This window comes from Erpetoichthys calabaricus, chromosome 5, assembly GCF_900747795.2.
Source record: "Erpetoichthys calabaricus chromosome 5, fErpCal1.3, whole genome shotgun sequence".
NCBI lineage: Eukaryota > Metazoa > Chordata > Cladistia > Polypteriformes > Polypteridae > Erpetoichthys > Erpetoichthys calabaricus.
This window is the reverse complement of record NC_041398.2, coordinates 42,880,861-42,952,949: the sequence shown is the minus strand read 5'-3', so window position 1 is coordinate 42,952,949 and position 72,089 is coordinate 42,880,861. Positions and strand designations below refer to the sequence as shown.

At 38.7% G+C, this 72,089-nt stretch overlaps 1 protein-coding gene across 1 annotated transcript; it reads right to left on the bottom strand.

The window, feature by feature from the left end:
* Positions 1 to 29,536: 29,536 nt before the first annotated feature.
* Positions 29,537 to 64,116, bottom strand: emx1 (empty spiracles homeobox 1). Its single transcript, XM_028801473.2, has 3 exons — positions 62,929 to 64,116; positions 55,887 to 56,071; positions 29,537 to 30,365 (listed from the first exon to the last, which is right to left on the bottom strand). Exons 1-3 carry the CDS (start codon positions 63,272 to 63,274, stop codon positions 30,198 to 30,200), a joined length of 699 nt encoding a protein of 232 aa, XP_028657306.1. The 5' UTR covers positions 63,275 to 64,116; the 3' UTR covers positions 29,537 to 30,197.
* Positions 64,117 to 72,089: the final 7,973 nt, after the last annotated feature.

Sequence of the window (72,089 nt, the reverse complement as noted above, 5' to 3'; positions counted from 1 at the left end):
CACATCATGCGATTATAGAGTATGTTCAACAATTAGTTCTGTTTATATTACATTACTGTTCTAAAAATCAGTTTGCATGAAGTGTAAAAACCAAACAAAATGGAATTAGCAACATATCAAGCAACTATAATGTGTAATGTGAGCACAGTTGGAGTTGAAAGTACATAATTTGTGATCTAACACAATCCATTAATAGCTAAGTTGTAAGTTGCTATTTAAAGATAAATTAGTATCATTTAAATAGCTGTTAAGCTTGTCTCTTTATAAAATAAGGATTGACTGTATATTCCTGATGTTTCAATCCCTGGTACACTGTACACTTTTTCACATAAGAGACTGCTTTATTTGCATTTTTTTTTTAATTCTGGAAATGAAACCACACAGGTAATATAATACACGACAGAACTGTTCCTCATTCCCACTCTCCGTTTTAAAGACGTATCTGGATGGACATGTTCATGTAATTGTGTTCTGCTTAGTCATTAAGCAGAAAAAATGTTTTTCAGCAAGGACTAGGAGATAGTGAGACTGAAATTCAGAGAGGAGAAAGTGAGGTCAAAACCCTTCCTCAAAACAAAACCAAATTGAACTGAGCTTGCTGTGTAGTGACGGTTAGGGGGTGCCACCGAGCTCCAAACCCTGGAAACAACCAACGCAAATACAGACCCACGTTTAAAACAGATATTTTATTATAAAACTAGGGGGCTCCGCCCCCTGCTGGCTTCACTCGCCCAACCCCTGGGTTTGGTTAACCGGAAATATAATTTTAAGAGATTGTTATTTTCATGGGAATTGTTACATATGCATTATTTTCACTTTTACTTTAAAACTTTAGTAAAAACAATATTTGGAATTAGCCTTTCTTCAAGATCGCATTGACTTTTGATTCCGTGTTTGGACTTACATCGTGACAACATAACGTATAACTGACAGTGAGTGAATATCGTTTCTTTCTCTCTAATAAATAAAACATACTTTTTCGAATGTTTGTCCATGGTCTTTCTTCTTCGCTTAGTCATTGATGTGTCATCTAGAACGCATAAAGTTATTGTCCTGATAAAATTTATAAGAACTTAGAGCGCAGGACGTGTGTCTGCCAAAAGCATTCACACAACTGAGGTTAGATGACCGTGGTCTTGTTTGAAAATAATTGTAAGTAGGATGTGACTTGAAAAAATCTCATGTTAAAAGTCTCCATTTCACGGGACTTCATAACACAACAATGTTTTTGGAATCTTTTAATTCTCTCTGGCAACACAAATTAGACAATCTACAAGTCTCTGACTTAAAGTTTAAATCTGAACAATATATCTGATCTGTTTTCACTGTTCCGTTATTTCACTGAGTAATAATTTCCATTTGTTTACGCTAATGCGATCTTTCCTATCCTTTTTTTGAGACTTTCGAATTTTCGTACTTCCATTATCTCTGACCTGCTTTGCATGTGTACCGCGCCAACATTTTTTAATTCTTTACGACATTCTACTTTGTCATCTACTCTTTGTCCTTTATTTCCAGCTCCGGGCATGGACTCATCTTGCGGGACGTATAAGTGTCTCTCCGAGAAAATCACGTCTCATCTCCTTCCATGATTATTTTTTTATAATAGAGATACCTCACAAAAGTTTCTTGAAAGGACGTAGAAGCACAATTACAAACAAAATACTTTTTTTCTTTCTTTCCTTTCTTCATCCACCTCCCTCCAATGGGTATTGCCTTCCTTCCTCCCAACTCTGACTCAAATGGAGGAGGCTGGACTGCTTCCATCTATTTTTCTAAAGAGGTATGTATATACATTGTGGAATAACAATTTAGTACTTAATTATAGCGTTTTTCTGTAATAAACAGTAAGTACAAAGTAATAACACCCAGTGACTCTAATTATACAGGTAATTATATGGAAAGTACAGCGTAATTATGGACACCTCATCTAAAGTGATATTCATGGAGCTTGCCGTTTTGCAGACCTTGTGACTCTGGTTCAATAAACAACAAGTCACCACATATAGTTGTGACTAGTCTGCCTATATTGGAGAAAGGCAGATTTTTATGTGAAGAAACACCAAAAAATGAAACAAAATAAAGAAACAAGCCTGATTTGATTTAGAAACCAAAACTGCATCTTATCTTTTCTCAAACCAAAAATATCACTGACTATATAAATATTACAGTTTCTTTAACCAGAATTTCCTGTGAAGAGCAAAGCAAATTAAAATAGTTTTGTTTTTTAATTCGATCCCAATGATTTTGAAATCATCAGAACTTTCTTTTTACAATCACATAATTAACATCGCAGGTTGCACTTCCCAAGTGTTTATGCATGGTGATTGGCACAGAACACAGCACAGAAAAATTAAAAATATGTCAAAATGTCCTAAAAATATTTGAAATCCTAGCAGGAAAAAAAAGGAACATAAAACACTTGAAATAAGCACAGAAAAAATGTGTGATGAATTTGAAGTATGATAGTGACCTAGCTTAAAATGACATAACATTCTCACTGTTCTGCTAGTAAAACTATACAGAGCCATTTGAAGAGTAACCAGGAGAAAAGATATAGTTGAAAAACCGGGAATACAGTCTCAAAGTTACCAAAGCCGATTCACAAGTCAAAAATACTAGCAGAAAAATCTTTTAGAGATAATGGGATTTTTTGAACAATAGAATGACCGACAGAAGGCATTTTGGAATTCGACAACTCGGAAAAGAAAGTGAACCTTTCGAGTGACCTTTAAAGCCATTGACTCATTAGTCAAAGGTCATGATCTCTGAGGGCACACCCTGGAAACGTGGGATCTACCCTAACGACAGGTGAACAAAAAGGCAATGATCATAATAAAACAAAATGGTGGTGATAATGGTGCAAATAAAATACCAGAAATAAAAGTAAGCTTTCGAATGATCAGAACTATCAAAATAACAAAAAAAAAAGTGTAAAAAAATTAAATAAGTAGTCCAATCGTAACACTATTCATCCATCATACCACCTGTACTGCTTGTAAAGGGCAACGGCAGTTTTGAGGAGCATGGAAGCAGGAGAAGACACAGACAGATCAGAATTAAAACTGGGGTCTTAACCGGGAAGACAAATGTAAATGAAGAAAGAAGATGAGTAGACAAAGAATAGAGTTGTTTGTCATAAGCCAAAAAGGAACTTGTAACCAAAGCCAAAACAAAAATGTCAGACATAATCCATAGTCGGAAAGAAAACATTGTCATAGCCAATAACTCAGAAACCAACAACAAGAAAGACACAGAAGGTTATTGATTATAGTTTGGCCCTCTAGCTCTGTGAAGACAATTACTTATGTTTTGTGTGTGTATTTACCTTATTTTTTGACACCCATTGCACACAGACCTAATAGGAAGGGGGTCTCTCTTTGAATTGCCCTTTCCACTATTTCATCCATTTCTTTCCCTGCAAAGTTTTTTTGTGGGAGTTTTTTTTTGTCTTCTTAGAGAGTCAAGGCTGGGAGGCTGTCAAAAAACATGGCCCGGTAAAGACCATCAAGGCATTCCTTGTGTGATTTTTGGCCGTACAAGAAATACATTATTGTTGATTTATGAATCCAAATCTTGGATTCACATGAAATACTTACTTCTATACAGGCTTTGCGATACAGTGCATTCTGTGAACATTGGACAAAAAAATGTAACATACATTAAGATTAGATTTAGTACAATAAAACAGAAAATACGCATTAAACAAAACAAATGTAAATTATGAAACTGAATGCAAAACATAAGTTGACTGTGTCATTCTTGTTGCAAACTTCTCCAAAGACCTTGGCTGTCTTAGACTGTCCTGCAAGCTAAATGGCGAACGCCCTTTTAACAAAAAACTTGCAGTGTGAACATACGAGTTTTTCTACAGACATTGCAACACCAAAAAACGATTCTAGAATTAGCACATTTTACAAAAAGGCATAATCAGTATAATTGTCTTGCATCCATACTTCCATAAAAACTCTTAAAATCCCGCCCTCGGTAGTACAGCGCCATCAGTGACTAGATGATTATAATTTACACATTTGCTCTTGTTCCTGGCACACTAAAATGTTCTCCCTAACTGGTGAAACTAATGCTAAGCATTGATTGGATGATGATATTGGCTTATTTGCAAACACAAGCGCAGATACAGAAACAGGAATCATGGGAAAATGATTAGTGATAAACATTATACTTTGAATTCATTGAATTTAGTAATTATATTAGGCAATTCAATTTAGTTCAAGAGTCTAAATACAGTTTGTAATGTTAGAGTTTATTAGGCTGTATAATAAAATTATAATTGTATTAACACCATAACTGTAAGCTACCTGGCAGACTACAGATTCAATGAATAATTACCCAGAGTTATACAGTTTATATTGTTCAAAGAGTTTTCTTTTTCACTCGTGAAGTAGATTTTATGTTTTTGCAGAAATGAGAAATGCAAAAGAAAACAAACAAAAAAAAAGCCTGTCAATACAATCAATCGCCACATTTTTTCTGCAATGTCACTCTTTAAATGCCTATTTTTTCTGAGACAATCCTATAGACAGATTGAGCAGAGATAATACCATTAAAAGCATCTTTGGGCAATTCTCAAACATCCTGCACAGTAAAGCATTTTTAGTTATTTTTTCAAGTAGCTGATATTCATGTTTATTTATTAGATTGCATGTCTGATTTATTCATTTTTGTTAATTTTCCAGATTTAGGATAGATATTGGTAAAAGTCATATCGGATTTGAATCAGTTGCAACTGGAATTGAGACACTTTTAACTGTAGTAGGCAAAACAAGGCTGCTAGTATCCTCAACCACTACAGACTCATTGGGTGTCCAGGCAGGAGTTTCTTAACGTGTCATTGATCCATTAGTTAAAATGTGACAGAAATTGGCTCTTTGATGTGCCTGTAAACAGCATCTGAGTGTTGTCCATTAGAAAAGATCTGATATTGTCATCCTGCTCTAGTGAGCTTGTCATAGAATGCACAGCCACACAAAAGCTGCTCCTTTTTTGAGCAAACATTTTCTCTTGTAGTTATATAGCCATTTTTCCAGCTACTGCTACACCCATGAACTTGGAGCTTCTCATTCTTATCAGTATCTCTGGAAATCATCAGTATGACCATGTCATTCGAGTTCTTGATACTGTCAATGCCAGGGGTCGCTGTTGCCTCGTTAACCCCAACAGATAGACACTCTGGACACCGTGTAAAAGTCCCAAGATGTATTTTAATACTTTTTCTTCTTAGTGACAGTATCTTAAACACCACAGCCACAATATCACGGCAATAAGCACAAGTAAATCAACAGTAATCACAATTCTTTCTCCTCCACACCTCCCAGAAAGCGTTGTCCACCTCCTCCCAACTCTGGCTCACTTGCTGGGTCTTCAGCCATCCTTTAAATAGTGCCCGACCCGGGTCAGATGGAGAACTCAAGTTCTTTAGTCAGCCTGGAAGTACTTTGGGGCTCCCGTCCATGTGAGTCATTAGTATTTCCGGGCTATAGGGAAAGAATGACTCCCCAGGTCATTCGACAGCTCCCTCTGGTGGCACCCAACAGGGCTGAGAAACTGAACTCCAAGTCCCAGGATGCACTGTGGGAATCTGGGTCACCGCTATACTCCAGGGGAGCTGCCATCTAGTGTCTTGGGGGAGGCAGTGTCCAAAAGTGTCTGTTCCTTCCCTATCCTTTCAGTCTCGGGGCATCCCAGGCGGGTTGATCTGCCGGCCGTCCATCGCAATACGCATTCCAATCAGATATCCAGCTCTATTACTGTGATTCTTTAGGTTTCTCTCCTCTATCTTTTCATCTATTTGATTTCGTGAACCCATTTTCAGATATAGTCAGGGCTGCAGAGCCCATCCCAAATAGCAGAAATGAGCCCTGGATGGGATGGCACTCCATATTCACTATGAAAACAAACAAATGAAAAAAAAAGCTAATAAGCAGAAATAAATTCTCTATCGCCCACTGGCATCAGCTGTTCTGTACAGTACCACCAGCTGGCTACGTTTAATTTATAATTAACATGACAGGCCTCAATAATTTCAACGTCTCATACCCAAAGATTCTTTTTATTTTTATTTATATATTAGTATCATTTGAAATTATTTACATTTCATTATTATGTCAAGAAAAATTCATCAGCCATATATAATATTTGCTTTAAAAAATTAATTCACTCAGTTTTCTGAAATCACTTCTTCCAGTACACCGTGAAATCAGTCAGGGAGCGTCCCAAGACATGGTTCCATTCAACTGCAGATGCTCAGTGCTTTCAGAAAGTATTCAGACCCCTTAACTTTATATGGAGAAGGTTCATCAAGCACATCAACCCCACGCAGAAGTGGGAAAAGATGAAGATGAGGAAAGAAGAAGAAGAATGCCTTGAGGAGGCTGGGTGGTCTTCAGACCTGCAACCCCTTAAGATTTTGTCTTATCTCCAGCTTTACTGGAGTTTTCATTTTTTTTCTGTCCATCCTGGCCTAATTACTTTACCATCAGACTCACAATTAGACACTTAAAAATATAAATGTACAGTCAGGTCAATAAGTATTTGGACAGTGACACAATTTTCATCATTTTGGCTCTGTACGCCACCACAATGGATTTGAAATAAAGCAACCATTATGTAATTGAAGTGTAGACTTTCGTCTTTAATTTAAGAGGTTCACCAAAAATATCATATGAGCTATTTAGGAATGACAGTCATTTTTCTGCACAAGCCCCTAACCCCACGTTTCCAGGGACTCAAAAGTATTTGACAAGCTGTTCCATAGCCAGGTTGGAATAGTTCTATCAGTATTTCATTAAGTATTAAACAGGAAAAAGGTCTGGAATTAATTCCAAGTGTGGAATTCGCTTTTGGAACCTGTCACTGTGAACTTTCAATGTGAGGTCCAAAGAGCTGTCCATGTAAGTAAAAACAGGCCATCATTTAGCTGAGAAAACAAAACAAACCCTTTAGAGAGAGAGCAGAAACATGAGGAGTGGTCAGATCCACCATTTGGTACATTCTTAAAAAGAAGGAACACACTGGTGAACTCAGCAACACCAGAAGGACTGGAAAACCACAGAAGACAACTGTTCTGGATGAATGCAGAGTTCTGTCCTTGATGAAGAAGAACCCCTTCACAACATTTCGCCAAACCAAGATCACTCTCCAGAAGGTAAACCTGTCATTGCCAAACACTACAATCAAGAGAAGACTTCATGAAAGGAAAGACAAAGGTTTTACCACAAAGTGCAAACCACTGGTAAACCTCAAGGACAGATAAGACTTTACCAGAAAACATTTTTAAAAGCCTGTCCAGTTCTGGAAAAATTTTCTTTGGACAAGATCAATACAAACCAGAATGTTGGAAAAAGAAGAGCATGGAAAAAAGAAGAAATAGTTCAAAACCCGATGAATGCCACATCAACTGTGAAACATGGTGGAGGCAGTTTTTTGGCCTGATCATGCATGTTTACAAATGGAAGTCAGTCACTGGTGTTTATTGATGATAAGACTGCTGGCAGAAGTAGCAGGATGAATTCTGAAGTGTATAAGGCTATACTGTCTGCTTAGATTCAGCTGCTGCAAAAATGATAGGGCAACACTTCATAGTACAGATGGGTGATGAGCCAAAACATACTGCAAAAGCAAGCCAAATGCTTTTCTAAGCAAAGAAGTGGAATATTCTTCAATGGCCTAGTCAATCAACTGACCTCAACCCAAATGGACATGCCTTTCACTTGCTGAAGACAAAACTGATAGCAGAAAGTCCAATGAACATGCAGCAACCGAAGAGAGCCACAGTAAAGGCCTGGCAAAGCATGACTAGACTGGAAATCCAGCACTTGGAGATGGCCATGGATTCAGACTTCGGGCAGTCATTGACTGTAAAGGATTTTAAACCAAATATTGAACATGATCATTATATTTAGGAGTATGTTAATTTGTCCAAATACTTTTGAGACCTGAAAATTGGGGGACCATAAGCCACTGTAAAAAACCTCACACTGTTCTAGTGTGGTGCTGAGGTGTCACTCGCTGCACTCGGGTCCCAATCCAATTGGTTCGTTGTGTGGTGTGTGTGGCAACGCTCCACCTACACATGCTCATATGTATAAAAATGGCTGTCTTTTCTGAACAGCTCATACAGTATTTTTGTTAAACCCCTTGAATTAAAGCTGAAAGTCTATACTTCAATCACATAATGATTGTTCCATTTCAGATCCATATGACTTCATATTTATGGGCTGTTTTTCTTGTAATTATATATATTTGTGATTTTTCATTATCTATATCTTTTGTTTACTAATACACATTATTTTCTTATCTAATTTAATTAGTTTTTCTTTGCATGTAATTACTTCTTTGACATCTTGTAAAGCACTTTGAGCTACATCATTTGTATGAAAATAGGCTATAGAAATAAATGTTGTTGTTAAATGTCCTTGAGTTGCCCAGCCAGAGCCCAAACTTGAATCCAATCATGCATCTCTCCACAGACCTGAGAATAGCTGTCGACCGATGATCTCCATCCACCATGACAGAGTTTGAGAGGATATGCAGAGAAGAATGGCAGAAAACCCCCAAATCCAGGTGTGTGAAGCTTGTTGTGTCATACTGAGGAAGACTCCAGTCTGTAATTGCTGTCAAAGATACTTCAGTACAGAGTAAAGGCTTTGAATACACGTGTCAATGTGATATTTCAGTGTATTATTTTTTACAAATTTGTAAAAATAACTTTAAAATCTTTTTTTGCTCTGTTATTCTGAGGTATTCAGAGGTGCTTGATGAAGGAAAAAATAATGTAAATGATATTAGCACAAGACTGTAACATAACAATATGTGAAAATGTGAAGGGGTCTGAATAATTTGTAAGGGCTCTGTACATCTGCAGGAGAGGTTTGAAGATGACTCTTCATCAGACAAGAAATTGGTGTAGCTAAGGACCATTGGAGTGATTAGACTTGAGCCAAATCAGCGGCATTACCAGATTGATTGATTGATTAATTTAAACCTGTCCACTTAACTGCTCCAACTTCTTACTCACTGCTCAGTTCATTAGCCAACCAACTAAAATTCAGTATTTATCCTTGGCTAAAACAGAGCTAAACTCTTCTGCTTTGCCTCATGGATGTATGAAAGCAGTGTGAAAGAGCAGTTTTCATTTATGCATACTGATGATTTATCCTAAGTAACTCACTTAGCCTTCTGATTCTTCCCCAATTAAAAAATAAAGTTAAAAAACTTCTAAAAATGGATGTGTATGAGTGTCCAGATTCCCTTATGTTAAAGGAGGAAAAAAAGGCACTGAAGAAACTACAGGAGTGAAATTAAATGCTAGCTTGTGTTTGGTAGCCAGGGGACTCATGCATATCACCATGCGTAGAATTCACACTAAAACATGGCGTATGGACAAAAGTGGAAATGTGCGTATGCACAAAAATATCCAGATACATAAATCTGTGAGTACGCCAACTTCCACGTTCTTCCGCTATGTAAATCCCGGTCTGCGTGAAATGTAACGCTCGTGCACGCACCTGCCATCCCTCCTAGACTCCTCCCAGAATAACACCTCTTTGAATATGCAAATCAATATAAATAGTCCCTTATGTTTTGCGTTCTGTGAAAAGACAATGGCAAAAGCATGGGGGAAAAAGAGTAATTTCAGCATATACCAAATACAGGCAAGGAAAAACGTACTCTTTGTTGGTTTAAGCAGTGATATAAACAACAAAAGGAAGTTTATTGAGTAAGAGAGTGGCAGAGAAACTCGAAAGTTCAAGTTCAGAAAGTCACAAAGTGCCCGAAATAAATAAGAAGTTGTCAGATATCAAAGTAGCCATGAAAAGGCGAGTCGTAGCCCACCATCTGAGTGTCATATAGAAGTGTATTAGGGTACAGAGAAAAGATAAACAAAATAGGAACACAGTTGAAGAAAATGTCCAAATGTCAACTTTAATCTTGAAATTTCCACTTTAATCACGTAGTTTATTTTGTCATTAAAGTGGAACGTCATAAAATTCATCTTAAAATCGTTTAATTTACTAGTTTCTCAGATCCCATCATAACTAAAGTAGCACGTTAAATGCTTTGTATTCTTTGTGTTCTTTTATGTGCTCTATGTGTGTGAATCACTACGTACTTCTTAAACAGGCTTTCTCTTCTGCTGACAGGACACAGAATACATTACATTCATGATATTACAGCTCTCTGAATAATTTAAATACTAAGATGTATATTTGATATCATTTTCATAATGACAGGATTTAAAGCATGTATTAAACATGGGGACACGGTGGCGCAGTATTAGCGATGAGCTGGCGCCCCGTCCAGAGATTGTTCCTGCCTTTCCGCAAGATGCTTGCTGTGCCGTGCATGACCTTCGATAAAATTATTTATTGCAGCAGTACTGTCTCTCTGAAATGTACTAACCCCCAGTTCCTGTCCTTCCTTTTCTTTCTCCAAGTAACCAATCCCCATACAATCAGCTCTGTAATAGATGCCAAGCCATCTGTAAGCTTAAAACGCAGATTCTTCAAAATTTTATGGAAAATTGAAATATGTTCGTAGTACATGTTTAATTATTCCATCCATCTATCCATCCAGGGTTGCGCCAATCCCAGCAAGCATACAGTGTGAGACAGGAACAATCCCCAAGTTTGACGCCAGCTTGTCGCTCCCATTGTCCACCGTGTCCTCACATGTTTAATTATTACAATATAAATTATTTTAATGAAGTTTAAAACTTAGCTGTATAATGTAATAAACATGCTTTACTGCATTTCATCTTAAAAATGATATCAAGAGCTCCAAGAAGATAATGCTTAGAAATATAAATCCACTTAGAAGCCAGTCATCATCATATGTAAATACGCGCTTTATAAAGTGGCTCAGGTTGTGCAATACTATAACTATAGTACAAGGTTACAGTGAAGTGACTGTACTTATAAGTACAAACAGTTTTACCAGGAACACTTGATGGATCGATTGAGTGCGTTTAAAGCATTTGGGATGAAACTGTTTCTGAAGCACAAGGTCCCTACAGGAAAGACTCCGAAGCATTTGCTGTACTGTATGGCGGAAGTTCAAATAGACTGTGCATGGCTGAGACACCATGTGCTAGATGTTATATTCCGATAATCCGATCAGCTGCTCTACAGTTGGTTAAATACTCTTGAGTGGTGCACTGGCAGTGACAATGCTAAAGCAGCTATAGTATTTGGAATAGTTTGACCATTCTGTGCACCATTATATGGTTATGGGTTGATTAAAATCAGATGCCTTAAACTAATAAATGATACGCTGTTAATGTCAGTGTATTTGATAAAGCCACGTCAGGGATGTGAATCTAAAAAATAAAGGGAAACCACACAGGAATAGTAGCACTGCTTTGACACTGGATGCTGCCTGAGAACTTGCGTACCTGGCGTGAAAATGTGCATGGCTTTACCCCAAGTTTATTTTTTATACATCGCGATGTGAGCGCGGAAACGGGCATACGCAACATTTTTAGGCCCCGGGTTTGGTAGCAGTAGTCATCCAATTAGGACTTTGATGCCTGCGCTACAAGCAGATCTGTTCATGGTGCTGATAGTAGGGAGAAGGGTGAGCATGTTGACTGAGGACATTGATGTTATGTCTGCTGGCTTTTCATTAAATTTTTAATGACATTTCCAGAGACTGAATACAGAGAGGAAATCAGAGCCCTGACACATTGATATCAGGAAAACTGCCCCTTCCTCAGTGACGTGAAGACCAAAGAGATAAGAGTGGACTTAAGGAAGCAAGGAGGTGCACACTCCTCCATCATCATCAATGGGACTACTGCAGAGAAGGTAAACAGTTTTAATTTCCTCGTGTACATATCACCAAAGACCTTCACACCGAAAGAGTGATGAAGGCTTAACAGTGTGTTTTTTATTTCAAGTGGCTAATGAGGGTTGATTGAATCCACTCATCCTCACATCATTGTACATCTGAACAACTGAAAGCATCCTAAAGTGAGGTGTCACTTCCTGATATAGGGAACTTCACTGTCACAAAGCCTTGCAGAGGGTAATGCATTTGGGCCAACAAATCATTGTAGGTGACATTACTAACTTGCAAGTCATATATGTTAGGCAATGTATAAAGAAAGCAACCCAGCCTCCATTATAAATCTATAAAACATCATTCCAACACAAAAGTGGGAAAGAAGAAGAAGAAGGTGTGTAACGAAAGCCAGGAAAATCATTAATGACCGCAGTCATTCTAGTCATGAACTGTACACATTAATACCTTCAGGTAGATGATACCACAGCTTTAGGACCAGGACCAGAACCAGCAGACTCCAGAACAGCTTCTTCCATCAAGCTGTTAAGATGCTTAATTCTGCATACTGCTACATACTGCTGCATGCCTGCTACTACACCCATCAACACCCTTGTTCTACTCTATGGTCTCTTGGAGTAACAAGTTTAAACAACACACGATGTCACTGAAATCCTCACATAACAACTGGAACTTGGTAGGACAATACTTTTCATAATTTTCAAGAAGGTGTTCATTGGGGGTTTCATTCCATTCACCATGCATGTTAGTGATTGTGTTTGTGATTTCCCGGTCTATTAATATAGTACATTAAATTCACACTTTGATTTAGAATCGTGACTGTGGACTCGATGCATGTTAGTTTTTCAACTTTGACTCACACTTCACCTTCTGGTCTCTTATTCAAAAAATGCTGTAACTTCCACCTTGTGGCAGAACACTTTGCTGGTAGTGTCATGATCACCACCACCCCTTTTCCCTCTCACCTTGCCTGTTATAGTGTTGCAAAACCCTGACAAATGACATTTAGCGTATGCATCTGCTCAACTGGGCAGTAATACAGGGACACAGTTGGGACAACGACTGGCCAGGATATTCCTAACAGTTAATGAGTAATTGCTAGATATAAGAATAGTGTATTGAAGTGGTATATGGAATGCTGAGGTGATTTTTTTGTATATGTAATAAGAACTAAACACCTTTCCTCTTGTACACCATGGGTGCATTGAATTTTTTGTAAAGCGTAACTCAAGGTTTTGCTGTAAATTCAATGTCATGTGAATTTCTGGCTCATCACTGTTTATGACAAAGAGGGTGAGCTAATTATTCATCCAAAGAACAAATAAAGCACAGTTTTCTGTTAAAGAGTTAGAGTTTATGGTCTAGCTGTCTTGACCATGACTTCTGGTTTTAATATATTGCTAATGTTTGCACAATCAATTGACATTTGTTTCTCTTAAGGTGATCATTACAAGTGGTTGTGTTTTGAATTCTTCCACCAGGGAATTTAAAAATATTAAACCTACCTGCGATAGACTCTTGTTCTTGAAAGATGTTCATGTTGATCACAGTCAGAGCCAGTCAAAGGACGCTGTTGTCTTAGGGGCACCATTTATGAAAGTTAAGGGGCACGCACTTTGGACACTGAAGGGTAACCCCGGATGTCAAAATTAGACGATGCTAAGTGAGTGCTGGTTGGGTTTATGAAAGTATCAAAGTGTGCACACTCCATATTTATGCTCTTTAAAGTCCACGGTACTGTATATACACAAAAAGGTGCCATTTGAGCCACTGAAGAGATGTCTAATAAAAAGTTTAATAATACTGATTCCTCATTATGGACATCTACCAACAGGCTTTCTCAGCAGGATAATGTCATAAATGTAAAGATTTTTAAAAGGAAGAATTAATTTCTGGGCTTGTTGGGTGATTTTGGTCTTGTTTTATTAATGGTGCTATTTTGTTGCCATATAATTGTATTTTTCCATGTGAATTGTCATTTTGTGATTTAGAAGCTGTTGTTAGTAACACTCCTGGTAACTGCCTCCTGATGACCAGAAGTCCTGACACATGCCTCATCACAGCAATGGTATAAAGGTCAATATCATGAAATTTCTGGTTGTCCATTAGTTGTGAATATTGCGGGAAATCTTTGTGGTGTAGCTAAATAGTCTTTTAGGTACTCAAGGATTTTTGCCACTATCTTTTGGTTCAAGTTTTGGACTTTAATGATAAGTTTATTTCTGACTTTCTGACAATGACCTTGTTTTGAATTTTGAATTTTGAACCTTGAAGGAGTCTGACACTGAACGAGCCAAACACAGGAGACACTAAGAAATAATAATAATAATAATAAAAATGAAAGATTTATTACTATTTACATGATGTTTCTATCTATTTGATAGAAGAAAAAGTGCAAAATGGTCCTCCCTGTGTGGAGTTTGCATGTTCTCCCAGTATTTGCGTGGGTTTCCTCCGGGCACTCCGGTGTCCTCCCACAGTCCAAAGACATGCAGGTTAGGTGGATTGGCGATTCTAAATTGGCCCTAGTGTGTGCTTGGTGTGTGGGTGTGTTTGTGTGTGTCCTGCGGTGGGTTGGCACCCTGCCCGGGATTAGTTCTTGCCTTGTGCCCTGTGTTGGCTGGGATTGGCTCCAGCAGACCCCCGTGACCCTGTGTTCGGATTCAGCGGGTTGGAAAATGGATGGATGGATGGAAAAAGTGCAAAACATCAGCACAGACAGTTTGGAGAGCCTTCAACAAACTTCAACAAACAGAATGAGATAGCAGCTTCAATCATGACACGCCACTTTAAATATTCTGCCTTTAAAAGACCTATGTTTTTTTTCTTTCCTTTGACTACGATTTTGGCATTTCTGCCTTGTTTTGATGAAATATATGATTGCGCAACTCTTCTTTCTTTTTTGATCTCACAGAAGAATGGTGGTGCAGTGGTTGGCACTGCTGCCATACAGCTCAGCTCACCTTTTTGACCACAATAATCGATCCACTGTATTTGGCAAATATTTCCCTAGCCCTCAGGGACACTTTAAAGGTGATTGCACCATACTGTCAAATCTAGTTCAGGTAGTCCTTCTCCATTGACTCCAATGCATTTCAACTCAAGACAAAGCAAACACCGTGGAGTTCACTCATTACTAGTTGTGTCCATCTGTCATGCAATTACATTCAAACCTCTGGGGCTAGAACCTTCATCTTGGACTTAATCAAAAGCTTATGACATGCTACATACTGATAAAGCAACTACATCTGCTGAGCATAAAGCAAAGAGCAGAAGCTGATTACATGATAGGATGAAAAAGAATGACAGTCCTGGCATCCACAAAATTATCAGGGTTTGCATCTTTCTTGAGGCAAAATGCCTAGATAAACTGATTGAGAAAGTGACATGGCTGCTGAGTGTTTGATTAAATGATAGGGAAAAATAGAATGACAGCTCTTCTTGGTATGTACTGTATTAATGAATGTTTAGATGTTTTATTGTTGTTTTTGTTAATTTTGAGTTATTATGTTTCATGTTTTTATATTTTTTCTGCTGGTTTAATATGTGATTTTAAAAAATATTGTACTGTCCTTTTGTTGTGATGTGAGATTTTACATATAACTTGATAAATGTTTTGCATGTCTTTATTTCTGATTTAGGCAAAGGAATGTAATTTAGTGTTTACCCTCCCCCATAGGAATGGGTCTTTTTGAATTTTACGACAGGATTTGGGGGATATGTTTTAAACCAGTTTGCCAAGTATTTCTTTGCTAAAGTCATTTCTACCCCCAGAAATAGGCTAAGGTGTACTTTAACATATGGTTTGGGGGCAGGTGTTAAGATGTTCTATTCCCCCATTGGTCCGAGGTATGGCTGTTTGGGATTGGCTTGTCTCAGAGGCCGTTAAGTACCATGATGTCCTATTGGCTGTAGGGGTTGGACAGAACATCTATAAATGTATGTGTTTAACCTCACACTCTCTCTCTTACCAACCAACATATGATGAAGAAGCATCTCTCTTGCTAACCTGTGATGATGAAGAGAACACAATGAACAGCACAATTTAGCAGCCATTTTGAACAGACATGTGGCTGAAAGCTGAGCACCAATGATGCCTTAACTAGAGACATTTAAGTAACTACAAGTCTGTGCCGCCTGAACTACATATCACCATTTAATCAGGTTGTATGGTTGCCAATATTCAAATATACTTTGCATTTTGTTATTATTTATGAATATTATCAATAATATTAATACATTGTTTAAACTGTAACTTAACTTCTGCTTGTCTTTTTACTACATCTAATTGCCTAAGGTTATAGATATAGAAGGGAAGGTGAGGATAAGTTATATACAATAGTACCTTATAAACAGTGGTAAGTCTGTGAGATTAGGCATTCTAAGGCTACATATTAATAATACAATAGGGGAAAGTAGAGCAATATATATTACTCTACCAAGACAAAACACCTTTTAAATCTGCTGCTGTTCCTTATTTTTTGAAGGTCAGGCTATTTAAACTAATTGCTACAACCTAGGAGCAAGAACCATTGTTATTTCTTGGAATCATAGTATGTTTTGTGTTATTCTGTCATGGATTTTCTGGCCTTATTCATTTTTCTGCTCTGTTTATTAAATTCTGTAACTGCATTTGTGCATTGAGACTTTTTTTGCTTTAGGGTCGCATTTTAGGCAACCGTTTCATGTCTCTTTCTGTTCTTGGTGTTTTATGTTTTTTTATAATAAATTATTATTTTTATAAATATTTTGTGCTTGCTTTATTTTCACACAAGGTGAGATTTACAGTTACCCTCCTGTTTTTGGACTCTTGTGATATTTTGTGGACAGTACTAGTTACTTTGCCAGCTCCTCATTTTTAGGTCTGCTCCCAAACTCCTTTTGAAGGCCTTACCCATTTTTTGGAGAAAAGTCCAAATCATAACACTACTGACCATCAAGCACATGCAGCATGGCAATCTGCGGGTCCTGGTGAACTACTGGGCCTGGAACCTTCATCTTGGGAATACCAAAGGTCCTTGTGTTTTCATATTCAACTGAAAACACTAAATAATAAACAAACAATGCATAAATAGTTAAACAAAAAATATGCAAAGAAAAAATGAAAAAAACATAATAAAATAAAATACAGGTAGTCCCTAAGTTACGGACATCCGACATACGACTTACAAACGGGGCCGCAGCTGCTCCTTCATATGTCTGGGGGATGCGACGCAGGCTCCTCAGTAACTGCCGCTCCGTCATCCTCGGCCTGGGAATGCTGCAAGCGGTGGCTGGATGGAGGCTGGAGGGGTGCGGTTTCGCTGTTCCCGCAGTGTAGTGCCCCTCGGGTGGCTCCGGTTGATGAATGGGGCGGTGTAGGCTGCACCCCAATCATTCTCAGTGGGTGGCTGGGTGCGCAGCAAGTGCTCGTGTGCAGGATGGAGGCTTGATGGGGCGGAGGGGGGCGTTTCACTGCCTGCCCACCACACAGCCTTGTAGTGTCCCTTGAACAGCCGCCCCGTTCGTTCTCGGTGGGCGGCTGGTGATGCTGTAAGCGATGACCCAGTTGTGGCTGAACGGAGGCCATTGAGGTTGAATGGAATGGTGGGGGGCAGCATTGTAGTGTGCCTCGGGTGGCTGCCTGTTGAATGGGGGCAGTGGGGGGCAATTCACTACCTGCCTTTGGCCGCACCCTGTTCAGTGGGCGGACGCTGCAGGCAGCATATTGTATGCAAGTGGAGGTGACTGTGTGGAGGGTGGGTGGTGAACCACCCCTTGCCGCCCCCATTAATTCTCAATAGCTAGCCTGCTTGTACTGTTATGTACATAGCAGGAAGTCATCTCTCGTCAGTACACCAGACTTGCTGACGAGGGGTGCCTTCCTTCTTAACCTTTTGTCTTCACCCTTCAACAATGTCTCTGAAACACAAATCTGATGTAAATGCTGGTGATACAGTAAAGAAGAGAAAAACCGTCGCCATGGAAAATAAAGTAGAAATAATAAAAAGCTCAGAGAGAGGTGAAACTCCATTATTTATTGGCAGAGCACTTGGTCGCAGTCAGTCAACAATAGCATTTATTAAAATAATGTACCTGTTCCGACTTACATACAAATTCAATTTAAGAACAAACCTACAGTCCCTATCTCGTACGTAACCTGCCTGTACTAAATTATATTTAAAAAAGCATAAATACAGAAGTTTACATAATAATTTACATGAGCCAGGGACCAAATCCTATCTAAACCATAACAGTTGGTTTTATCAGAACAGTTGTTACTCATTCTGTTTTACTTTTTACTTTGCACCATTTTGATCTTGTTTTCACTTTATACTCTTTTTTTCTTTGCCATTGTGTCTGGCTGTATTTATACCTGCAATGGGAGAATGCTGTAATAAAATGTCCAGTTTTCCACTGTGTTACGTCATACCCCAAAGAACTCATTGTCACTGATGTACAGAGAGGAGCCAAAGCTCTTTAGAAGTTGAACATTTTCTAATAGATTTTCTGGTTCTCTGCAACCCAACCAGGATTAGCCAATTGAGACCACATTCATACTGTCCTAACCTCTTACTTCCCCAGAGATGGACTCCTGTTAATCATTTTTAATAAAATGAAATGTGTAATTATCATAAAATTAACATTCTCAAAGTTAACAAAGCACACCATGAGTGTCTGCACCCATGATGATAAAAAGGTGGAGGTCTGCTACAATTTCTTGCTTAACCTGTTTCTTCAATTGAGCTGCCACATTGACAGCACCTGTAAACAACATGTTGCTTTTTCTCCCTCTTCCCCACTCAAATAAACTTTGACACAGGAAGACAATTCTCTACCTCTGTCCTCTGACCTCATCCCCGCTCATCTGTCACTGACCTCAGAAACGTTTTCTTCCTACTTCAAATGTGCCATCTCCTGCACCCTGCCTCTGAGACCTGTCAGTTGTTAGGTAAACCTTAATCCAGTGTTTCCAAAGGTTAATCCACCAAACCACTTTTCAATCATTAAACTGAATTCTGACCAACACTTGCAGCTTTCTGTCTTTTTCAAGGTTGTTAAACAATGGCTTTAGTTCTCTTTTAATGAATTTAGCAGATATTGCAGGGTACTTGTTCTGTCCAGAGTCTTCTTCAGATGGGTGAATGATACACCATCCCACCAGGATAATGAGATTTGCATGGTGGAGGTATAACGAGTGATGACGATGTCTGGGTTCAAAACAGGGCCGGATGGGCGCACGCATGATCCTGACATAAGACTGGGAATGTGATATCTAATCAAGCTGTGCTAGCATTGTGTTTGAAATGTGTTAGGGTCGGGTTTGCTGTTATTTGGAATAACTTTTTCCTGACATTTCCATTGCTACTCTTGTGTCTGATTTAAGTTTTTGGCAACATCATTTGGCTCTCCCCGTTTTGGGTGCTGCCTTTTTGTGTGGTTGTTTTCTTGTGTGACATCATTTTGTGTCCCTGGGTGTTGTGATGCTTTGTAGTTGATAGGCGTGTGATGTAAATACTGTGGGATCTAACTTTTGTAATATTCGAATAGCTTGTTAAGAAATATGAAGCGAATTATGTCTGCCATTACACGTTCAGTTTTACAGATGTTGGTATTTATTATTTATTTAGCAGATGCCATCATCCAGGGGTGACTTACAAAGCAAGTTTTAATACAGTATATACAAGATTGATTAGAAGGTGCAAGTGGCAAAATCATCAGAGAAAAAGATCAAAATCGAGCAATAGGGAGTACTGCACTTCTAAATAATTATACCTGCAACTAGACTAATACATACTGTGATGTGCTGGTACATCAAACTGGATGCTCTGGGATGCATCATTATTGATGTACCCCAGGTTCATTGGGTATTTCAGGTCTTTCAACATCAGACACCCTCACCCAGGAGACCAGGCCAGGGCTGACTAGGCCCCTGATTTGCATCTTAGTAGCAATAGCCCATGGATAACCCCTTTGAATCAAAGCCCTCTAGAGGATCTTTCTACAGCCTTGGTGATGATTTGGACAGATCTCATCTTTGCTACTTCAGTGAGGGCAAGCAGTCTCTATACTTTCCAGAGTTAGCAGCCTATAAAGCCTCTACATCCTACTTTAACTGGCTGGCAGTGTGGTCACCAACTCTGTTTCCAGTGCTGTTCCGGTAGGTCTTCCTCTCATATTCCTCCTCCATGCTTTCTTCACAGTGCACTGTCAGTTTTATCATGATCAATTGGGTGTAGGCCTCTGATAGAATGACTATGTCAGGTTGCAGTAATTTTGCTGTGGGGGCTTGAAATTTGAGTTGCTTGCTCAGATTCAGCTGCCAATCTTATGCAGTAGTGAGTAGGCATGCCAATGTTCTGAGATGTGAATGGGGCTGCTCTCCTGTTGTCACAAAAATGTGCTTTCTGAGAGAGGTGGCTGTGTTTGCTGGAAATGATGGCTGAGTAGAAACTATTTGTCATTGCTTTCAGCAGCTGTTCATGTCTCCAGCAGTAGCGTTCTTCTCCCAGGGCCATTGGACAGCTGCTAAACATGTGTTCCAGGTTCCCTTTCTGAGATCAGAGGTAGCAAGACGGGGTCTAACTCTTGCCCGAAACATGAAGATTTGCTGGGCTAGGTAGGACATCAAAGGCAGTCTGAACTGAGAACTTAAGGTAATGGGGTTCCACCTACTAAATGTCAGACCATGTGCTCTTCCATTTCAGCATATTCTTCCATTTCGTCCAAGCCCCCTGCTGTCACAATTACACCATAGTGTTGGTACACTCTTCTTCCACACCTACTCGCACCTCATACTATACAATGCACCTCTTTTCTTTGCCCTGGGCCTTATCAAATTAAGGCTTTGGGAAGCTACCTAGCCCCACTCTATCTCTGCCACCATTTCCGTTAGTTCCCTATGCCTCAGCCATGACTCTGCCATCTTTAACTTGTCGAGGGCCCTCTACTTCCTGCCTGTCTTAATCTTGACACCTGCTATTAAAACTTTGGGGTCCCTGTAGTCCCTATACTGTAGTGATTCTCTTGTATGAGAAACACTATACTCTTCCATTATACTATTAAATAGTTGCTACAGCATATTAGTCCTCCTTCACAAAGTTCAAGTGCTCAGGCTGAGCAAGAGACCTAGCCACCCTGTGGAGGCAGCTGCTAATATTTCTCTCCAATGCTTCCACTGTTGTTGTGGGGACCTCCTAAACCAGTAGAGGGCAGAGGATTTGTGGCAGTCCTGTCTTGTCCACACTTGTGAGCCAGGCTCGGTTGTCATCTGGACAGCAGCTACATCTCTGAGGCTGCAGTCAAACACCTTTCCCAGACTTTTGACTAGTTTCTCAGTGATGGATGGAATTTCAAAGCTGTCCAAGGAGAAGTGGAATCTTTTATCCTCTTTTCCCTTTTTAACACCAGCAACCTGGATTTAGCTGGCTTGAAGCTTATCCTTCCCAGGTGAAGCACTTCTCCAGGACTTAGAAGATGCATCCACTGCCCAGAACTGATGTTGTTGTGGCTGTGAGGTCAACCATTAAGACTCTGATGGGGACTTTCACACGCCAGACTTCGACAGGGGGCCTCTGTATTCCATCTCCGCTGCTTTAACTACCGTATTCATGGCAGGAATGAAGAGAATGAATGAGATTGTGCACCCAGTAATTATTCCCCTCCAGTCAATGCAGTTTCCAGTAGCTTGCGGGACATTAACCCATATGCATTGGTAAGATCTAACCACAGCATGACCAGGTATCCTTCTCTGATTAACTATGTGACTACTCCCATGTGCTCCAGGTAGCTTGGGATACCTGAAATTCTGGACCAATATAGATGTTACAATCTAAGAAGAGCCATGAAAGTCACTAAGTGACGATATGGGGAGAAAGTGAAAGTACATTTTGAGCAGACTGAATCTAGGCACATGTGTCAAGGTCTACAGACAGTAATAGACTATGAAGTGACTATTCCCACCATGGTGAGTACCAATATCTCTATTGCAGACGAGCTTGATATTTTCTATGTGCTCTTCAATGTGAATGCCCCCAACACCACCCAGCAGTACAATAAATCTGCAGCGAGAGATCCACCCAGCACTGAAACAGCACTCACTCTGTCAGAATATGACATAAGCGGAGCGTTTAGTAAAGTGAACACCAGAAAGGCAGCTGGTCCAGATGGCATTCCAGGGCGTGTTTTTAAGATCTGTTCTTGGTAATCAGTGTTCTTGGTAATATTTAATCTTTCTTTAACCTAGCCTGTCGTACCAACATTCTTTAAAAGATCCATTTTCTAAGAATCTCACTACATACTCTATGGTGTGTAAAAGCATGTATGACAAATAAACTTTGATTTGATTTAATTTGATTTTGAGTGCTGCTGTTTTACGTGGCATTATGTGCAATGTTGACATTAATCCATGTGAGTGGAAACAGGCATTGTTACAGCAACAAAAACCCACAAAATAGTGATTCATTATGAGAAAATGGCATCATAATGATGTAAACAAAATAACAGTAAGCATTAATGCCCATTTGAAAAAAAGGTTAAATTAATTAAAATACAAAGTAGAAAATGAGCCGAGAATATGTTCAAAATAAGAGGGAAAAATCATAAAATCTCTCCTAGAAAAACTTAACCTATCAATAAATATTAAAATAGTAAAAGGGAAGGGAGCAACATTAGCTCTAACAAAAACTCAAAATGAAACAGAATTTTTAAGAGCGCTATGAGTCAATGACCAATGCCATAACAAGTCGCAGAGGCTCAAAATGGTTCTCGTATTTCTCTTAAGTGACTATGGACTAATTAGCTGCAATAGCTGAGGACAACAGAACAATTCTGAACAGTTCCACCACTCTGGACAAATTAAAAAATAATGAACTATTACAGGGAGAACTAGTTTGGAAACAAGTAAAAAAGAAAAGAGATAGAGCCTGGGATGAAGTATGATCAAGAATGTGACAGAGACAAGGATATCAGCCACCTTGATTCTTTAGCTGCTGGTGACAGCACTATCATTCTAGAAAGAAATGCTGTCATTGAAGTTTAATATGTGTAGGAGATACAATATCAAATGATTAGCATCATGCATTGTTTTTTATAAATGATAATAATAATAATAATTCTTTACATTTATATAGAAACCAACAAGATGAATTATATCAAACCTTTATTTATGATTTATTCATAATAAATGACCGAAATAAATGACTATTTTTAGCATCCACATACGGTATTTCTGGTTGATGAATGAGAAAAAAATTCTCAGTGAACAAATCAAACTGTTTTCATTTATCTGATAAATTTTCATTAATACATACATGAGTTTCTTCCTTTGTGTCCTACAACATTTCCAAAAGGTTTTTCCCTGAACCAGAAAAGCGGATAAACATTTTGTAGGACAAACACACACAGCGAATTATGAATAATGTAACAAATTGTGGTCAGTTGGAGGAGTTCCTGTAACCTTGGTTCTCAGAATAACAAGGGGGAGACTTACTGTACATAAAAATCTAACTCAACAAACCTAACTAGACAAACAGGCCAGGAATATAATTATTTTAAGGCAATTTATTTAAAAGAAACTAACAATGGAAAGTGGACTAGAAGGAGTGTCAAAACAGGCAATAATGAACAAAATTACAAAGTCTGTCCCCCTCACCTAAAAACAACTAAAGGGCTCTAGCTGTAGATCGACTTTCTCCAGAGAACGCTCTCCTTCTCATTTCCCTCACCATCTTCTTTGATACCTATAGCATCTTCTCCGTACTACCATACATGCATTCATCCAGACTACATTTGGAGCTGTGAGCTCACCACACCAAGACCAAGAAGAGGCTTTTACGTTTCTTGTTGAGACTGTTTTTGGGTCCCACCCTGGGAATGTTCTTGGGTTCAGAAACGCTCTATGGAAACCAAGGGATTTGTCTGATGAGCTTCCCCTATGTGTCCCTAAGGTGCTAAACCCCTTATTCTAATATAAGGGTGAAACAACCCTGTAGTCACCTGATAATCTGAAGCAGGAGGCTGTGTGTTAATGTAATTTGCCTCACTGTTGCCAATCTTCATATCCAAAGTAGTGAATTTCAGGAATTCTTCCTTTTCCAAAGTACTGGGCACATTAACATAGGCGTTTCATCTGGCACAGTGCCTAGCCAACTGCAAATACAGTTCTGACTATATGTACTTTGACAGCATTCACAAACACGACTCTGTGGTTCTGGCAATCACACCACATTAACAGTTCCACAAATGGTCAAACCTGATACATTGCTGTCTGCAGATTAACTCTTCATTAGGGCTTGATTATTCCATTCTTGTTTGTAAGTGTGGCCTTGTATGTTCCAAAGACAAGCGGTCAGATAGACAGGTAGCTCTAACTCTGTAAACTCTGAATAGATGAAGATCCGTCTCCAGAGATGGTGGGTTGTTTCTGGAATACCCTCTGATTCTGCAGGTGACAAAAATGGCTTCTTGAAAAATCAATGTGCTGAAGAGTGGTCTTTTCTGTGTTGCACTAAATTTTCCTTCAGTAATTTTTAAATCTTAAGTTGATAAAAAGCAGAGGATGTGTACTTAAGAACCAAGAGAAATTACCAAAACAGATTTCAATACACTTTCTGACAGTAATATTTATTAGGCAGCTGACTTTCCAATTTCAAAACCAGAATCTCATTAAGAAATTTCTGGGGTTTTAAATGTTTTCTTTTTGGGGTGGAAAACAAATATTACTGCTCCTGAAAATCTTGTTCACACTTCTGTGTGTACCTGTGTTCTTTTAACGGCTGTATAAAGCATGTAATCCGTACCATGCTGGTAATATCTGATTTATTTCTGCCTCTCTTTCACATCATAAGACACACTAAAACACGCCATCATACACATTGCTTTGTTTTCTCAATGGGAAAACTCAGTAAACAGAAAGTCACCAAAACTACCAAAACCCACCACCCTACCTTTAATTAGCAACCACCTTATCCTAGTTGAGGATATGCATATTTCCAGTCAATTTTATTTTTTCCACTGAGATTATTTTTTTAATATCAATTACGTAAAGTCACATGCAGAATTAATGCATGAAAATGTTTCTAGATAGGAACTAAATATCTTTCTTATTTTGTGAATGGCATGAATTTCATTGGAAAGAGAAACACAATTTGTTTAGTACATTTTTTCCCAAGCGAGACACTGACTTTCACTGCCATGTAAATTTCTTTCTTCTTGTCATTACCAACCAATCTATCATATTATTTGAGTGCTGATGAAGTGACCACAGGCTGACAGCTGATAGTTCTGACCATGGAATTCAAGCAATGTGCAGATGTAATTGAAAAGTTAAAAAAAATGTTGTATTGTAAAATGAAAAAGATTATATTGTAAAATGTGTTAAATATAAATAAAGGGAAGTTATGCTCAGACCCCATAATGCATTATTGAAATTTCTTGTAGAGCTGTCTTCTCCAATCTACCATAAAACAAAGGAATTTGACTAGAAGAGGGAATTCAATCCAATGTAGTTTGCCCATCTGTACTCATTTACTTTTTACAAAACTTTATCAAGTAGAGAAGGTTCTCTAAATGCGACTGTCTTCTACACTACTTGGCAACATATTCCACCTATCTACAGCTATTATTAGCTGAAGACGTTGTGGAGAGAGTAGTAGCAATGTGCATCCCAGGACCACAGGGCATGTCTTACTCTGAACTCTTTAGTTCTTAGCAGAGATGATTACATGTAGGCACAATCCATGTCTTCAGAACTCTCACAAACATTAATAAAGTTGATTCAACCAAATTACTTTAGTTAGATTAGGCATCGTGTACTCAGAAACACTGGGAGACATTAAAGTAGAGTGCATTTAACTTGGAATCCAGTAAGGTCTTCCTAATTCAAAAGAGACACCAAAATCTGAAACAAACTACCAAGTCAAGCAGTAGCATTGCTGATGATTTTTGAAAGATATGTACAGATGTGGACAAATTTGTTGATACCATTTCAACTCATTGAAAGAGTGCTGTATGCCTCCTGAAAAATGATTAAATGAAAAGTAACTGTCCCATGTCTACCTGTATGTCCTTCATATGTCATCAAATAAAGCAAATACGAAAAGAGATCAAGTATTACTTACAGTATTCAATAAAGAGACACTAAAATGTCCTGGACACATTTGTTGGTACCCCTAGAAAAGATCATAAATACTTGGATTATAATAGATTTTCAGACTAGCTGTTTTCTTTCATTTGTACCACACTTATCTACAATTAGTCATTCAGTCTATTAAAATGATGAAAGGTAGTCACTCTGCTGTTTGGCATCATCATGTGTCCCACACTGAACATGGACCAGAGAAAGCAAAGGAAAATATTGTCTGAGGAGATCAGAAAGAAAATTATAGATAAGCAGGTTAAAGGCAAAGGCTACAAGACCATCTCCAAGCAGTTTGATGTTCTGTGACAACAGCTGCAAATATTATTAAGATGTTTCAGGTCCATGGGACTGTAGCCATCCTCCCTGGATGTGGTCACAAAAGTAAAATTGATTCCAGAAAGGGCAGAAGGATAATGAAAATGAGAAAATGAAAAAAGAGATAAAAGCTGAACTTCAAGGTGAAGGTTTGTCAGTGTCTGATCACACAATCCATCGTTTTTATATGGCAGTAGGCTCATTGGAATAAGACCGACAAGGACTACACTGTTGAAAGAAAAACGGGAATTTGTTAAAATGCATATTGGCAAGCCACAATGCTTCTTGGAGAATGTCCTTTGGACAGATGAGCTGAAACCGGAGCTTTTTGTTATGTCACATCAGCTCTACATCCACAGACAAAAATGAAGCTTTCAAAAAAAAGACCACCATACCTATTGTGAACTGTAGAGGAGGCTCGGTTATGTTTTGGGGTTGCTTTGCTGCATCTGGTATGGGGTGCTTTGAGAGTGTGCAGGATCAATGAAATCTCAAGACTATCAAGACATTCTGGAATAAAATGTACTGTCCAGTGTCAGAAAGCATAGTCTCAGTCACAGGTCATGGATCTCCAACAGGATAATGACTGAAAACACACAGCTTAAAGCACCCAAGAATTACTATTCTGAAGTGGCCTTCTATGAGCCCTAATTTGAATCTTATCAAACATCAATGGAAGGAACTGAAACATGCAGTCTGGAGAATGTATCCTTCAAACCTGACACAGCTGGAGCATTTTTCTCAGGAAGAGAGGGCTGAGCTACCTGTGAAGAGGAGCAGAAATCTCCAGGAGAAGAGTTGAGAGCTCCAGGAACCACTTGTTTGCAGTGACCGAAAATTGTAAACAAAATATTAGGTTATGGGTCCCATCATTTTTGTCCATGCCATTTTCATTGGTGTTATTATTTGGAATATTCTGTTGAATTAAAACTCTAAAGGAAAGTCTGAGTTTTCTTAACCACAGAATAAATAATGATGGTTGCCAATTTCAGAGACAATTATGGGTTTTTCTTTTTTCGAGGAGGGGCACCAACAAATTTGTCTCCACCTGAGATATCATGAAAACTTCTGTCTAGCCAGATGTGTTTGATAAATAGTATTCTTTACTTTGTATATATTCATATTGGTCCACATCTAGTCATCCTTTCTCTTTAAGGTTTAATGTGTTCACCACTAGAGAAGCAATATCAACTGATTTTTGGGCAGAAAGTACAGCAGTGCAGTTCTGGATATCTTTCATCTCTTAGTCATCTACTTTATTTTTTATTAATCCATGTAAAATATGCTCCAGTTCACCTTAAAATGGGATATTGTGCACATCTTTCATGATTAATTATCCAAAATTTATCAGGGGCTGGATGTGCCAGACTAACGATACTGGAGCTTTTCTAAGGGTTTACCCTCTAAGGTTTGAAGAACTGGGAGCATAACTGACCAAGAAGTATGGAAACAGGAGGAAGGAGTACATCAGGTAAGCTTTCTAATAAATACAATGAAGTTCTGCACTTTTATCCAATCTAATTATCATGGTGACATGTGACAAGTGGATTGAGTCTGTTATTTTAAAATGCTTCAACAAGAACACAAGGACACATAACGGTAAATTTCATACACATGTTAGGGAGTTTTACTTCACAGAGAGAAGCATAGACACATTGAATAAGTTACCAAGAGGTGGGGTAGACAGTGAGAATTTATGGACCTTCAAAACTCAACTTGATGTAATTTTGGAAGAATTAAGTGTATAGGACTGGCAAGCTTTATTGGGCTGAATGAACTGTACTTGTCTAAATCTTTCAAATGTTCTAATATTGGTTGGACATGAAAGTAAGGATAAGGATTTTGAATACGTGACAATACTACTTCCACTATATGCTTGTCCCACCCCTAATCTCATTCCCACTCTTCATTTTCTCAGTTCCTGTCCTGGGCAGCACTCAGTAAAATATCTCTCTTAATACCCCTCAATAGATAGACTAATGACTGTTGGACATAAAGAACTTTTGTAGGAAAAAGTCCATTTCACTTAGGTTTAGCAAAGCCTTATTAGAAATATAAGAAATTTGACAAAGAAGAGAACATCATTCAGACCATCAAGCTTGGTTGTTTAGCTAACAGCTAAACTTTCCAAATATCTCATCCAGATCATTCTTAAAGGTTGTCAAGGTTTCTGTTTCAACTCAGTAGTTTGTTCCAGATTCCCACAACTCTTTAACTAAAGAAGTGCTTCCTAGCTTCAGTTCTAAATGAACTTAATTCCCATTGATGTCTTCCAAGTATGTGAGTCACCCTTACTGCCATTAATCAAAGCTAGAGGTAAAAGTAATTAAAGAATTAAGTTGGTCAGACCTCCTAAGGCTGTATCCATCACCTCAGGATATCCACTTTCTGAACCTGCTATTTCCATCGAGGGTGATAGAGCTGTGGCGTTTACACCAGTAGCAGCTGTCCTACAAGTTAACCAATCATAAACATGTAAGTGTTAATTTATGCAGCAGATCAAAGCAGAGTGGCCAATCAGACTGGTAGCGTATTTGATTAAATTCAGTTTGATTTCTGCATAGCGCTCGTCATGGAGTTCAGCATATCTTTGGCGTTTTTGGGGAAGATGCACACAAACACATGGAGAACATGCAGACTCACTCCTCAGACCTGAGGACTAAGAACAGAGACAGAACAATACAGTCGGCTGAGTCACCCTGCCACAAAGAACATTTATTTTCTACCATGCCAAGCCGATAAACTGTTTTATCACTAGGGTTCATTTTATAAGTCATTAAGTAACAGCCATAACATCAAGGAAGCAAAGCCTCAACCAATCAATCAAATAATTAACTGATTAATTTAATAAATGATTAAAAAAACAGCCAACAAATTTCATTAATAAATTAATGAAGCTAGCAATGAGCCATTCATTTAATAATTGCTTGGTTAATTAACTGATTGATTAATTGATTAAGCCACTTTCAGGAACAATTCAGCATGTATCCTCTGGAGTGAACATAATAAATGCATATACAAAGAAGGATTTTTTTTTATGTCTGTTTATTTTCACGTCCCCTGATACTACACAGGCAGATATCATTGCAGACCCCTGAATTGATTTGAAGAAGGTTTTAAAAAGAAAAAAAAAAAGACATTCTGCACTTGAAATAAATGAGTAGCACATTCATGGCTGAGCAGTCAGTAATAAAAGATTACATGAGAAAAAAAATCAAGTATGTAAATTCTTCCAAAAAAATGTTTTCCCACCCCCCCACCCCCACCCCCCATCTGTTGTTCACCCCCATCCCCCCACCCTCCCTCGCCCTTTGATATATTTCTGTTCACCAACTGGTTTTCGGGTAAATGATAATAAGGGATCTTGGGAGGACATGGTTGGCGAACCTTGGCCACAAATAAGCTCAAGTCCAGTCGACCTTAGTTTCTTATACTTTTACTACCTGAATGGAAGGTGACATTAACTTGTTAGGTGTGAGCCTGAACATTGCCGGGATGCCTTTGGAAAACTGTGGTAGTCATTCGCACTGGACTGTTTGAGCTCCTCAATCATCCAGGGCAGTGACAGATTTCAGGGATGGGTCCAAGTTAGCCTCAAATGACCACTCAGTGTCTCTTTGCACTTTCCCATATGCTCCTCGTAGTTTGGTTGAAAGGGGGTGCCCAAGGTTAGAATTCATAGGAAATGTCCTTCATTTTCTGTTTCTCCTGGCTCAAGCCCTTGAACAGCCTGCTAGGTTGACAATCCACACACACTTCTCCAAGTCCATTCCCATCCACTCCTTTCCATTCCTGCAGGCATGTATTTCAATATATTTATTTATATAGAATATATCATACAATATTTTATAATAAATAGTGCTTTGCACCAGGAAATGTCTTCACGTGGACGAGGAGTCTCCTTGGAGGCAGAGTTCTTTGGAGCCCTCTGTTTAGGGGCTGGTCAGTCCTCAGATGTGACATCAATGTCTTCTGAACTGGACTGTTTGGTGGCAATCCTCCATCTGTTAATGTGGTGGGAGCCCTTCTTCTTCTGCTGAGACTCTGGGCCTTCCTCTTCCATTTTCTGCCTCTTGTACTTTGTCCTTCTGTTTTGAAACCACACTTTCACCTGTGGAGAAGGAAAAAAAAAGCAAGGGGTCAGCATCATTGTCCTGTGTTTTGTTTGCTTCCACATGGTAAGATGGCTGGTAGGACAATAGTATCTGCTCACCACAATCTCTTAGCTGTTCTGAATTTGCATCAGACATTGGGAGGCTGGTAAATAAAAATGCAAAAAATGAACAATGCTAGCCATAGCATCTGATGGGCTCTGCCCATCCACAGGCCACTTTGGGTTGCAAGGGCATGTACTCTATATGGAACTGTGCCCGCTTGACAGGCCATATTAAAGAGAAATAAGCCTAAGATCATTCAATCAATATGAGAGATGAATTGCTGTATTAAATAAAATATGCTCTCAAAATTAACGACAAGTTAAACCCATTTAAACAGTAGCTGAAAGCATGGCTAAAGTTGACTTGATCACGTCAATACAATTTCATCTGGGGATAATTGAAGCCAAACTTTATGTAGAAACTCAAGTCCCAGAACTGCCTTGGCGGAAAATATGAGGGGTGGTGGTCGGGTGGGGGTCATGAACTGTGCCTATATATAAGTCATTAAGTTAAAAAGTGGATAACCACCTTCACACAACCCTGTTCACACTGTAAGGTATTAGTAATCCTCAAGAAATGCATCTCACCTAAGTATGTCCAGTTTAGCCATTTCCAAGTCCCTCCAATGAACTCTCTCAATATATTAAATACTACAGTGCATGCACCTCGTACACACTCATTTTAAATGCTGTCAATGCACACATAATAAAACATTCTCCTGATCTTTTTATTTTGTGTGTACTTAGTTGAATTTTGACTTAAAACAGATTGAACTCGAACAAATGCTGGCACATTTTCTCAGTACAATGTAATGTCTGGTCATACCATGGCAGAGAATTGCACTAGTTATGAAATGTATAAGAGAGCTTTGTGTTACTGAGGTTCAAGATGTGTGTAGGTGTTCCTTGTGGGCTTTGTTTTACTAATTGGTGGTGTTGCTGCCTCACAAGAAGGTGGCCTGGGTTCACATCTTGGGTCCTTCCTTCATGGAGTTTGCATGTTCTCCTGGTGTCCATATGGGGCTCCTTCCAATGTCCAAAGACATGCAGGTTAGGTGGATTGACGACATTTATTTGGCTCTAGTGAGTGTGTGGCATGTGTGTGTTCAGGGATTGCTCTTGTCTTGCATCCATTGCTTGCTGGGATAGACTCCAGCTTTCATGTGACCCTATTCGTGTTAAAGGAGGATAGATGGTTGGGTGGATGGAAAGATGTTGTAGCTTACAATTCAAGGCTTTTCTGTCATCTGTTGTCATCTGAACATAGCTGAGGCTCTTTTATCTGTTAGTTTTCATGATGTCATCATTCTTTGGAACCTAAAGATATTTACATACCACATAGTGCTTTATGTTTAATTCTGCATATCTGCGAACACATAGAGTGCTCTGTTCTAATGGTTGGTGTGCTAAATAAAAATAATGTAAACATTGTGATGAAAGTTATCATGAATAAATATTATTGATTAATTAGGTTATTTTAATTAAGGGGTTATTTTTTCTGTAAAGCACCCTAACCAGTTAATTATTATTTATTTTACTCTGTAGCTGCACTTCTTGATTTTGCCATTAAGAGTACTGGGGGTCTTTTTATGTGTACTGTCAGTTTTGAAATTGGCCTGTACTGGAAATTTGTAGTACGAGCACTTCTCACAACCTCCTGGTAGTGTAATACCACACTTGTCAATTGGGCTGTTGTCTCCTTGAAATTGCAGGTTTTTCAAGCATGAAATCCATGAATCTTGGCACATGTATATCTACAGAGGAGAGCCCCATCGCTGTCAAAACAGAAACATTGTGATATTGCCACTTTTTTTCCACCTCTTATTATTACACCTTTTAGACTCTTTATGTTTTGAAATTGTATAATAGTAGAAGGAGGTTGGGAGCAAGCGTAGAGTAGAGGGCGTTGCTGCACCCACCACACAGCAAACCACCCGGAGTGAGATCCAAGTGCAGCCATGCCATGCGTGACACCTGAGCACCACACTGAACAGTATAAGGTTTTTTACAGTGGCATAGTGAGTATAAGATGTTTATGTCTATTTGTTAAATTTATTTTAAAAGTCATTACTTAAACTATAATGTAAAGCAGAGTAGAGCAACGATGGAGTGTAGCAGCCAAACCAGAGCATAAGGTGGGTCAAGACTTTAAAGGTTCTGGTTGCACTGGTTTTTGATTGAAAAATTATAAAAACCGCTACAAACTTTCATGTGCCAACCAATTTAGATTTATAAGGTATGCATAAAATGTAAGTTTAGATCTTAATGTTTGTAAAATGTTACATGTACTGGGAGATTGTATCGGTTAATTAATCTTCTCGAGCTCCTGAGATCCTGATGTTATGATCCAATTAGGAGAGGCAGGTATAAAGGCAGGGATTATTCACTTGGGAGTTAGTGAAGCCAAGGTTAGAGATTCAGCCATTTAAAAGACAGAGGGAAACTGCAACCATAAAGCTGGTGTAGGGTTATCTGAACAACGGTGTACGGTGCAATAATTACCCACGTCAAAGTACCATAATGCTTCTTTCCTCCTTTCCAATTGTACTCAATTGTCCCTGTACTGTTCCTTTGACTAGTGACCCTGCAACTTTCAGCTTGTCTTCTGACTCTGTACTCATTGTGTGTTATGTTTGGTGGACTCGCTCATTATTGTAATAACTAGTTAAACAGATTTTTGGTCTGCCCAGGTGAAAAATGTTTCCACAGGAAATCTTCAGAGAGAGAGAGAGATGAGAGAATGAAACAGGAAGATGCTGAGAGCAGCTGGAGAGGTCCTATGTATACCAGTGTGGGAATGTGTAGGCAGTAAGCCTATGTCTGAGCCAAAACTCCCAGAAAGGGCAACATGCAGGTTTACCAGAGTATGCAATGGAGAAAAGCAGCCTGAAATTAATCATATTTTGTTCCATCATTATGCTAGAGGGCAAAATATCTAATCACTAGAAGGAAGGATTAACAATCTATGTAGAAAGAGTGAGGCCTTGGAAACATCAACCACCCTTGGAAGGTACATGGGTTTAATTATACTAAGTGCCATTAGAAGATGCAGTAGCTGAGTGTATATGGCACAAATGGATGGATGGATAGTGGGTTTGACTGAAAATGACCTGAGATGAGGTTTAACCCTTACCTACTCGCACCATTTCTCATCTCAAAAGTACTCATGCAGTGTACTTTATGTACCAGTGATGAAATGGCTATTTATATGCATGCTGTGAGGTTATAATACAAATAATATAAAATATTGCAAAAATTTTAAATTGTATATGTTTTAATGTACCATATTACTGAATAGTATGACACAGTCTAGGACTATCTGAAAATAAACCTGATCCACTTCTCATTCATCACCAGTCACACTTTCGTCCACTGCAAGATTTGCACATGTATCACATTTTACTTCAGTCGTTGAGTGTTCTTTGCAGACAAAGTCATTGCAAGAAGAACATCTCATTGTTGTCATACATACGTAAGTACCTGAGCGGTGTACCAAATGCACCATATGAAATTTGTGACTGTGCATCCACTCATAAAACTGGCTGGGGGCACACAGTAGAGAGCAGTGGTAGTGCTGTTGCTTTGCAGTAAGGAGACTGTGGAAAATTGTGAGTTCGCTTCCCGGTTCCTCCCTGTGTGGATAGCGCTTTGAGTACTGAGAAAAGCACTATATAAATGTAATGAATTATTATTATTATTATTAAACCATTGCGACACTGTACACTTAGTGAATCAAGCTGAGGATGGATGGTGGATGCTGCCGGTAGGTTCAAATAAAAACATGGGCACAAGTAAACTGAGATTGGTGTACAAAATACACAAGCATGAGTAGTTAAGGGTTAAAACGAACTCATAAAAAGAAGATTATTTAGTTCAGAGTCAGTAGGAGAGTGGGATAAAATCACAACTGGCAGGAGGAAGCAGAGGCCAAAATCTGAGAGAGAGAGAGAGAAAGAGAGAGAGAAAGAGAGAGAGAGACAGAGAAACCCAAAAGGAAACTGGAGTGTGAGGTTGTGGTACTTTGGTGGTCAATTAGGCAGTCCACCCCACCGGATGGGTGGGAATTTAAGATAACATTAGCCATGCTTGGAATTAGAATAGGATGGAAAAATTAGAGAAGATGTAGTGGAATACTCTTTGACAAAAGGACAGCTACCAAGATAAAAAGAAAAATATAGAGGATAGTAATGAGACCAGCAATGTTATATGGTGCAGAAACTTGGTGAACTAGAAGGTAGACTGCAAGTATGCAAGTTCCAGAGATTAAAATGATGCAAAGAATGTGTGGAGTGAACAAAGTGGATTGAGTAGAAAATAAATGCAAAAGGCAACGTCTAAAGAGGAAAGGGACATGGTGGAAGATGATGGAGGGAAGACCTCAGTGAGATTAGGAGACCTGTGGAGACAATTGTGCTAAGGAGGAAATTAGAGATGGAGTTGCCAGGAGAAAGAAGGAGACAAAGACCGAAAACCCAGTGGAATGATATACAACAGACTGGGCATAATAAGGGGACCTTCAGAAACAAAAAGTGACAGAAAGAGAGATAGACTGACACTGTGGTGACCCCAAATAAGGGAAAAGCCAGAGAGAAAGAAATAGAAGAACTAAGTATCTCAAAACAGGGAAATGAAAACTATTAATGTGTTTTAATTAATGCCTTTTTAATCAAATTGGCAATCAATCCAGTCTCAGAAGACACAGAGGCCATTGAGACTACTAGACCTGGATGTTTGTTGGAGGTGTAAGATGTGTTTATGAGCTTTGAGCATAGATTCATGGCATTACATTCTCTCTTGTCCAGGTTTTTCTCTGAATACTCAGCCTTTCCTCTGATATTCCAGGGACATGTCCATTAAGTTAATCAGAGACTTTAAACGTATATTGAATAGGTAGACCTTGGGATAGACTGGTCATTCAGGGATTGGTTGCTAACTTGTGCCCTATACTGTACTGCCGGGATAGACACAGGCTCCCTTGACCCCAAACTGGTTAAGAAGGTTAAAAAATGGATGAATGGATGGCTACAATACAAAAAAGAACATCTGTATCGAATTGGTTAAAGAACAACATGTTATAAGAAGAACATACATCTGAAAAGCCGTGCAACTTCTAAGAAGTCACCTTTTTATTATATCTGAATAAATGTTGACACAATAGCCTAATGACTTACTAAATGATGACTGCTAGTTTCAACACAAAACAATAAACAATTGCAAAGCTGTCAGACTCCCACCTATAATTATTTAGAAAATGTGTGTTTCACCCGTCCTGGATAACTGACTAAGGGCTTGGTAATGAGCTACACTGGATTAAGTACACATGACAATAAATTTGAACTTGAACTCATGCAGTGCATTAAAATGAAGCCTTTACCAAATGACAGTAAGTCATAACTCCAGAACACAGCTAGAGCTCTTGCTTAATGGCAGGGTCATGAAAACAATTAAATCATCAAGTTCATGCTTCATGTTCTGCACACAGTTGCACCTTAAGCTCTACTTCATCATTACTCAGCCAACTTTTGAATACATTTCAAAAGAAAGGAATGCCTTTTTCTGGGCAATACTTCTCTCTGGCACGCTCCTATTGACAATATAGTAATCTACATGACAAACCTGATCAGGTTTGGGATTACTTTTATAAGAGTAACCAAGGCAGGAACTTTGGTATTGGCCACTTACCCAAATCGACTGTTTCTTTTTGTAGTGCTACATTGTCATGGTGCCCTTGATCTGTCAGTATTTAGTGACTGCAACTTTATGAACCCAAGTGGACTCGTCACTGTCCATGATAATCCAGGGGAGGGAAGCGGTTAAAAAATGGTGACATATATGCATGTTGTATTACAAATCAAGGGAAACAGAGCAGTGACCTTGGTCTGAGACAATTATAATTGGTCCATTTTTAATAAATACAACTTTATGAGATGGAGATGGTTCTTCAGTGTTCATAATCAAGCAGGGTACTTGCCATGTTCTTCCTGGAACTCCACACACCCCAGCTCAAAACTTTTTGTTTTCCTTACTTTTGTTTTTCCTTTATTTGTTGATTACATTGCCCCTTTACTTGCAGAATAGACCCTCCGGTTACCACTAATTACTCAGGCGTGCTGCTGATTGTGGAGTGTTTAGCATTGTCACCTCACAAACAACAGGCTGGGTGTTGCATTCAGTCACATGTTCTCCATGTGGAGTAGAAGTGGGCTGCCTTCTAAATCAAACCAACCAGGTCAAGAGGTAACCTAGAGCTGAGCCAATTGTCCAAACCCCCAGCATCCCCTAAACATGCCTGATGGTGGGCAGGTGCTTGTCCCAAAAATTAAATGGATTGAGTGCTTGTGCTTGATCTCCTTGCCTGAGTCATGCCCCTTCAGCTATAATGTGTTCTTTATAGTGAAATCCTTCAAACTCTGAACCTTATAACAGTATTGCAAATTTCTAGTAAGCATTTTGGTTTATGCCTTTTGGTGGATATGCCTTTTAGAATATATTTTTCTACTCAGTACCTTTTGGCTTATTATTTTGAACTAGCATTTTGCCTTTGTTTATTGACAACACTTTTGATTTTGTATTCATGATAATTTGTTGTTAGAAACAATTATTGTATTATTTAATTATTGGAATTGAGATTTAGAGTTTATGGTTTTTGAGCTTTGTGTTTTGTTTATCATTTCTGCTAAGAATCTGCCATCTTTTCAGTTTACCCCTTTAGTTCATTTTATTTTCTAGTCTCCTGTTTCATATTTAAGTAATTTGCTTCAAATTATTAATTTGCAATAGTAATTTTTTAAAATACATTTTCTTGTTAAATATGTTAATGTTAAATAACCATATCAATGAATTGTTGTTTTTGAAATAGAATTTAGGTCAAGTTTTAATATTGTAGGTTATTCTACTCACTGCAGGTTGAGGCTAAATCCTTGCATTACTAAAGTGATAAAAATGACTAAAACAACTATTTCTAACAAATATATCCAACAAAGTGTTTTACAATAAATACATAATATGACATACGGACCCTTATAGGCTGTACAGAATCAGACAGGATATGGAATAGTTGACAATATAGTGCCACTATTGTTTAGGCATCAGTTCAGAACAGGTTATTCCTAAGCTTGCTAGTGCACTTGTCAGGCCTTGTCACAAACATTCTGTGTATTTTTCATTATCATATTACAAAATGGACATAACAGCATTAGAGGAACAGCTCCGAAGAGCAACCAGACTATGCTATGCTCAAATGCTATGGGACCACTGGGAAATTTGTTTGCTGGTTGAACGCCCTTCTCAGTGGTAGCTCCACGTAGTTCAGTTGTAATGTAATGTTGACCTCTCATCTCTTTCAATAAAATAAAATAATGAAAAAATAATAACCAGTTTAGTAGGAAATTGCTTTTTTGTCAGAACTACCTGGAGCAATCTGACAAGCTTTTAATGTGTTTGCTTCTTTTCAAAAACATAATTACATCTTTAGTTGTATTTTGTGCAAACTGTGTAGCAAGTTAAAAGCTGTTCTCTGAAAACACGAACCAGAAATTCCAAGTGGGAAGGTGAGGCGTCGTAAGTGGTAACTCTGAAAATTCTAATAGTAAGAGATTACAGCATGAAAATCTGAAAAAGACGAACCTCTTCATCTTAAGAAAACACAGATTAAGCTGTGACATCACAGAATTGTTTGAAAATGTCATAGGATCAAATGACGTGAATACCAGCAGTCTCTAACGGTAAATTTTGCAAAAGAGCATTTTTTTCTTCTTGCAGAGGACCATGAATATGTGGAACAGGTTCTCAGGTAGTTTACAGTAGTTGAAAGCAAAACTTTGGAATCCTTTAAAGCTCATGTATTTTAAATGATTGCTAAATAGGAATCGATGAACTATGTCAAATAGCATTTTCTCATTGAACTTTTTCTTAAATGACAATACATTCAACACTGGAGTACATTTTTGTCTCGAGTGCCTCCAATTAAAAGTTAATTTAGTGTTTTGTGTTGATGATTCTAAACTGCATTGGCCTCTGAAACATTTCCTAATGTTTTACATATGCTTATGTAGAAGAGTTGCAATAAAAATATTAACCATATTGGAATTACTAAGAACAACCTAATGCTATTATAATAATTCATAGAAGTATAATTACTTGTTCCATTTATTGCCTCACATGTAATACATTCTTGGTCATCAGAGAGTGGGGACATGTTGCCTGTTGGATAAACATGCAGATAAGAATGTCACTGTTTACACCACAAAACTACAACTATACTTGAATAAGAATGGACTTTGTCTGCCTCAGTTATGTGTTTATAGTTCAGTGAGGGAAAATGGCTGATGAGGATGAATCTTTTCAACAACATGTGGTGATTGAATATCTTATGAAGGAGGAAAGCCTCATAGGTGACCCTCATATGACTTCACTGTTTATGACCAAAGTATTTCTGGCATTTCTTGAATGAAAACCAACATTTGATGCAGTACCACAAACATATATATGGGAAGCATTGGACACAGTGGAATTACAAGCAAAATACTGTAAATAAGGATCATTAAACGTATTAATCAGATATGTATAGCAAGTATAGAATTAAATGGACAAACAATGGGGGGTACTAAACAGGGAAACAGCCAAAGTCCTCAGTTATTTGTGATATATATGTATATATATATACTGTATATATATATATACAGTATATATATATATACACATATATACTGTATATATATATATATATATATATATATATATACGTATATACTGTATATATATATATATATATATATATATATATATATATACATATATATATACGTATATACTGTATATATATATATATATATATAAATATACATATATATATATATATATATACAGTATAGAGAGAGAGAGAGAGAGAGAGAGAGAGATTATATTAATTTGGGCAAGAAGGAGATTAGAAATACTATTTTAAGATACTTTAAATTAAACACAGGAACTGACGTGACATTAACTGAAATCAGCATTATCAAAGTAACCTAATATTTACAGTACATTTACTTATTTGGCTGATGCCTTTATCCATGGTGACTTACAACATTTATGATATAATTGGTTACATTTCTTTTGGTTTTCCCATTGGAGCACAGGCAGGTCAAGTGATTTGCTCATGGCCACACAGTGTCAGTAGCAAGATTTGAACCCAAAAGCTCAGGGTTTGAAGTCCAAAGCCTTAAGCACTATACCACACTGCCTGCTGAAAACAAGTAAGAGCAAACTAGAAGCAAAATGTACAATTATAACTGTAGCGAAAAGTAATAAAAATAACAAGGAAAGAACAAGAAGAGAAACTGCAAATGTGGATTACAGATTAATGGAAAACAACTACAAAAGATCTCAGTATATCAGTACCTGGCAGTAATAACAGGTGAAGATGGAAAGATAGATGAAGAAATTAGAAACAGACTAAACAAGGCAAATAAAGTATACTATCAAATTAACAACACCCTAATCAGGAAGAAAGAATCAAGTATAAAAGCAATCTTTGTCAATCTATACTGTATATGTAGCAACAATATTATATGCTGCAGAATCTTGGGAAGTACTGGATAAACCAACATCTAAAATAACAGCAGTGGAAACAAAGTATTTAAGACGTAGGTAAAACTGAAAGATGGAATTTAATAAGGAATAAAATGTGTGAAGAACTGGAAATGCAACCTCTTGCAGAAATCATTGAAATTATATAGAAAACAACAGTGGTATGGGTGTATAATAAGGTTGAATGAAACATGGTGTCCCAAAACGGTACTCAGAAGAACAAGCGGAAGACCTTGAAGGACAAGCAAAAGGCAGAATAAAACATAATCGTTGGCTCAAGACTCCAACACCGTAACGTATAATGGAAGTAAAGGAAGTAAATAAAGTACGTAAGTGCATGCACTAGCAGTATCAGACAAAGGCGGGAACATAGACATCATTGATTAGAACCACAGAGGTCACCCAACAGCTGCCTGTACAATGAGCATCTCAGCAAAAATCTTCACCCTACTACAACAGTATGCAGGTTTAATTGAGGTGTTGTAATTTCCTATTCATATGATTATTGAAATGGAAAATTAATATACTCCTCATATTTTGTGTGAGATGAATAATTAATATCAATATGCCATGGTGGATAAGGCCTGAATTTGAAAGTTGGCCTAACCACTTTGTTTGAATGGTCTACTCCAAAGGGTACACAAACCACTGTGTGCTAGGAGCAACTGAAATGAACCATTAATGGTTTTGCCCACTGCCCTGTACTACATTCATGAGGTGGCATGATGGGAATCCTAGGAGTTAGTTACTGGCCGGGTACAGGAAAAAGTCTCATCAAAAAAAACAATGACACACTTGATCAGAGGAGTGCCACAACAGGCCAAGTCCCATGTTGGCATGGAATGTGTCACAAGTAGCTGTATAGACTACCACCAGGGAGCATCTCTCCTTGTATACTCAACCAGTCAGAATTCTGTGTTCATCAGTAAGGACTAGTAATATGTACTTAGGGTCAGGTAGCACAGTTCACTTTGTGTGTTTTATGTTGTCTTTTCAAATATTAACCTTACATTTCCATTTGTCTTCAAAGATAACTCTGTAGTTAATGCAGCTCTCTGTGTCTTGGATCCAGCTTCCTGGGTTTGAATCTGCCATTGTCCATGAAGCATTTGTGCATGCTTCTTTGTCCTTGTGGGTACTCTGGGTTTTCCTTCCACATCTTTAAGATGTGCAGTGTAATTAATATGTGTGTTAATTATAGATTGGACCAGTGTGACTGGGCCCTATGGTGACCTGTTCCCTTGTATCTGATGAAGTCTGGATGGGACCTGTGACCCTGAATTCCATTAAGTAAGTTCGGTGATTCTAAATTGGCCCTAGTGTGTGCTTGGTGTGTGGGTGTGTTTGTGTGTGTCCTGCGGTGGGTTGGCACCCTGCCCGGGATTGGATCCCTGCCTTGTGCCCTGTGTTGGCTGGGATTGGCTCCAGCAGACCCCCGTGACCCTGTGTTCGGATTCAGCGGGTTGGAAAATGGATGGATGGATGGAAGTTCAAAAGTGAGTTTAAAAATGTTATGTGATTAGTTTTTCTAATATGTTGCTGGATAGCAGTGCTACCCTAAAATATTCTATAGGGTCATTACAGTCAAGTGCACAGAGTACAGTGAACAGGGCCGTCTTAACAGCATTATAGGCCCCCTACAACCCCCACAACCACTCAGCAAGTCACAACATACATAGATTAGCATGGGGGTCCCCAGCGTACCCATGCGTTAAGACAGTGAAATTCATTCTTGTATGTGCCAGTGCTACATCGCAAGTCTGTAAAGTTTCACACTGTAGGATACCCTAAGATACACAGCATTAATGGACCGTGTCCAGCCTCGTGTCTGATATACTGTAGTTATGGTAGACTGAAGCACTCATGACTTTCATACAGACTACGTCACTTCAACAATGGATGGATGGGTGTAGCTTTAAAATGGTATAAAAATATTTAAATTAATCTATTTTATTCTGGACTCATTTTGGACATTAATAATGGAGATGCTTCATCAGGGTCATCTTCTGTACCTGTTTCTCACTGTACATTATTTTGTAAATAATACACACATATCTGTATGCATATGCAGTAGTACTATGTATAGATAAGTAAGATACAAAAACACACATAGATAAATAAATATGCATACACATTTGTATATTTGCACAGATATACAGCGCATTTGCATATTGACCATATACAGTATCTTGTGTAGTTTTGTGAAATGAGATTTTTGGGTACTTTTATAGCCAAACTGACTTATGGAGTAATGCAATGACCTGTAAAACACATTATTTGATCATCACCACTGGCTCCCTTTATGACTCCTCAGAACTCTCTCTGTCTGTTTAGTTGTAGAAATAAAGCACAAATTATACTCTGGCAGTTGATAAGCTAGCAGAGTCTCCCTAAATTGAGGGCAGCTTGTCCATTTCAGGGAGGACTACCATTAGACCACTTTATGTGCAAAGATGAAGCCAATTGAGCATCTGCCAAAGCTTTTGAGCTTGAAGGGGGAGTTTGTGTTAACCTTCTTGGGCTTGTTTGCTTTAGTGGTGGAGTGAGTAGACATGAGAAACTCTAAATAAGAGCCAGTGCTAACTATACTGGAATCCTTCTCTTGTTTTTTTTTTTCTTTTTACATAAATGTTTAGGAAGTGGAAGCATAGATGTCCAAGTCAGAATTTCACTGTACTCTGTAAATGTGACAGTACCACCACCACCACTAGTGCTATGACAGAGTCACAAAAGCCTGGTGCCTTCTGTATATTTGTGGGAATGAGACAGGAACCACCGCACGAGCACAGTCCATCACTCATGAAGGGCCAGCTTGGGCTTGTTAATAACTTACAGTTGTCTCCATTTCTAAGTCTCTAAGGAAAATGTCTAGTAAATAATTAACTGTAAGACAGCAAACACAGTATCTGCCATACAGTTTTTGACATTTTCATTATATGCAATTACAGTAACAGAAATGACCTGCTAGGATATGCCTAAGAATTGAAAAACTGCCTGCTATTTCAAGCAATCTGCTGGGGGTATGCGTGGGGGAATAGCAGTCTCGGATGATCCTGGTCAGATTATTACCTCTATGTGTCAATAGCTTTGACTGGGCCCATTAGTCCAAACAACTAGTGTTTATAATCCAAAACAGTTACCAAGTGTTATGCTACAAATCTCTGTAAAGTGCAGCCAGAATGCCATCCTCCCTTACAGTATAATTAACAAATTGGACATTGCAGCCAAGTGACTTTAACAAAGCCACTTTCAAGTTGCATGATGAGCAAAAACATGACATAATGTGACTTCCAGTTCAGAGTCCCAGGGGCCTGAGTCTATTCTGGCAGCACTGGACACAGAGCTGGAAACATCCCAGGGTGCCTGTGCATGACAGGGCCCACTCATGCAAACACATCTGCATTGCTAATTAAACTAACCAGCGGTCTTAGAAAATGTGAGGCGAAAACCATTGTTTCTGAAGGTAAACCCACTCAAACATGGGGAGAACATGCAAACAACCCAAGGACAAAAGTTCCAGGGACCTGGATGCATGGGCCTGCAGTGCTAACCGCTACCCTGGCTTAACAACAAGAGCTAGGAAATCAGGTCTAAAGCCAGGGCACAAATGACACCCTCGCCCTTTCCACTCCTTCTGATGGCAACATTTGCAATTTTTGTTCTAAAATGAACTCATTTGAGTCTGCTTGCCATTAATTTATTTTAACAGGGTGACACATGAAAAGATCTGTGTGTGCTGGACTTTCTGGTCTATTGAAAACAGTACAAGCTGACATGGAAGTCACGACTCAATTACTTTCATCATTTGGTTCATTCATTGACATGGTTATGAGAACACCTCGTCGGACTTGTGGGTCCATTGCTCAGTGGAATGACCATGGGCAGCTTTAATTCGAGTAAGAGACGTTTGGACCGAAGGCTAGATCATTACCCGACCAAACAAGAAGCAGAACTGCAACAACTCAGAAGTTATTGGTAATACAAGAAGTTTTAATTTTAATTGCATTCCTTATGCATGCAGAAGTGTGTATGGTTAAGAAATCGCGGCAGTTATATCTGAGCAATTACAATTAGGATGACCAGAAATCACAGCTAATGCTAAAGGCAGGTAAAAAAACAAAAGAAAGTAAATATATACAGTAGATTATTTTCTACATCCCATCCTAGTAAGTAAAAAAATCCTAATTATGAATAGTTACACACCTCTGGGCTAAAGTTTGTTTAAGCTTTTACATTGCGGCTAATATTACTATCGATCTAGTTAAGCACACATTTTTGTTTCTGAGAGTCGAGGGCAAACTGTTATAGGGTGCGGTGTGACCGACAACAGATGAGCTGGAGGAGGTTAAGCAAACGATTACCTGTCCAAGTGACCGTTGTTACTGAAGAACATGCATTCGTCATCGTCGTCATCGCGGGGTGGCGGCTGTGCGCATGTGCAGTGGCCTGCCCTCCTGCATCACGGATTCAGCTTCCTTAGTTCCAATCCCTCGCCCTGTATGGAGTTCGCACTTTCTCACCTGATCTGCACAGATTTACTCCCACGTCCTCTAAACACGCAGTTTAGCCTAACGAATGAATGTAAACTGGAGGGCCAGTGAGGATGTGGCGGACTACAGTTTCCTGCATTACTCATTACATAGAGGTTTCCATTTATTGGCTAACTAAAAAGATTACAATAAATAAATATACTACATAAAGGTTTCTAGAAAGAACCTGTACATCTCTAACAAGTTCCATTAATAATCGTCAATAGATGATAAAAAGAACTGTCAAGTGCCAGAGGGTTCGTGGTTTTACAATAACAATTCTGCAGATAACAAACCGGACTACGCTCAGTTTTTCTTGATCTGTGGGTATCCAGCTAGGACTTTCGTGGGCAGGATGTGCTTTTCATTAAAACTTCTAACCTTCCTAATGAAGCCGTTTCTGGCGGACGTCACCCCTTGCGCTTAAACGGGGCACTGCTCTTTTTCAATAATCCACGAGAGTTCATGAAACTCACAATCGGCATCGGCCTTCAAAGCCAGGTCATTCCTGCGCTATACAGAGTAAGTCTTCTGCTTTGCCCACTTTTTAAAGCCCAAAAAACAAATTCATATGCAACGAATTCCTCCCAGAATGAAATGGTTCTTTGCCAATTAATGGCTCTACACATTGCAGTAAACTACCATTAAAGAACCGTTATTTTTACGTGTGCCCAGTTTACGTTTTGTTATTTTTTATTAATATGTACCTTTAAATAGGTGTAAAGAAAGGATGCCAGCAGCGCTGCGAAAAACAGAAGGTATGAGACGCAACGTCTCGGCTGTTGGGATGGTTTTTAGAGATGTTAGTCCATCACAGGGTTAAAAGGCCTGATAAAGGTTTTACAACCGGAGCTCTGTATCTGTAATCACCGTTTATTTTCTGCGTGGCAAAACCTTTCCATTTTTTACTCAGCTATCTGAATGGTCATTTATGACTCCTTTCATTCTTCTCCACTCCTTTGTGAATGGGCTTTATATTTTTCATTTTTCCTTTTCTCGACAACTGCAGCCCAAAAGCAGGAACCTGCCCGCAGGGCCATCTTACCAGCATCAAAGGCTCCAGGGCAAAGTAGTGCGCTCTGGCCCCTGTTTTGACAGCAAAACAGAAACATATAGGCATCTGAAATATTGTAGGCCCCTGTATTCCTGGGGCCCCAGTCCAGTGCCTATTGTGCCCACACGTTAGACGGCTCTCGGTGCCACCACTTCTTGTGTTTTTGTACCCGTGGATTTCCTCCCACTGCCTTCATTTCAAAGAGACTGACAACATCAAATCAGTGTGCCAGTGCGCGTGTGCCTGAAACGACCTACACTCTTAGAAAGACAAGTGCCAGAGAGGTTCTTCAGAGCGATGCCATAGCTAATCATCTATGTGAAGGTTCCGGAAGGATTTTTAAAAATTTATTTAGACCTGGTACAGGTTCCATAAATATCTGTGTATAGATTGTAACCGAGGACTTCAGCTACTTACAATGACAAGCTAAGTTCAAATGTTCTTCATCTGTTATTCTCTTATCAAAAATTTGTTTTGTTCACATATTAGGAACCTTTTCAAACTGCAAAGAACCATTTAAGCATGCATATGAATGAAGTAGTTAATTTGTCAAGCAATGCATGGTTGTGCCAGAAAGCACACAACCAAATACGGCGCCGTTAAAGACTTGTTATTTTTAAGAGGGTAGCTCAGTCCCGTCCAGGGCGGGTTTCTTCTATCTTGCCTCCTTTGCTGTTGGAACAGAATAAACAGATACATTAATTCCTAATAATTACAGGCACAGTAATGGAAATAACCTATTCAGCTCTCCGAGATATTCTTTGATTCGACATCCTCGACTTTGGCGTGAAATTGTGTGTGGAAGTCAAACAGTAATGGAAAGGGAAATATCACCTTTTAAGCAGTTTGACACAAATGCACGCGATGTCGGTTAGCGCGTATTTTGTTAATTTATTAAGTGGAAGAAAATAAAACATTTTGTTTCCATATAATTACTCATTAAATCTTGCAAAATAGGCAATAGTTCCCCGCTCAACTCTCATCAGAGCTAAGCGAGGCTAAAGAGACTAAGGACGGCGCATAAAGCGCCTTTACCGGTGATGACGGTGTATGTGAAAGGCGCTATTAACAATAAAGAAATCGGTTGCTCGTTTGATTGTCATAAATCGTTTAAGAGATTTTGTCGTTTCGGGTTTATACTTAATAATTAACAAAGCAATCACAATACCGTTTTATCTAAATGAGAATTGCAGGGGGCGGGGCCTATCGGTGCCAGGACTGGCCAGTGACGTCCTTTGGGCTGCCGATCTCAGGCTTGTAGCCATTGATCTCCAAGAACCCTTCCCCTCACCCGTTCAGTGATCGTATGCCTATAGCCGCTGATCTAGCCCTGTTTTCAGTTGTTTACAGTTTTGAGAACGGCTGGTAAAATCGTGAAGAACTTAAGGATGAAAAATCGGACACACGATATCTCCAAGGGGACCACACTACGAATGTCAACAGCACGTAAACGTCAAGGGCAGATCACCGGCGATCTGGGGCAAAAGCCCATATAACTACAGTAAAAGCGACGCCCCTGGCACAGGCCAACCCTGGACGGCGCGCCAGTCCATTCCCGGAAGCCAATTTGGAACCGCCATTAACCAATCCAGCCGTCATTAGGTTAAATTAGAGTTGCGAATGCTTGTCTGCTGCCATTTGGAAATTCAGTTCTGTACTGCGGGACGGAGAGCGAAATTAGCGGCCTGCCTGAGATCGGGATGGGGGGTGCTGCAGGAGGCTCGGCTTGGCGCGGTGTCACGGCTCTTCAAACTCCGCTCGATTCATTTAAATGCACCGGTCGTTAATTCCATAACTGCAGTGGAAAGCAATTTACACTGCATCATAATATTTCCACACTATTCCAAGTGCCTCGGCATCTCTTTTGCATTTACGCGCATTTAAAAGCCTCTATTCGCAGGCCTGTCAGGACGAGTACTTCTGGATGGCTAAAGCGGCCAATTTCTGTCGTCCCGATCCTCAATCCCACACCCCCCCCCAGGTACGATTTCTTTTGCTTTATGTTTAACTCCCTGGAATCCTTCTTTTAAATGTTGAACCACTTCACAAAACGTGTATTTTGACCCCTCATTAAAATAAGAGCTCGCTCATGCGCAGCATTTCTGTTATTTGCCATGCACCGTGCACACAACTGGTGTAAATTACCTACGTATTAGAATTCAAAATTAGCTATCGCCCCGGTCAAACAGCAACAGTAAAAACTGTGAATTAAATGCTAATCACCCTAAGATAACCATAATGAATTATGTAGACACCGACAACACAGCAACCATTACAGTAGTTAAGACGTGATGGCGAGGAGGCTCAGAACGTTCTTTACCCTCATATCCCAGCAGTTCCTCGTAACTTGGCAGCCTCCAAACTGATAGTTGATTTTTGGAATTGCTGTATCTAGCTAAGCTGTTTTGTACACATGGAGATATAGAGACGCACATGCATTTAAAACTAAACACTCTTTCAAATAACGGTTCTGTAATGGCATTTCAATGGAGTGTGTGGTTCCTCGTTAAACCATCGCTTGACAAATAACTATTTCATTCTAGCAAGGATTGTTTGTCTAATTTGGGGAAAGCTTTAATGTATAGTATCAGATCAAGAAAACCTGAACTTAGCCTGAGTTACTCTCCTTTTGAAACCATGAGCCCATTTTAATTTTACAAATCTAGTATTATCTATTTGTGATCATTTATGGACCCTATTATGGATCTAAAGGTTACTTTCATGAGCATTGTTCTTTTGGGAACCAAAAATGGTTCACCTATGACATTGCTCTGAAGAACCACTCTGGCACCTTTATTTTTAAGAATATAGGATGAATCAGTGCTATCTCATTCTTTAGTCCTCTTTAACACAATCTCCAGAAACAACCAGTAATGGAAATTTCCTTCAAAAGCTTGATTTTCCATTTTTCCTACATAATATCAGTCGGTCATTATCCCATCTGCTATATCCTAACACAGGGTCACGGGGGTCTGCTGGAGCCACACCCAGCCAGCACAGGGTGCAAGGCAGGAGCAAATCCCCGGGCAGGGCACACACCAAGCACACATTAGGGACAATTTAGGATCGCCGATGCACCTAACCTGCATGTCTTTGGACTGTGGGAGGAAACCCATGCAGACACAGGGAGAACATGCAAACTCCACGCAGGGAGGACCTGAGAAGCGAACCCAGGCCTCCTAACTGCGAGGCAGTAGCACTACCACTGTGCCACCGTGCCGCCCCCTACATAATATCCATCCATCCATTTTCCAACCCGCTGAATCCGAACACAGGGTCACGGGGGTCTGCTGGAGCCAATCCCAGCCAACACAGGGCACAAGGCAGGAAACAATCCTGGGCAGGGTGCCAACCCACCGCAGGACACACACAAACACACCCACACACCAAGCACACACTAGGGCCAATTTAGAATCGCCAATCCACCCTAACCTGCATGTCTTTGGACTGTGGGAGGAAACCCACGCAGACACGGGGAGAACATGCAAACTCCACGCAGGGAGGACCCGGGAAGCGAACCCGGGTCCCCAGGTCTCCCAACTGCGAGGCAGCAGCGCTACCCACTGCGCCACCGTGCCGCCCCCCCTACATAATATGTTAGTTTTATTTCTGCTTGAACCAGCCAAACAGTGCTCTTCATATAGCAAACCAGCAAGAGGTGCTTTACAGTCAACTGATTTGCATATTTCCCATATTTACATAGACTAATAGTTGTGAAGAGTGCTATAAACAAGTGAGGTAAATTTAGTTTAACTGAATTTCATGTGTTTCAGAGTTTCAATGAGAATGGACTTTAGTCCATGCTTCCTTGGACCAAAGCAATAAAGCAAAGTCCAGCGCACACTGGTATATCAAGTTCATTGTTGTAATTCATTTTTTGAATTTGTCTAATTAGACAAAATCTGAAGAATTTTAATTATTATTGAACATGCTAGTTCCAAGATCACTCTTGTTACACATCTTTTAAATAACTCAAATTCTCCCAGATAGGGAGAAATGAACACTAATGGGTATGTTGGCCTTTCTACTGTTTAATTGTCTCTGGCAAACTGAAATCAGTATTCAAGCATAGGTCATTTGTAAAGGCTTACTTCCATGGTGTTCTCTAACAGAGAGTGACAGCCGACATGCTGATTAAGGTGAAACTGTGAGTGTGGCCCCTGTGATAAGACAGCACCCTGTCCAGGGTCTGCTTCTGACTTGCACCCTGTCCTGCTGGGTTGTTCGCAGGCGGTGGGTTTAAAATTGTAGTGTTTTTTTCTTCTTGAACTTGTTAGGTATTTTTTTTAACCAAAATACACACATTACTAATAAATTAAAGCCGTTCAAGGTTGCTTCAGAATACACTGTGGCTGGATGATGAGCTCTCCAGATTCTTTCAGTGTTTTAGTTCTTTCAGGACAGTGAACCCACGCTGGTTTATTTTCACCAACACATTATTTTTTTCCTCTTAGCTATTACAAACTATCCTATAAATAAATGCCAGTACAAATAACCATTTAGTTTATGGTTAACTGTTAAGTTTTCGAAGGTATTCTATTATGCAAGCCCTCAGTCAGATTTGAAAGGGCCTTTACAACATACATGATGAATGATTTCTCTAAAGGCTCTCATCAAAGCATTTTCTCGAGGAGAGAAAAAAAAAATATTTCTGTAAGCCAAAAATGATAATTGTCACACCTTCTAGTTTAGAGAGGGTGCTTAAGTCAATCAAACAGATAAGGCAACAAAGAAGCCATCACTCAGAAGTCCAAACAGGCCATTAGGAGATCAGAATACGGCTGACTGATGAGAGTCAATTAAAATGAGGCTCTGCATACGTAGACAGGGCCGCACGAGGCCTGCAGTTCTGGATGTGTGGGTTGTTGTGTTTTCTTTTACCCCACTCAAGGTTGCACACCCAGCACAAAGATGACACAGAACCCATGTGCATCACATGTATCACAAACTAACCAAGCAAGGGCATTTAGATGTTAAATTTCATGCAATTTGTGGTGTCTTACTAAAAGGGAAATATGGAAGAACTGTCTTGGAAGAGCAAGGCTAGAAAAACTAAGGCTGTAGTTTTCAATGCTTTTCATAAACAATTAATGAACAATGTTGTCTCCAAACTTCTTTTTATTTTTTTTTTTCACCATTTTCATCCCACATTCCCAAAGACATGCAGATCAGGTTAGTTGTTCATTCCAAACTGGCCCTTGTTGGATGTTCAATAGGTGTGGACTCTCCAAGGCTGTGTGCTGCCTTGTACCCAGGGCTACTGGGATAAGCTTTGGCTTCCTGAACCCTGAACTTCATTAACTGGATTTGAGAATGAATGAATGAATACTGATACTCTGCTTCACTGATGCCATACACATATAGCATACAAACATCAGGAGAGCTTCAGAATGAAGCAGATGCTATACCAGCAGAAATGGACAAGGACAAAGAGGAGATTGAAACAATAGGTGAAACAACAGTCCCTCAAAGGGAACACTTTCCATACCTCACATTGGACCAGTATACCATCACCAGTTCAGGTCTTTGAGCTGGGAAGAAAACCAGAGTTTCTGAAACTGGTGATGACAATCAAACTTTTCAAAGATACATACTGTATACATACTCACATTTACTTAGCTGTGCAGTAGTTAATTTGTCTGACTTTAAGCTCTGGCCATGTCCGTATCTTTGTGGACATTCTTCGTGAGCTCTTGTGGGTTTTCTCTGTGTACTTTAGTTTCTTCTTTCTGATGTTATCATGAGGGGTGTAGTTTCTAAATCAGCTCACTACCAAGTAAGCTACTAGAGTGTATGCCTGACACCTGACTAAGTTGCTCCAAATTCATGTTTGATCCTTGCCTTGTGGTCAGTGCTTCCAGGCTACGTAAAATAAGTTCAATATGTTTAAAGATAGACTAACAGGGTGACGCTGCTGTGGATGTGAGCCATTGGCGCATGTGCATTACACGTAATGTTATACCAGCTCAGTGCACAGTGCAAAGTGTCTTGCAGCTCACTGGGGTTCATGGGTTGTGTATTGTAGTTTTAAGGATGGTGTGCACAGTACATTAGTAAAGGATAAAGTGAGCAATTAGCCAAATGTGGCCATCTTCTCAGTAAATCAGCAACTGTAACATTATGAATGTTCCAGAACATGCACACCGACCAAGCACTTAGCTACAGTGTTGTGTTCACTTAACACCAGGGGTTCAACATTTCTCATGGAAGCTGTCATACAGTTCTCACACAAGTCCTCAGTGTGTCAAATGGGGAGTCACGCAGCCATGCTGTCAACAATCTGTGAACGGTTTTCACACACAGTTCATTGCACCACTTCAGTTTGTATCGTTACTGGATGACCACTTCTGTTTTGATCTTTACGAGATTCTCTTCCCTCTCTAAGCCTCCATGCCATGTAAACACAACAATGCAGCTAAGTTCTTGGTTTTGTGTGCCTGCTGTAACATCTGTAGCATTTCAGTTGCTAATTTACCAAGGAGATGGCAAAATTTAATTTTTTACACAAAAGTGGACATTTTTAATTAACTGACACCTTACTTTTTTACCCCGCTAAAGAACTTATAAATATGTGAAGGCTTGGCCCCATAGTCAGAGCTTTTGTAACACTACATATAGTGCACCATACATCAGTAGCCTACAACCATAGCTCATCAAATCATTGGCCAGTATCAGAATTTACTGGCCATACCTTGTTTATTTTTCTTCGGCACAATATACATTATAAAGATTTACATATATAAACCTCTGTAACCTGGGACTAGAGAGATACATACATAGAGAGACACACACACATGTACTTGGGAGACAACCTCAGGGCTTGTCAAATGATAATTCTACTCTGGCTTAGAGGGTGGCACTGTCACTTATCACCTCTCCTCTTCCTCACTCTGTAGAATGGGAGACTGACGGACAAACACCTATGACGTCTCTTCTGCCTACTGGCATCCTGTACCTGCCACTTCTGTCTGTCCTGCCTTATAAGCAGCTTCATCACCGTCTTGGAGCAGTAAAACTAACAACCTGTGGCATATGAGAAGACATTTCCACAACTGTGGCATGTTTTGTTTTGCCGTCCTTTAATTATATGTGGATCATGTTAAGGTGCCCCAGCCAATTACGATCTCTCTCTTTTTTTATATATCTATCTTTCTATATATATATTATTAATTTAATTTAAGTTAATTTTGCTGATTTGAATGCATGTAACTGCTCAATACTGATTACTTGCAACACCAAATTGGTTGGATTAGCTCATTAAGCCTTGAACTTCATAGACAGGTGTGTCCAATCATGAGAAAAGGTATAAGGTGGCCAATTGCAAGTTGTGCTTCTCTTTGACTCTCCTCTGAAGAGTGACAGCATGGGATCCTCGAAGCAACTCTCAAAAGATCTGAAAACATAGATTGCTCAGTATCATGGTTTAGGGAAAGGCTACAAGAAGCTATCTCTGAGGTTTAAATGTTCTATCAGATGTTTTAGGAGATGTTCTATCAGACAGTTGTGGCGAGCGCCCTCTTCTACGCGGTGGTGTGCTGGGGAGGCAGCATTAAGAGGAAAGACGCCTCACGCCTGGACAAACTGGTGAGGAAGGCAGGCTCTATTGTTGGCATGGAGCTGGACAGTTTAACATCTGTGGCAGAGCAAAGGGCGCTCAGCAGGCTCCTATCAGTTATGGAGAATCCACTGCATCCACTAAATAGTATCATCTCCAGACAGAAGAGCAGCTTCAGCGACAGACTGCTGTCACTGTCCTGCTCCACTGACAGATTGAGGAGATCGTTCCTCCCCCAAACTATGCGACTCTTCAATTCCACCCGGGGGTGTAAACATTAACATTTAACATTATACAAAGTTATTGTCTGTTTTTCACCTGCATTATTATCATTCTTTAATTTAATATTATTTATTGTATCAGTATGCTGCTGCTGGAGAATGTGAATTTCCCATTGGGATTAATAAAGTATCTATCTATCTATCTATCTATCTATCTATCTATCTATCTATCTATCTATCTATCTATCTATCTATCTATCTATCTATCTATCTATCTATCTATCTATCTATCTATCTATCTATCTATCTATCTATCTATCTAAACTGTCAGTTTCAACTGTAAGGAATGGAATCGGGAAATGGAAGGCCACAGGCACAGTTGCTGTTAAACCCAGCAGGTCTGGCAGGCCAAGAAAAACACAGGAGCGGCACATGCACAGGATTGTGAGAATGGTTACAGACAACCCACAGATCACCTCCAAAGACCTGCAAGAACATCTTGCTGCAGATGGTGTATCTCTACATCGTTCTACAATTCAGCGCAATTTGCACAAAGAACATCTGTATGGCAGGGTGATGAGAAAGAAGCCCTTACTGCACTCACGCCACAAACAGAGTCGCTTGTTGTATGCAAATGCTCATTTAGACAAGCCAGATTCATTTTGGAGCAAAGTGCTTTGGACTGATGAAACAAAAATTGAGTTATTTGGTCATAACAAAAAGCGCTATGCATGGCGGAAGAAGAACACTGCATTCCAAAAAAAACACCTGCTACCTACTGTCAAATTTGGTGGAGGTTCCATCATGCTGTGTGGCTGGTTCAGGGACTGGGGCCCTTGTTAACGTCGAGGGTCGGATTAATTCAACCCAATATCAACAAATTCTTCAGGATAATGTTCAAGCATCAGTCACAAAGTTGAAGTTACAATATTGCAGCAAGACAATGACCCAAAACACAGTTCGAGATCTACAAAGGCATTCATGCAGAGGGAGAAGTACAATGTTCTGGAATGGCCATCACAGTCCCCTAACTTGAATATCATCGAAAATCTATGGGATAATTTGAAGCAGGCTGTCCATGCTCGGCAGTCATCAAATTTAACTGAACTGGAGAGATCTTGTATGGAAGAATGGTCAAAAATACCTCCATCCAGAATCCAGACACTCATCAAAGGCTATAGGCGGTGTCTTGAGGCTGTTATATTTGCAAAAGGAGGCTCAACTAAGTATTGATGTAATACCTCTGTTGGGGTGCCCAAGTTTATGCACCTGTTTAATTTTGTTATGATGCATATTGCATATTTTCTGTTAATCCAATAAACTTAATGTCACTGCTGAAATACTACTGTTTCCATAAGGCATGTCATATATTAAAAGGAAGTTGCTACTTTGAAAGCTCAGCCAATAATAAACAAAAATCCAAAGAATTAAGAGGGGTTCCCAAACTTTTTCATATGACTGTATACATATATATATATATATATATATATATATATATATATATATATATGTGTGTGTGTGTGTGTGTGTGTGTGCACGACACAAAGCATTTGTCATATATTCTTTGTATTATTTGGCAGGTTACTGTATCGCATATGATCTGCTTCTTGAATTTTAGAGAATGTGGTGGTTTGTCAACTGGCAGACAAACCACATGCATTACCTGATAGATAACCATCCAGATACTCAGTTCACACACAAAACATATCGGTTTCATTGCAATCATAATCCATTTCATTGTGATGGAGGTCAGCAGCAGGAGTCTGCCAGTTTATTGCTGGGGCCCATTCACACAGGGTCAGTTTGGAATCCCTTTAGAGCCAACACAAAACTACCCTTCACACACAGGGAGAACATGTGAAATTGACATGAACAACAACAGGGGTGGGATTTGATCCATTGGGCTGTACTGCATTGTGCCCCTCTCCTCTTACTGCATTGTAATGTCCAAGAATGGGTGCTGAGAGAGATCCTGCTAAGGTATTTGTAGATGGTTAGAAGGGGGTGGAGTCATCTGGAGACATCCTTCATAAAACAAGGCTGCTTGGAATGTGGAGATGAGGGTGGGAAAGCACTCATGTCTCAGGCATACAGTTACAGTATATATAAAAACATGCACTGCATATATAACAAACTTATGTTTCTGCATCTTTTTATATAGAACACTTCCCTATTGCTACAAAGGATGCAAATAAAAGCTTTTAAGTCAGTTGTCGCCTTTTACTAAAGCTACGTTGACTCTTATAGTCTTAGGAAAATGTTTAGTGTGCAAGGTTAACTTGCATTATAATCAGAATTCTAATAAGAAAAACGCAAAAAAAAAAAATCAATCAACCAATCAAACGCTGCATGTGCTCAAAATAAGACAATTTAATCACCATCTAGAACATAGAGGACATCACAAATCGTTCGCTAATGTCGCGGCTTCTCAACGTTTTGCTGTCGATCCCCAGTGGCGAGGGGCTGCTCTGAACGGATGCCCATTTGTGGCAGTGGGCTGCTTTTCCTAATCGTGAGTGGTGCACCTCTGCGCCCAGCGGCTCCTACCTGTGTTTCGGACAGGCTCAGGCTATTGGCCAGTTGCTTCCTCTCGGCTCCCACCACGTAATGGTTTTTCTCGAAAGCTCTTTCCAGTCGTAGGAGCTGTGATGGTGAGAAGGCAGTTCGGATGCGCTTCGGCTTCCTGGCAAAGGGACCGTGCAGCAGCAAACTTTCCTGGGAAACTTCACTTCCTGAGAAGACAAACACAGGGGAGAGTCAGTCCCGCCGCAGTCCCACGGGTTTGGTTTGCGCGCCTGCTTATTGGAGTTTAATGTAGTAGAAATAAGCCGCGGGGGGCAAACACCCCCACTCATTAACTTCAAGTTTATTAACGCGTCGACCACGTAACACTCCACCTTACTACCTTTTATCATCTCCCACTTTTTTTTTTAACAAGAGACTCATCAGTCATATTTTTGCTACATTGAGCGCGTGTTCGGTGGACATGTGATTATTTCATAACACACTTCATTAGAGTGGCCGACGGACTCTTTAACTCTTGAAGATTTCAAGTTGCCTCAAGGGTCTTTCTCATTTTTTTTTCTTAAGCCCACTTTTCTCTTTGCCTTTCAATCCGTAGCCCCCGGTATTCAAATCCAAGAGTCTCTTTTGTGTTTCTTAACCTGTCAGTTTCTTCCCTCGATTGTACTGAACTAAATGGCACTTGGGACGGGCCAGATCCACCCAATTAACACCAAAACTCACTTCAAGTGGGAGACGATAAAGGAAAAAAAAATCTAGCCGACGATTCGCTAAGACTCTGTTAAAAAGACAATTCTTGGCTAATCTCCAAATTGTGTAAAATGCGCCAAAGTCACCTCACAAATGCGCTGGCAGTTGCTGTCTTTGTGGAAATGTGTGTAACGTATCTAATACATTCCCAGGGGCTGCAAGTGCACAATGCCGGCGATGGAAGATTGTAGTTGGAAGTCGGGACGCCTTCTTCATGAATACTTCATTTTTTTTTTCTAGCCACTAATTTATACACTGTGTTTACAGCGTGTCTGTTGAGCTGGGAATACATTTGTGCGCTGCTCGACAATTGAAAATGCTCACAGAAAAGGTACAAGTCGCGTCCAATAACTCTCTTGTCATACAGTGCTGCAGTTAAACAGAGCCGTCTAGATGAAACGTAGGAGGTCATTCCTGCAATGCGAAGGCGGAGAATCATTTATTTCAATTGTACAAATAAATAAACGAATTAGTGGCTACGAAAAGTCAGATGTGATTATCACTTCATAACATTAGCAAGCTACCAAAAAGCACGCCTACACTTCTTCGGTCACTTTGTTGCACAATTAACGACACCTCCGCCTAAAGCCATAAGACCCGTTTTTTAATTCATTTTCAAGTACACACAATATACTGTTACCAAAAGTCTAGGAATCTGGCTTATAATTATATAATTATAAATATATATATAAGCTATTGTTAAGAGCACCTTTGAAATCCTAATAAGATCTATCTATCTATCTATCTATCTATCTATCTATCTATCTATCTATCTATCTATCTATCTATCTATCTATCTATCTATCTATCTATCTATCTATCTATCTATTTCATTTTGTTGTTTTCGAAATAAAATACTGTTTTCTTTTTCTATTACAATGCAAACCAAATAAAATACTCCTGTTTTATTATTTTGCTGTGACTCTGACAGCTCCAGTTAAACACAATCGAACATCTCACGCCTTTGCCTCCATGACTTTAACTTCTTTTATCCGCACTCGGTATTACTGTCGTGATTCGTATATAATTAAAGCTGTTGAAGTACGTATTAACAAATACTATTCGTTCAGTTAGTGCACCATTACCCCAACATCTAATTAGTAGCATGTTTAGCGCTTGTCGCCTCAATTTTGACGTTAACGTACTGACTTGCTCTTTGAATGATAAAGTTTCACAGGACAATCTTAAAGCTTCTAACTTTATTTTTTTGCTCTGTATGAGCCTTTTTTCTTTTGCAAATGCACGTTGAAGTTGCTGTCTTCTCGGAAATGTTTGTTATTATTATTATTATTATTATTATTATTATTATTATTATTATTATTATTATTATTATTATTATTAGTAGTAGTAGTAGTAGTTGTTGTTGTATATTTTTTTTTCTGCGGTGTAGCCGCAGTTACCAAACCAGTATGCATAATAGAGCAAATTTTAAAAACGACATAGGTGCATCCCAACAATCTCACGTTAAACAAAGGCTTAACCAAATATGTTTTGGGATCTGAAAAGAAAAAAGGCGGTTTAATTATTAAGTCCTGAAAATAAACGATATGTTTTGTCATTTTGATTTAAAATTAAAGCTTCTCATGAAACGCTTTACGCACAGTCAAAAGTGAAAGTGTCAAAGTCATTCTTTCGAGTGACGCAACAGAGAAACGATTGTTGGTTCCCAAAAGAACCGTCCATATAAAGGATAGAAAACCCTTTTCTTTTTTCTTTTTTTTTCTTCCTTTTTAACGATGATTTGTAAAATACCAGCAGGGTCGGGCTTTTTAAAGGACTCCGTGCATTCAACAACACAGCCTAAATGTTGTTTTTTTCTCAATCTGTTTATATCCTGCTACATATACATTAAGTATTTCTGTTTTATCCACAGATTAGGAAACTTTTCAAGACAGACAGACAGACACACACACACAATTCAGGTTAATTATCCTTTCCCCAATTGAAATTGTTCTTTATTTGCCAAGCAAGCCACACAACCCACTAAAGTACCATTAACGAACTATAAATTCTAAGAGCACACAGGCGCGCAAACAAATTCTATAAAGAACAGGACTTGCAGTCTTTCATTTCTTAACACTTATGCCGACAAAAATATAATATAATTTACAATAAAAAATAAGTAAATAAATAGTTTGGGGAGATGTAAAAATCATGCATATGTTATCAATAAAACCGACAGTGAGTGATATCAGTTCAGATTTTGACGTTCACATACACATATTCACAAACCATAATACACAAACCCTTTTTTGTTGTCTCTGGTAAGAGTTTACCATAAAACTAAGTGTCGGTGAACTAAAATAAAGTGTAAAACCAGCACAGTGAATACAGACTTTATTATAAATGTTTACAAATCTTCAGCTGATGAGGGAAATTCCTTCGGTGAACTGATCGCAGTTAATGTTAACACAAGGTGTTAAACACGTGGTGATATATTAATAAAGGAGAAATAATTAATAGCAGCAACACCATTTTTAGAGAGAGCAGAACGCGACACATGTTCGGCTCCAATGTTTAAACTAGCTTGAATTCTCAGGTGCTCCAATTTCAATTATAAACGCATACTGTGTTCCTATATCTGGCTTTGCCAGCATATTTTAAAAGCGAAGAATATGTTAAAAAAAATAAAGGAAAACAAACAAACAAACAAACAAACAAAATGTGCAATGAACGGTTTTATTCACATGAAATCTATCTATCTATCTATCTATCTATCTATCTATCTATCTATCTATCTATCTATCTATCTATCTATCTATCTATCTATCTATCTATCTATCTATCGTTAAGATATAGCGCTTTTCTCATCTTTGTATAATTATTTTTTGAGTTGCACATTCTTGTACGCATAAATACATTTTAATTAACTTCAGCTTGTATACCATCTCAGTGCTCAAATTTTAAATCTTTCTACTATTATTCATAAATTAGGAAAAAAATCATTGATGCTGAAAAATTACTATATGTTATTAATTTTATATTGATAAATAAACACGTGGCGTCTCTTCTGTGACAACCACTTTATGTATTTAACAACTTTAATTCAAAAGTAATATTTTTCACATAGGCCATATGCAAATTTATTAAATTATGTACACTGTAAATGTGAAATACCTTAAGTTGTACTATGTAGGGCCTTCACACATAATGTCTGCATTTATTGTTTTAGAAATTCTGTCATTAATTTGGACGTTTTCTCGTGTGCCTACAAGCGGTGTTTATTTATTTATTTTCTTTTTATTAAAAGCATGAAGATGTGAGTCTTTTGAAATCCGTGTGAAAATGGGATGTTCGTCTTGCTCCAGGATTGGGGTGGAGAGGCTGACCGCAGACCCTCGCAGCTCCAGCGGCAAGCAGGCTTTTCGGATGTTGTGAGGAGGCGTACATTTGTCTGTTTTTTTTCTCTCGACTATAGCAGTTCATCCTCGTGTTTAACCTAATCACTCAGTCTGATCGTTTTTCTGACAAACAATAATTCTGTCTATGTGTCTGTGTGAAGCCCCGTCGCCAGAAGCTAAGAAAGGGAATTTGCTTTGCAGAAGATAACTTAATCTTTTTCTTCCCTCCAAGAACAAAGCCTGCCTTGGGTGGGTGTGTTTTGCTTTTCGAGTGATTTTCCTTTTTATTATTTCCATTAAAAAATCTAAACTCATATTTTAGAGTTGAAAGCAAAAAAAAAAAAGTTCTTATAATTTTAATAACGGTTTAATGATTTTTTTTCAGTTGTGTTTTGATTGCATTTTAATGCATACGGGTTACCAAAAACTTCCATTAAAAAAGACTACTAAAGGTGCCAAAGATAAAACCATCAAACACGGAGGAAAAATAAAATTTGAATCTTGCAATCACTTCTTGCAATATTTTCTATTGTTTATGTATGCACCTGCACAGATTCAATAAAAAACACAGTTCCGAGACATCCGATAATTAATTCTGCCTATGTCAAGCAGTAGAGAAGAGCTTATCAGCAACTGCGCTCAGAGCTGCGGCCTGCCTCGCATTTTGTACGACCCTGTCAAATAGCCGGCCTGGACCCATCAGGAGATCGACGCGACAAGCATGCAGACCCGCGCTCTTGTACCGATGGGAAGCACACAGGTAAAGCACGTCCATTCAGTAGTAAAAGTACAAATAATTGTTAAGAACATACTGAAATATTAGCAAAATTCCAGAAATGAGCACAGGGGAAGTTCGTATCTTCCATCCAAAAGGTGAAATGAAATCAGAGTGTATTGATACACTTAAAGATCTGGGTGGGATTTAGGATCAAACTGTTCAAGGCAGACAAACATATTCATTGTTTTATCATCATCACTAACCACCCGCTGTTAAGCAGACAGAACTCATCTCCTAAATATGTCACTCTTAACAAGAAGGTAAAATTACACTTTTAAATGACACTCAAGTGCTGGCTAAAGTGGCACCGTGCTCATTAGTTTAAACTTATACTTCAATCTGAAAATCAACAGCATAGTATGAGACACCGAAATTAGGTAATCAAATTTAACAATTACAACTGTTCAATGTCTAGCAATAATACGTAAGTTTAAAAGTTCCACTCTTATTCAAATTCAATTTGTTCAATATTTATTATTAATATGTACGTTTAAAATAGTATTCTCTTAATAATGTAGAAATGATCAAAGAGTAAGACACAATTAACAACAACAACCGAATAACACTTTTAATACAAGTTTAAAACTTTAAAACAAATATGAATAAGCGACGGTTTTGAAGATAAGCAATTTTTAATATTTTGAACAAATAAACAAATACTTAGAATTAACTAACAGGCGCGATTTGGTCCACTTTCTAAAGGGAAACGGCACCGCTTTTGAATATCAGAGCTTTCTGCAAATACTAGCGAGCCACGTGGGGGTGAAAAGACAAGAAGACAACATAAACAGCGTGGACTAATCCTCGGGGGCGCGGGGTCCGCCGGCCTCTTGTATGAGTAAACAGCCGGTATAGCTCTAAAAACACTCGAGATGGGGCGCGATTGAATGTGCGAGGAAACAAAGGCGAAGAATCATTAACTTAACTTAATGTTAACGGAGTACCGCTTTTTAATTTGTTAACAAATACTGTTCTGAGAATACTGGCTGATCTTTGTGTCTAGTAGCGCCTTTCAAAGCAAGTGTAATCACAAAGTGCCCGACAAAGAAATAATTACAAGAACGAAACAACACAATAAAACGGACAGAAAACGATTAGTGTGCTAGAAGTGCGTGTGTGTGTTGTTAATGGAAGTGGGATAATAGGTGACACAATGTTAGACTTTTAACACCGCACAATTGTTTTGACGAATGTTGTTAATTTCTGGCGTTGTAAACTCTTAAAAATAATGGCACTTCATTTCTCTTTACCAGGTTTATGTGGCTCCGCGTAGAACTATTGCTTGGTAAAGCACCACTCCATTCTGGGAAGGGTTCTTTGCATATGAAGTTGGTTCTTTCTGCTTTGTAAAACTTTCTATTTAGAAAATATCGAAATCATCAATGTATGGTAGGCTACCAAACTGGACACTAGCAGATTAAGAAAACCTGAACTGAGCCAGTGTTATTATATTTTTTGCATTTTTAAAACCTGGACCCACTGGTACTTCACAAATCTGTTACCATCGTTACTTACTGTATGGAACCTGTTACAGATCTAAATAAATAAATGGTCCTTTCTGGGACCTTCATGTGGATGGGTCTTTGGAGGACCAAAAGTGGTCCCCCTATATAGCACCTCTCTGAAGAAGAACCACACTGGAACCTTTATTATTGACAGTATAAGCACAGTAGGCACTATCTATCTATCTATCTATCTATCTATCTATCTATCTATCTATCTATCTATCTATCTATCTATCTATCTAAAACAACCTGAAATCTTTAACTTTTTAAGAAGGTCAAAGGGTAGGAAAATGCATGATTATTTATTATTTTTTCATTTTTATTGATATATTCTTAGGTTCTATTTATTTTATTAGTTTTAAATTGATCTTAGAATCAGATCTGATGTAAATTAATATCAATGTAACGCACCAATAAATGAAGACTTGCAATTAACAAACTCTTTAAGAAAAAAAAAAAGATGTCTGTGTTGTTGAGGTAATACTATTATAGTAATGCTTACTACCTAAATGCTACTAGCACAACGACAACTAATAATAATAATAATAATAATAATCGGTTGATTATCTACGAAATTACTTTGGAGCCGCCCGGCCTCGGCATTATGCGCCGTCACTGTCATTACAGCTCTCCCCAAGATGCGTTCACACGGTCACGGAGACGAAGCACCGGTTTAGAGGGACCGACCATACCTTGAAATCTGTGCCCGAAGAATCTGTTCCGCAGGACCCAGGGATAGAAGTGCAGCGGGTCTCGGTGCTGAGGTCCGAAGAAGGAGTGCGGGTGCTGCAGAGCCGAGCTCCCGAGCTGGTGTGGGTGAACTGAGAGAGGCGGGTGGCTCACCGCCTCTGGAAACATCAGCTCTGGGCTGGGGTACAGTGACCTTCCCGTCGAGCTCTGGAAGCCGTTGACAAAGGATTCTGTAGGGTTGGGGTAGCTGAGGGCCGTGGGTCTGAGGGGCTCCTCTGAAGTTAGCGGGTTGTCCTTCGCTACCAAAGATTCAATAGTGAAGCACCGCTTCGCTGCGGGCTGGAACATGATGTGACAGTTCACGGGAAAATTGGAAAAAAGTGGGATGACTTACGCAACTACTGCTATCCAAAACGTGTCAGACAGGCGGGCACAAAATGAGGGGTCGCGTCGTCACTGAGGGAAAAAAAGCAACAAAGTAACAACAAATCAAAATTAATCAAAACTAGAAAAAAAAAAATCAAAACAGTGAGAAAGTGACTATCCAAATGCTGAGCATAAGACACACGATAAGGCTCCGGGATCCATCCAGCAACAAATGCGTCTTCTGGTCAAGTGCAGACGACTCATGAAAGACTTGATTAAAGTAAAAACGCCGGGATGTGTGCAAATAGGAGAAACGCAGAGGTACCTGGCAAGGACATTCTGATTGGACAACCTCACCTGCCCAAAAGGTTGGAGAGGGCACCTGGAGACATGGATTACGTGAAAAGCCGGACTGGAGTTGGGCTGGTACACTTACAGCGATCTGTAGGCTGCAGCTGCTTGTCCAATTCCCGTAACTCAAAACTGTGACCCTCGAAGCACGGACGCAACAAAACATTGATGTCGCTATCGAATATTTATTTCTCGTACGGTGCGCTAAAGCAGAAAGGAGTGAATATACAAAAGTAGCATTCGTAGCGCTGTTTAGCTCTCGACGCTTTAAAATAGCGCCAGCAGCTGAATATAGATGGACTAGTTAGGATGTCGTGTGGTGAAATGATTTACAGAGCCAGCTGTTCGACGGCTTTCCAGCTCCGTAGTATTATAGAAAGCGTATCTCCCTTAATATGTCAGCACTGATGTCTGACTGTTCCGTTAAACAAATTAATTTAGTTCATCAATTTGAAGTTCTCTATCCCCAATTGCGAGCTATCTCTTTAGATACACTCGTGTACATTTCGTCACGTGCACAAGCGTAGCGGCGATACGACAGGCTGCAAACAGAGTACAGTACATGCTAAGCTGGAAGCATTCGAAATCGTTGCCAACTAAAGTGCACGATAACGCGTCTTCCACAAGTTTTGACGAAAGACAAAGTTAATAAGGAAATGTATATACACACGAGTTTCATATAATGCCTTTCATATTAAGCCACATCGCAATGAAATAAATGTTCCAGTGCTGTTGTAACCACGCTGATGCGAAAGAAAATTTTAAAGTTGTATGTGCTGATTTAAAATTCCCATTCGCCCAGACTGGCTGACATGATTAGGATATTTTCGGTTTGCTTATACACATACATGTTAGAAAAGATGATTTACTCGCAGTCGTGCAATTTGCCAGCCTTGATGATTGAGCTCGTAGTTTAATGACCAGCGCGTTAGCCACCTGGTCAGATTCCCTGACCATTATTAAAAATTAAGAAATGTATTTATTCATGAAAACATATCATATGAAGCAGAATCGTTAATACCAAAAAAAAAAAGCGCCAAAACAGGGTTTGAAAACAAAACAAATTAGGCTATATTCATTACTAACAATATGAAAATAAATTACAAATTATTCACAGCAATCAATAAATATCCAATGCTATTGGGGCAATAAAATTCACAGAACCGACTTAAATGCGTCAGTATTTGTATTAATTAAATTCAGATTATATTTATCCCGTTAACGCAGAATATTTGTGAACAGTCAATCACTTAAAGGGACACCAGTCACTCTGAAACTCTCGTTCTCTTGCTCTTATGCTGTGATAGGGGTCTTTGTGTTCTAACGCCTTGTACTCAAATATAAAGTAACGCTACTGATACTTAATTCTGCTGTACAAAGCTCAATTTTGTTCAGGTCACACTTAAAATGTATTTTCTGCTTAGTAAAAAATTACTGCATTAAAAAATGTCATCTTAACCACTTTTGTGACAATAAGTTACTCAGTAAATGAGCAAATGTGAATATTCAAAGAATAATTCTCTACTCTTTTTTTCCTGTAAAAAAGAAAACGATGTTTTCTCCCCGACAAAAAATATTTTGTTTTACTCTGTTAATGCGAAGACAGTCTGCATACATTAAAAGGTTGAAACGCATTACGATTTTACATTAGTGTTTACTTATCTGACAAATGCAAAGAAAATAATAAACATCAATAACATAAAAGGAAAATGTACCTAATATTATAAGGAATTAGTTTAGACACCTAATTCACATGCAGAATATTGGACAGATTTGAAGTCTAGCATGAAGCTACATTTTACAAATACATTTTTAAATAATCTGAGGTTTATTAAAATATTATAAAAGTTTTTCTCCAACGTTTTCTTCATATAATAATAACATTTCATTGTATCGGTGTATATGTTCTTTGTCATCTGATGCCGTGTGGCCTCAGAATAAACGCCTGTACTCGCGATTGATTCAATTCGATTTCAGCGTTACCTTATTTTTAAGAGAAATGAAAGTTACATTCGGTTTGGTAAAGAAAACACTGCTTAGTGTCGAAACGTGTACAGAGAATAGATTTGGGAGAACATACATGATAAACTCAAGAACAACACTAAGTAACTGCATCAATAAACACAACGAGACGTTTGGAGCTTTAGTGAAGTTAAAAGAACTGCGAAAGTTATATCGAGCCTAATCCTTACTTTCAAAAAATAAAAATAAATAAAAACATTTAATTGATGTCTCAATACCAAGGTTTGACTACCAGAATGTTATTATGGAATATTATTATAACAGGGTGCCCAGTTTTGGCTAAGATACACCATACACCATAAAATCATATACCTTAATATTGAAATCAACGTTAACAGTTTTATCTTGAAGGAAAAAAATATCGAATCTTCCCTTTTTCCAGAGAAGCCTTTGAGGAATGTTAGGTTGACCCCGATGTCAAAACAGCTATCTCCCTTTCATTGAATTACAAATTAGTGTACTATCCTCTCACTTTGTTTCCCAAAAGAATTAGCTGCTCGCTGCCTCCACTCCATAATAACAGACAGTCGTGGGTGCTCACCGGCGCCTTCAGTTTCATGTACCTATTATAAGGAGGATTTCCTCTAATAATGATCATCGCCACGATTCCTCGATTGTAAATCAGTCCAAGCTTTATTAAAAAGAAAAAAAACAAATACAACGAAGGGAATTTTGAAAAATACGCAGAGGGTTCGTGTATATGCGAGTGTACTAAATGTTCACGCATTTCTTTGAAAATGTATTTATTTTAATAGCATTTATTCGTAATTGCACGTTTTCATTCAAATGTGCCTTTCAAAGTGTTTTACAAACAGTAAACGAAAAAAATACAATTGCAAAACTAAATCACAGAAATGGAAGAATCAGTATCTATCTATCTATCTATCTATCTATCTATCTATCTATCTATCTATCTATCTATCTATCTATCTATCTATCTATCTATCTATCTATCTATCTATCTATCTATCATAAACATTTAAACTGGATATTAAAGTACATATGGACACAACTCGGTTTTAATGTTCTTCCCTTGAAGGATTCATTTCATTGTTTAAGGCTGTTTACTGTTTAATAAGTCAACTTTAAATGTAACTCATGTGAGAAAGTGCGTGAAGTAAAAGTTCGGAATCGTATGACTTTGCTTCTGATTAGTATAATTCGTATCCCATACACTTCATTAGGCAGACACGCGCTGCTTCGCGCTTTCATTATCAGCTCTAGCTAAATTACGATTTTCTTCCCAAGATATGCTGGTCTTCCGGGTGGTTATCAGAGTTGGAAAGCGCAGATATCACGGTGGTTGGATGTGTGTGTGTGTGTTTGTATATATATACATATATATAAGGAGAGCTAATCAAACTGTACGAGGCCAGTCACTCGTCACTAATGAAACCCTTTTTCTTAACTTGTCCTGTCCCCTCCCTCTCAATCTCTTCATCTCAAGCCGTGGCCCGGCCCCCTTCCGTCTGGTGGGGGGAAGAAGGGGGAGGAAGGGGCGTTGAAAGTGCTCAATTCGTGGCCGCCCTCTCCCCGGTCGGGGGCCTTGAAAGCTTTTATTTTTCACTTGAGTAACCTTCACCGGCTTCATTACATCGGCTGTGGACTATCTGCGATCAACTTTTTCCTCCGCTGGAAATTAGCTCTCAGTGTTGCTCAAGGTAGTGTCCAAAAGGAAATCGGGCTGAGTCTCAATTAGAAAGAGTCATAACGAGTGACCTTTAATTGAATCGACGAGACTGCAATGGTCTAAGTATATAAAGTCATACTAAGTACCTTTGACATGGCCATTGCGAGCGCCCTCATTTACTGGACGGCTTTTTGTGGTAAATCCAAACTTAAGTTTAGCGTTATGACTACGATGGCTCGCCGACGAGTGTTAAGCTATAAATTACAAAGACGTTTAAACAATCAATAAAAACGATCGTAGAAAGTAAAACAATAGACTACTAGTACTGCGAGTATACTGTACATTAAACACGTACCATTTTAAACATGAATAACATTGTTTTAATTGTTTGTTCATTTTTGTTATTTTTATAATAAGATTTTAAGAGAAGCATAGAACTGAAAGACTGGCCAATGCAGCATCAGTGAAAACTCGTAGAATAACTGACTCGCACCGCGGAGGTCTTATTCATTACGATTCTCACCAGCTGGGCCACTCATGTTGAGACGCTGGGGCCGAAGTTCACAGCCCACAGAGTCCTCATGTCGCTTCGCTTCTCGGCCCACACGATACCTACGTAGTTTGCCCGTTGTTCCCGTGCCTGCCTGATTTTTCTTCCTAAAGACATGCGTGTCAGGTTAATCTCAGCGGCTACCTGCCACCGTTTGTGGATAAGCGGGTCAGAATATGGAAAAGCGGATGGATAAAAGTCAGGATACGCCATGAACAACAGACGTCAAACAAATAATTGAATTAATGATACAATATATTTAGTGGCGCCTCCAAGGGGTGACAATGTGCAGACTTTTTCATACACGAAGAAAAAAAAACCAAAAGTGATACGTCCTCTTAAAATTATAAATAAATTCATGAAATTTGCTAGCATTTCAAAATTGCAATTGAGCTATGGGACGTTCCATAAGAAGGAAAGCGAAAATATTTCAGTCTTTAGCGTGACACAATAACATAATAGTTTTAACGCAGGAAATAAATAACACAGTCAATGGTTGATTTAAAAACCATTATCAACACAACCAGTTTTCTTTAATTGTATTGTTTTAGCGATATTTCGTTCAACGGTTTACTTTGTTAATCTCTTAATCTCGAATTGGACACGTATTTAGTAAAATCACATATCAACTGAACTCAGCTTTTTTATTTACTTGGCTTTAAAAGTAATGCTGAGGAATGCGAATGTCGTGATTTTTTTTATAATCTGTGTGTTTTATGGCGGACGTAAACGCGATATTTAAACAATTAGAAATAGTACTAGGGTGTTGTACCGTGTTAGCCATTATGAATGTAGAGAAAAGCCAAGCAAAATGACACCTTTTATTGGCTAACTAAAAAGATTATAATATGCAAGCTTTCGAGGCAACTCAGGCCCCTTCTTCAGGCAAGATGTAAACGGGGCCTGAGTTGCCTCGAAAGCTTGCATATTATAATCTTTTTAGTTAGCCAATAAAAGGTGTCATTTTGCTTGGCTTTTCTCAACAATTAGAAATAAACGCATAAATAGATAAATGCGTAATAGATTATCGTTTACTTATGAGATACAATATGTAAAAGTAGCTCTTTACGTTTTCATATATTAATTTAAGAAATCAACAAGCATTTGCAAAAAGAAGGAACACCCTTATCCAACCAATCAATTATTGCTGCAATAAATGAAAATGTCGAAGCGAGGAGAGGGCAAATGCCGCGCATCAGGGCTGCGAGGCAGAGCAACGTTTGGATTACTGGCTGAATCCACGTAGTAGCTGGCTTGTAAAAGATGATAACAACTTGACATACTACTACTCTAAAGTAATATCTATCCAATACAAACAAACACACAGATATGTGCAGGAAAGAACGACCGACCGACCGACCGACAGACAGACAGACAGACAGACAGACAGACAGACAGACAGACAGATAGATAGATAGATAGATAGATAGATAGATAGATAGATAGATAGATAGATAGATAGATCCCAGCAATCATCTGGCGAACACAATCTGGACAGGGCGCTCAGGGTGAACACACACACGCACATGTGTGCCAGTTTGGCAATGCCAGTTCACCTATTCTGCATGTCTTTGAACTATGGAAGGAAAACACTAGCACCCAGGAAATACAGATCTTTATTTACAATTATATTACAATTACACTCTTATTAAAAGACATCCGTCTATAATATATACAGACATTTACAACTTAGACGATTTCTACTCTCGTTTTGCCATTAGACATACTTTTTTGTTAGAACATAAAACATCATTTGGTTAGTTAATTTTGAATATGCAAATTCTGTTGTTAATGAGATAACCTTGAACGAGATAGATAGATAGATAGATAGATAGATAGATAGATAGATAGATAGATAGATAGATAGATAGATAGACAGACTCTGCAGCACCTCCAAAATATATATTTTATTCATAATAAAAGCGCTTGAGTGTATTTATCTGTTTCATGTAGTAAATATCTGTAATAATGAAAAGAACAAACTGTCTTCAATGTGCAGTGATGGTCATTCAAGAGTCGTTCGTTGGTAGCCTATCAAAACCTATTTAAGTGAAAATCACATTTCATGTTGTTCAACTAAAACGAATCGCTTTAATCGTCGGATGTTTTAAATCATATCTGGCAGACGATCACTAAGTAATAGTGTGTAATCTTAATTGTTACTAAGGTTATTAAGCAAGGTTCATGCTAACACTTTACCAATACATTTCCCGTAACTATATGGACAGTGAAATTGTTACTTGCATATCCGATTAACATACAGCTCGTGTCCGCCGCTAGATTATGTTTATTGTTTAATGCCTCATCCCGGTTATCCATTTCAAGGGTTGCAATAAATCGATGCATATATGGGAACAAACCTGCCACACTCAGGCATATATTCAAATTGACTTTATAGAGCCCACATAAATCAATATCAGGTCACTGAGACACTAGAGGAATACCTTAGAAGAATATCCTAGCATATACAGTGAGAACATTTAAATTTCCCCTCTATTCAAAGTCAAGAGCTCCCAGGCTGTCTACCTACTGCTTTTAATACTAATATTATAACAATACGAATACGAATACTAATTGTAATAATAGAAGAAGAAGAATAAGGATCATACACTCATAGGGTCATTATTCTTACATGTACAGAGTAGCATGAAATTCGTACGTCGCCAGCAAGTGTTCCGAGATAGAAATCTGCGCATGGGCGTTGTCCGTGTCGAGTTTGCATGTTCTTCTGTGTCTGCATGGGTTTCTTCAAACAATTGCAGCTTACGCAACTCTTACCTCTCCACAATGTGAATAGGTGGGAGGTGAGTGTGTGTCAGTGAGTGGGTCTGGTGATGGATGGACATACTAGGTATTATTATTATTATTAGAGTTTTATATTTATTTTATTATATTTTTTTATATTATATTATTTTATTATACTTTTATTAAAAAGATTTTTTTTTTTTACAATAATTCACCATAAAACAGCCCATTCCTTGATTAATTGTGAATTTAACTTTACAACACGCACTATCAATCGATAACAGCTTTTGCAACTAGTGATCTTACTGAAACTGCACATATTTTGTATTTATATTTTCACTATAGCGCCCCTCAGAGGCGAAAGTTCTCTCCTGCTCATAAACTCTCCTCCCGGCAGCAGAGCGTTGAAATTGAACTCATTAAGTGGATGTGGCAATCTGCGCAGCTGCGAAGAAACCCGCGAGCCAGCGTTGAAATCATAACTGGATTACAAGTCTTGTCAATGCTTGTCTCTTCCTGGGAGAAAAATGTCATTAAAACTTTAAATAATTAGCTTAAAGAAGCCCGACTGTGTGTTCGAAAATACGGGAAACTAAACCGCAATGTCATAATCTTCAGATGCCGATAATTATTTCCTTCTTAGCAGCATTTAACTCGGATGTCTGTCGCTTCCAGACGTCGCTTTTCAAAATACAGCGAATTAAAACCTGGCTAATGATGCAGCTATTTACAAAATATCTACCAGTGTTGTCGAAACCGCGGGTATTCAATACATCATTGTATTTTAATGGTTTAAATAGAGAGACAGAAAATATCTTATTTTTTGTGAAGGCATTTATTTACATAAATTAATTAGTGAAAATATTTTACGTTTGAAATAACCGTTAGAATGCCTCTTAGATGCTTATAAAACTTGAGTTGGATGAAATTATTGTTCCTCACAGCCCACTTTACTTCTGTTCTTCTAGAAATCTAATTTATAAAGTCAAATTTATGCTGGCTGATATTCCATGTCAGTTTCTATAGAACAAACACATCCATAAGCGCAACTTGTGTACTTGTTTTAAGATTAATAACGTGCCGTATGATTCATTCAAAACAAAGAACTCATATTAAGTTTAGACAACTCCTTGTGAGGGGAACGTCAAAGCTGTTCGTGGCTACAGTTAAACATTAAAAAAAATCTGTATGCATATAGAGAAGTTTAAATATTTTTTTTTAGGATTAAGCCTTTCCGTCAGAGATGCTTAGTGATCATCAACACCAAATGTTTCATATGTGAAGTAAAAGAAATCTGCATGCAAGTGCATTGCAACATGATAAAATGATTCGTGTTTTGATGAAACGTTCAAAGTCACTTGTAGCCCCACTAGCAGGTAATTATTCTTAGAAACCCGCTTTAAAGAATAGAACGTGTTTCCGTGTTCCGATTATTAAACGCAGTCTATTGTTTAGACAAAACAGAAAACGAACTCTTTCAATTCCTATATAGACCGTCT

What these genes read in the sequence shown, in the direction of transcription:
- emx1 (XM_028801473.2), bottom strand. Translation starts at nt 63,274, where the DNA reads ATGTTCCAGCCCGCAGCGAAGCGGTGCTTCACTATTGAATCTTTGGTA. An exon ending in CTTCGGGCACAGATTTCAAG is followed by an intron (nt 56,072 to 62,928) that starts GTATGGTCGGTC and finishes TTGTCTTCTCAG; the next exon opens with GAAGTGAAGTTTCCCAGGAA. An exon ending in TGAGCCTGTCCGAAACACAG is followed by an intron (nt 30,366 to 55,886) that starts GTAGGAGCCGCT and finishes CCTTCTCCACAG; the next exon opens with GTGAAAGTGTGGTTTCAAAA.